Below are 72089 nucleotides of genomic sequence, written 5' to 3'. Positions count from 1 at the left end.
TATTACGACCCAAATAATACCCAAGTGAATTATGAAGATTCTCCACCTTCTTACCCCGACGTCATGGCGGGCTTACCCACTTCAAAGTAGCAAAACGTGGATATCCGCGAGTCCACTGGAACCGCACTCATCACGAAGAAAGAATAGGACAGCAGCAAATCTACTACTTAACAGTACTTATGCGAGTACAGTGTTAAAGGGACTGTACAGTTCTGGTTGAGGTGGGGATTCATGTTTTGAATATTCCTAAGTGAGATAATGAGAAACCTCTTATGAAATATAAAAGAGCATGTAATTTTAAGAAGGATTCAACGTTTATTTGATGAAAATTGGTTTTCAAATGGCTGATATATATATAAAAAAGTGATTATAATAGGAGGCGACAGGCCACACCTTCTATCAGGATCTCTTTGTTTCACCTTGTTTTTGGATATCTCAGCCATTTTAAAACCGATTGTCATCAAATAAACTTTTGATACCCCTTAGGTTGCATGCTCTTTGACATCTCGATCATAGAGTAGTTTCTGACTATCTCGCAAAACGTTAAAAGCTCAATCATCACTTTCACCAGAACTGTACACACCCTTTAATCTTTGAATATAAGGGAGGATCAATGTATGGTAGTTAAGGAAGATTCTACAGGCTGTGTACAAGTTATAGTCTAATTATCTATGTAATGATAAATATCACAAGGAATTGTTTTAAAGGTTCTAAATTCATCACAGTGAATGCAGAGCAGCTGTTGAGTAAAAAAAAAGCATGCAATATTGTCAAAGCCACCAATCAGCGCAATTCTGAAATTTCATCAAATCTGACTAGTCTGCCTCCATAATATTTGAGAAACTAGACAGCACAAAAGTCTTGCATCTTAATTTTCAGTGATGAATGCTATTGAAACTGATACATATTTGCAGGGAAATAAACCTGGAAGAATGTAATGTTGCTTCAGAATGAGGGATGTACAATTAAAAAAGTGAAAACACCCTGTCGCTCACAATAACTCTCGTCAATTTTAAATAATGTATAGATGTCACAAATTCAAAAGACATTTTTCTTAATAGACTAAAAATGACAAAATACAGGTTAAAATCACACTCTGCGACTGAAACCTGCATAGTATTGTACCATTATGAAGTCATAACTGTGCACAACGGATCGTACAAAGAAGGTGTTTTTCTTTCAGCTGAGTCAATTTATGTTTAATTATAACACAAATGCACTTCCCAGCATCTTTAATGCAATGTTTCCACGAAATCAATCTTTTCATAATTATCCCACCAGGCGATCTAATGAGTTTCATTTACCCCTCCTGAGAACTTTATTGGCTCAAAATACATTTATATACACCGGCCCTAGATTCTGGAATTCTTTAAGCTATGATATAAAAAATTATCTATCCTTGAATTCGTTTAAGCGTAAGTTGAAACCTTTTTTTTTTTGGTTAAATTCTTACTAAGATATATACTATTCATTAGCTAGCTGGTCTCTACAACCTAAGGGTTCATCGTCAATCATTGAATTCATCATTGTGTAATTTTTACATCATCTTACTTGTACAAACTTTGGTTAGCTGCTCGAGCTCTGAAGCACCTCAATTCCCTCTCCCGATCCCGATGTTCAGCGTGTGGGCTTTTCCTTTCTTTTCCTCTTTTTTCTTTCTTTCCTTTCTTTCCATTATCCTGTTGTGCTTTATTACTTTCAATGGTATTCCCTTCTGTGAAGTCATGTAATGTCGTTGTGTTTCTCCTGTCTTGTTCTGTCCTGTCTTTGTAAACAAATATGTTCACAAGAATCCTTTGAGTGGTTCACAATTTACAAGCATGCTTTTTTGTGGACCTCTCAATTCTTTTTTTTTTCCTCGAAACATGACTTTGTATTTTCGATTTCGATTCGATTTCGATTTATTTTCATATTTCTCGATGAAAAAATACATCAAATATAACAAAATTAAATGAAGTACATGATATCAAGCTGGAGATATACATAAAATATTGCAAATATATAAAACATATAGTGGTCGATCTATGACGTTTTGAATCTGTGAATGGATGCTAAAGAAATATGAAGGAACCTACTTAAAAGCGAGCTTGTTGAGCGTAGGTCCCAGTTAAAATCGAGTTAAAGATTAAGATGGGGAGCACGGGTACAACATTGACCAAAACATAGAGAATAAAAAAGTACATTTATACAGTTATACAGCAAATTCTTCTCTAATACAGATTTGGGGTCGGATAAGCCACATGCTGTAGGCGGATGAACCATTGTCGTTCTGGCGATAATAACAATATGACTCAATATATGATAACAATAATACGGTTAAAAAATATTAAAGATTTATACATTGCGTGTATTAAGGAGGGAACACATGCACCTGCAAATCCCCCCCCCCCCCCAGAAAAAAAGAAGACATTCAACAACCAGTTACAGTGCAGAAGGAATTAAAATACCAGCTGTTACCTCGCCCCAAATGTCTTAGAGAAGGAAGAAAATGCAATAGGTCATAGACACAGTGACAGAATTTGAGGGCACAAATAGCTAGTTTTAACATAACAACAACCCTGGAGTACGGTACAGCGGGATAGTCCTGTGCATCACAAAACAGATTTCAGTGAGCTGAATTAATGTAATTATTCAATGAATACTGTCTTAATTTGCATTTAAAGGATGATAGTGATAAACAACCTGTGAGTTCAGAGGGGAGATCGTTCCAGTATTTCGGTCCCGCATACATAATTGTTTTCATCGCGAAAATTGTTCGAGTACGTGGAAGGTGATAAGCGTCCCGTTGGCGGGTGGGATAATTGTGAACTGAGTAGTTTCTTTTGAACATGTGAAGAAAAACATCAGGAAGATCATTCGTGGAGTATTTATACATGAAAATACCTAGGTTGTAATCAAACAAGTCAGGCAATTTCAAAATTTTATTCTTGTGAAAAAAATCATTTGTATGAGATAGATATCCAGCGTTATTGATAATTCTGAGGGCGCGTTTTTGGAGGAGGAAAAGCGAATCAAGCAAAAATCTGGACGAATTACCCCATGCAAGAATTCCATAGTTGAGGTAAGGGGAAATCATTGTTGAGTATATAATTTGTAATATATGTATGGGGAAAAAATATTTCAGCTTATTCAAAATTCCTATGTTTCTGGACAAAATTTTACTTAAAAATTTAATATGGGTTTTCCAGGATAGATCACTATCAATGTAAAGTCCTAGAAACTTAATACTATCTACCTGGTTTAAATTGATACCATTGATCTTAACATAATCAGAAACAGATTGCAGAGAATTGCTGAACAGCATGTAATGAGTCCTTTCAATATTTAGTGACAACTTATTTGCGTGGATCCAGGACTGAACAAGTTTCAGTTCATTGTTTAACATATGTATAAGCGTGTTAGAGTTACGATGTGAAAGAAATAAATTTGTGTCATCAGCAAAGCATATGAAAGAAAGAATCTGAGACGAATATTGGAGGTCGTTTATGTACAAAATAAATAATAATGGGCCAAGTAGGGAACCCTGGGGGACACCACAAGAAGTTGTTTTCAAGAGAGACTCATGACCGTTTAAATAAACATATTGCTTTCTATTAGTAAGGTAGTCTTTAAACCAATCTAGAGCTGTCCCACGAATGCCGTAATGGCTTAACTTATAAAGCAAAATATCATGGTCTATAGTATCGAACGCTTTTGAGAAGTCGAGAAAAACACCGATGGTATGGGAAGCTTCATCTAAAGCATGGGCTACTTTATCAATGAAAGCTAGCAAAGCGTGGGTTGTGCTATGCTGTTTTCTGAATCCAAACTGAAAATTTGAAAGAATATTGCAATTGATAAGGAATCTAAGGGTTCGTTTGTGAACAAGTTTCTCCAAAATTTTTGAAATTGAAATTAAAAGAGATATTGGACGGTAATTGCTAACCGATTCTTTAGCACCCTTTTTGAATATTGGAACAACTCTAGCAATTTTCATCTTTTCAGGAACTTTTCCAGTTTAAATAACAAAGATTGATTGAAAATATAAGTAAGGGGAGTAATTATTTCAGTTATTATATTTTTTAAAAGAAAAACTGAAATTCCGTCATCACCTGTACTTTTCTTGTTATTTAGTTTGCGAACAATTTCTTTGATTTCTTCCTCGATAATAGGAACAAAAAACAAAGTGTGTGCATTCCTTTCCCTTAAAAACGAATGAAAAGGTGTCCCGGAGCGAGGTATTTTCTTGGCAAGATCTGGCCCAAGATTAACGAAGAAGTCATTGAATACATCTGCCATCTCCCCTGGATTGTCTATCACGCGACCCTCTTTTAGAATACGATTTGGGGAATTCGCCTCAGTGCTGGATTTTAAAGCTGTGTTGATCACCTTCCACGTACTCTTTATGTCAGTTTTGCATCTATCGAACTGTCGGTAAAAATACTGTTGCTTAGCTAAGCGTAACGTAGAGGTCAGCGTATTTCGATAACAAACATAACGAGATTTAGTTGAAGAATTTGGGGATTTACGGTATCTACAATATAATCTGTTTTTCTTATTAATAGACCTAAGAAGAGATTTCGTGATCCAAGGCTGTATTGGTATCTTTTTATAATTAAATTTAGATCGGTTATACAAGGGTATATAATTATCACAAGTTTCTATCAAAATTTTCATAAAAACCTCAAAGGATGAGTTTACATTTCCTGCGTTGTAGACAGGGGACCAGTCAACGGACCCAAATCCCTCCCTGAGCCTATCTAGATTGCGTTCAGACGTGTCACGAGTACAATGGTTAGATGTTGGAGTTTTTCTGGTTGTGAACTGAGGTACAAGGGCATAAATCGGGAAGTGATCAGAAATGTCAGAAACTACGATACCAGATGTGACGTCAAGAGATAAATTATTAACAAAAATATTATCGATGAGAGTTGAAGTGACATCGGAAATTCGAGTAGGTTTTCTTATAAAAGGGATAAAGGATTTGGACAACATAAGGTTGAGAAAGTCTTGACAAACTGCAGTATCATTATAATTAAGGAGATTTATATTAAAGTCTCCCATAATAATGCATGTCTTGTTGTCAAAATATTTATCAGAGAGGAGATCATGAAGCAACCCAATAAACTCAGTAGGGTTAGAATGCGGGGGTCTATAAATTTACCCCAGGATAATGTTACCTTTGTTTGGAGTTATAACCTCTATAAAAATACACTCTATACATTCTGAGGTGATGCTGTATTCGTGTAACAATTGACAATTTAGAGTTTGTGAAACATAAAAACCTACTCCACCACCTCTTTTGCCAGTCCTGTTATTGGTAAATAATTTGAAACGATTGATGGAGTATTGAGAAGCAGGTGACGTTTCCTTTAGCCAAGTTTCACTGAGGCCAATGATCATATGACTAAATTGTAACTCATTAACAAATAAAAGAAATTGGTCAAAATTTTTATTCAAACTTCTAATGTTGATATGCGAAACAAAAAGATCTTTAGGGTTAGAATGAGACAAGGTAACTATGTCATTTTCCAAAAGATAGTTAGAAAATACATTTTGCAGTGAAACATCATTGAAATCAAAATCCAGATTTAATTCCGGGGTTTCTGCATTTAAAGATGTGATAAAATCGGTGCTGTCGCCTTCTTCACAATCAGAACACGTTAAGGGGGAATTTAGTACAGCTGACTGATGATCACATACTTCATTGTTCATAACAGGAAGTACATTTGCATTAATTTGTTCAGCCATATTTGGTGACAAACAAACACAAGTTACATAATGGGTTGTTTACCAGGAATGCATATTCGTAGATTCGCTTTCCATCTGTCACTTTGAGAAAATTTTCAAAAACAACATTCCAATAGTAAGTAATGACAGAAGTACAGGCGCTTACGTGGGATAATATATGAAGAGGTGGTAATGACAGGTGTGCATTGCACATTGTGAAACTACGCACTAAGAACAGGTATACAATTTTAAGAGATGGGCATGGGCAATAAGTAATGGAATATTTTAAGAAGGAACCAAATAACAAGGAACCGCTATAGACAGTGACAAAGTGAGGTCCTTGACATTCGTTGTATCTACGCGTGAGTTGATCGAGTATAAACGTTACGTAACAAGTAGCTGGAACAGCAGGTTCATGGATTTTTCTAGACGTTGCATGAGTGACTAAGGATATGAAGCTAGTCTTACAAACAGTGTAAAGTTGAAGAATTCCAAATGCCAGACAATACCAGAAGGTGTTACCGAATAGCTTACAAATCAAGATTACTTGCATTTTGTTGCTTACATTTACAGACATGTGGCTTTTTTGTAATAGCGAGCAGGAACAGATGAGACACAAAGTAAGACGGTAGTCATTGGTTGGTATACAGGAAATGCATTGAGAAGTAAAAATTGATCGAAACATATTCAGGAAGGAAAATATATCCAAAATAAGGGAGAAAAATAGGATTTGCTCTGACTTCGAGCATGGTAAAACACATAAGAAAGCAATCCAAAACAGACTCCAAATAGACATGTTATGGACGGACTCCCGGAGTATCAACGGTCACACACCCTACCTCCCCCCCCCCCCCATTCCCTCTCCCCAACCCAGTCAGATAGCTGAGACTAAGTTTTGTCCAGTTTGTAACTTGACTGAGTTAAAGTAAAATACTACCAATTTGTGTTACAAAACCTTGAAAGAAGCTGATTTGGTCTCATATGAAAACAAGAGACATAGCAGGGTATCAGAGTCTGTGTGAGTGAAAAATACTCGTAATTTAAAGGCGTATTTAAAGCAGTCGTGATAGGTTTCATGATACCAGAGTGGCAGCCGAGTATGACACGTGCGATATGGCATTAAGTCATTAAGTGAAGATATTTACCATATATCTTCAAAGCAATATATCGGTACAAATACATATGTGTATTTACAGAAGATTATATTATACTTAAGGGGAACACAAGAAGGATTCTGATCTCAAACATCAAGATTCATGTTCACCACAGTAAGCTTAAAATAGGACTACTTGGTAGCAAAATAGACGAAAGATAAAAGGCAGGTTTAGTGTATGACGATTTCATGAATCCTGTAAAGGCAGCCAAGTATAACATGTATATACGGCATGAGCCAAGGCTATGAAATAACAACACAACAATTCTGTTTAGTTAACATTGGTGGTGTTCTAGCGTGTTCTTTTACAAAAAAAAAGTCTTCAAGATAATGCAAACACGATATGTTTTACTGATCAAGATTGCATTTTACCAAGATATACTTAGAAGACTAGTTGACATATTTGGACGAAGGGTAAGGGGAAAGAAAACGAATTCGAGTGGGTTAACACAAGCAGTGTAGAAGCTCAATCCTGAAACAGATTCCAGCTCGTGGCGCCTTTCTCTTTCCAGTGAAGTAACACATTTGGACCTACCAACGATATTTTCGTGGACACATGCTTCTCTTTTCGGAGATTGTACGCAGCTTTAACGAGGACACTCCTTCTAGCTTTCAAGGCTGGGGGAAGGTCTGTACGGACGGTGTGCATTTTGCCGGTATGCATGTATAATTTTTTATTTTGTTTACCATTATCTATCATGTAAAGTCAAATACATGCCTATATTATATCTTCTGATTCATTTTGTGTTATGTTTGCTGAAAAAAGAAAGAATGAAATAAATGAAATGAAATGAAATGAAAAAAAAATGAAAGGTATCGAATCGGTTGCCTACGTTACGTAGGGTAATGAATGTTACAAGATATCCCTCATTTTGAAGCAACAATACATTCTTCCAAGTATTATGAAAATAAATGTCATATTGTTACGGAAGTTAACTTGGCCTAACGAACCATCATAACCACCAACAATATCCAGACTCTCAAACAAAGTGTTTGGTCGATCTCGGTAATCTTGTCGAACTCTTTATTTACATGTTCCTCCGCGGAACAATAAAATGCCCAAATATGATAGTACAATACACATGTATACCACCAAAAATACCCAGACTCTCAAACAAGGTGTTTGGTCGATCTCGGTCATCTTGTCGAACTCTTTATTTACATATTCCTCCGCGGAACAATGAAGTGCCCAGAAATGATAGTACAATACACATGTATCTATAACAATATATCTAACTAAAGAGCATTATTTTTCTTGTGTTTCCTTGGCTTCTTTCAAGAAGTCAGCACTTAGAAATAAAGTAAAGCCCCATCCACTCTTCTGAAAAAACCTCAAACCGGGGTAACGTATGTTACACGTTTTTATATTAAAGTGATCATTGAATAATTTTGTAATTAGATACGTGGCAGAAAAATGTAGTTTATCAATCTTGATATAATTGGTTGTAGTGTCTATGACTGCTGTGAAATGGGAAATCGTTTAAATCAAACAAAATATTTGTCCTTTTGTTCCATCAATATTAATTGTAAAACATGTTAGAGAAGGTTTAGTAATGGAAGGTGAAAAACGGCATTAAAAAGCACGACCAAACGATCTTTCTTTCCTATTTGCGTTGAATAATCATAAGCGTTCATATAAACATAGTTTTAAGAAGGATTCTAATTTTCATTAGCATTACCCTGACAGGATTTGTTTGTTTGTTTTCTAGGGACATTTTTTTTTTGTCCACCTATATCCCCAACTTAGGGGGCCATGATACATTGTACCAGTTTTATATCCCTATGGATATGCTTTGAAATTTACTAGCACATGCCACAGAATATACGAGATGCAAGAATTAGGTTTATCAATCTTTAATGTCCTCGAAATGAAGGAAGAAGGGTCAGCGACGCCAAAATTTAAGTATTGCGCCGATTTAGTGGGTTTGACCAATTAAAACGCAGCATGTACATACGTGTACATTCCGCAATAGACGTTGCCTAAAGACAAAGGGTGTGTGTTATAACAGAATAAATTTTACGAGAAATGGTAGGTTGTTTTGCCTTAGTTTATCTGATTTTCCTGTACTATACTTATGCTCAAATTGCTATATTCTGCAAATATGGATGTAATAAACTACATGAATACATAACGTACCTGCAAAATCTATTTTCGTTTAGGACAGATATTTGTACTGCATGTCTGAGGATGATGTGAAACCGATTATGATGTGCAATCTTGTGTGCAATGTTATATGATTCAATGATTATAAGATCTATCACATTACGTTTTGTTATATTTCAATACTTTTATAACAGGCCCGTATAACTGTTAAAAAAAGAAAAATATCCGCAACGACAAAAGACCCTCTGTCGCTTCACTCCCTAAGATAAGTGACCTTTTTTCAATATCATCCCCCCGTTCCCTCGAAATATCCTAGTTACCGGCTTCCTTGATATAATTATGATACTGTACACACAGAGAAATTACGGTTCTAATTTGCACCCTAGAGGGTGCATATCGTTGTAACACCAGCGGCTCCATTTAGGGTTCTATTTTTGGGGGTGCTTATTTAGCACCCTATATTTAACACCATATATGGTGCATATTTGCACCCCTCCATTGGGTTCCCTTTCTGCACCCAATAGGGTTCATATCGTTGTAACACCAGCGGCTCCATTTAGGGTTCTATTTTTTGGGGTGCATATTTGCACCCCTCCATTGGGTTCCCTTTCTGCACCCCATAGGGTGAACAAAAATTCAGGTGCAAATTTGCACCCTTTCTGGTTCATATCGTTGTAACACCAGCGGCTCCATTTAGGGTTCTATTTTTGGGGGTTCTTATTTAGCACCCTATATTCAACACCCAAAAAGGTGCAAATATAGACCTCTATACAGGGTTCCTCTTCTGCACCTCATACCTGCACCCATTATGGTTCATATTGTTATTGTTGTAATTTTGCACCCTATGGGGTGATAAAGTCAAGGCAATATAGGATGCAATACAATTTGCACACGTCTCTATATAGGGTTACCTTTCTGCACCCCATATGGTGAAAATTATAACCTTTTTGTTAAAACCAAAATAATTATATACTGGATGCCTTCACTAACTTCACAAACAATTACCTAAGGTCTACTGGATGCCTTCACTGACTTCACAATTAACTAAGGTAACACTCCAGACATGAAGCAAAATAGCATGCATACAGTAGATTTACACACAGTTTCTCAGTCAATTAAATCCACAATCTTTCGAAAACTGAAGTCAGAGACTTCAATTCAACAACAAATAGAACATAAACATGATGAATACAGTGCATACTTACATATAGATTATTAACATTTTAATATATGTCTCATGGAAGAGGGACAAGTTAACAGCGATTTTCTTTTTCATGGTTTACTTTAAAGTGAACATGAAATATACATTGTATTTCTACAAATTCTAATACGAGATGCATATTTTGTCATAAAAAGGGCAATGTAAATCAAAAATGTATGAAATTTGGTCAGTGCATTGAATAAGAAAAATAATATTCGTTCTTTCCATCACATGATTACCTTTTCTTCTTTTAAAGGAAGTTACCACATTGACAAAAAGCACTAATTCTTTTTACTCAAAAAATCCCTGAAGCTTGCGCAGAGTAATAGTAAACTATGTGACAAATATCTTTCACATTGTCCTTCTACTTCTAGAATGGATCATAGATATGCACCTTGAATTTACCGGTACAGCTTACGGTAATCAAAAGCACCTTTATGACGCTCTTAGACATTAACAGCGATATGTCAACTCTGATTTCTGGTACACAAGTTATTGCCAAAACAATGAAGGGTATGGCAAAGTTCTGTCATATATATTTGAAACTCACTACTTGTACTGACATATTCCATCCAATTCCAGGCTTGAGAGCTTGCAAATGTGCCCCATTATACAATTAGTATACTTCACATTTTGTTTTTCATATATAATTACACCAATGATAAGAAAGGTGAAAAAAAGAATTAAAAAATGAAGAATGCACATCTAAATTTGGTTACTTTTTTATGCACACAGCTAAAGATATGTCCCAGTTATAAATCTTGGGCAGACTAGCACATCTGAAAACACTTTTCATTGCATCAAATTAACATTAACAATTCCACAGAAAATGTTAATTCAGAAAGGGAAAATAAGGTTAACCAATCAGTGGTATTACAAACTGGACATAAAGAGGAAGGAATATGTCTTGTGAGACAAGTTTAAAAACAAATTTTTTGATACATTGTGGTTTTTTTTTTCAAGCGATGGAAACAAGAAGCACATTGTACTCAGTAGACCATAAATATAATTACACAATGTATGCAGTTTAGCCCCAACATTCAAAATATTGTAAAGAGCAGTCGATTTTTCACATTCATAAAGCAGGTATTGGTATTGGCACCATCACAAGCATAATGATCAGGAGCAAAATATATTTTTATTACTATTATTATTATTATCATCATTATTATCATTAATACTATTACCATTAATATTTTACAGATTTATGATCATGCATGAGAAATACCTCAAGTGTTGATGTATACAGTCTCACAACTCTTCCAATCATTTTAACACTTAATTTTCACCAAACCTTACACAAATATATCAGCACTTTATACAACCTACTTAAAGAAAGCTTAAAATTATAATCAGAGTTAGAGGGCAAGTCCACCTTCATATAGACCTACATGTGGATTGAGTGAATGCGCTGCAATAAGCCAGTCCGGAGATAGCTCATGTGCACAAAGGTACAAATGACCTTTCATTTTTCTCAGTTGGTTAGGCACTTCACTCAACTCAAAGTGACATAATGCAGCAGCTTGCCCACCATAGCCATTTATGGAACTCATATTCAAAGAAAGAATGAACCTAACCAGTGTAGATGAAGTGACCAGTATGGTTCGTCAATCAACACTTAGGGAATCATCTATTTTATCAAGTGCTGTTTTGAATATGTTAACAAACTTTTTTTGTGTGTTAACATTGCCAAATACCAGGCTTGCTGTCAAGTGGATGTACTGGCAGGCACCATTTATAAGGATTCCATGAATAATCCTAGCATTACAGGTATGCTTATCTCAGTGAAATTAAAAAAACAACCTGTCTCTCGGTACAAATAACCTTTTTTTCGCACATGCTCAAACTGGTACCCCGAACTGGCTTATACGATTAGAACACATCAGTAAAAAAATTGAAAAGCGGACATTCAATTCAAAAGTTAATAATCTTTAAATCCTTTGTGCAGTCGCATGCGTAGAACAATTCAAGGAAAACCTAAAGAGAATTTCACATTTCTTTTCTCTTAGGAAAAACATGCACATTTCCTCGACAAGTCACTGACGTAAGGGCAATGATAATAGCTTCTGCCTTCTTAAAGAGTGAAGTCCAGTGTTCTTTTATATGCAAAAAAAAGTAGATATGATATGTTGAGTTTTCTCAGGTTTTGGAACAAACTCTATTTTTCAATCCTTATATCATACATAAAGGGTTTGTGAGAAAATCATGCTTTTGTCAAGTGTCACAAAGCTACTCCACTTATGACATTGCATTGCCAGAGATTGCCCAAAATTGACATACATTGTGTGGCTGTCTACTACAAAAAACATCAGGCGACTTATTTTTTTTTTTTGTTCTCTACTTAAACAATCAATTCAAAGTGTGCAGGTGTTGTTGAAGCACTGAGGCTATCGATGGTGAAGAAATATCTAAAATATGAACAATACAAACTAACCCTATGTAGTATGAAATATAATGGAAAGCATACTTTGAGTATTTTATATCCATTAGCAGATTCATATTTTCATCCATAATCCACCCTCCCCCCCCCTAAAAAAGAAGAAGATAAAAGTGAATAGAAGTCAAGTTCTCTTAAGTTCGTTCTCTTGTATTTTTCTATTATATATTTCTTTAGAGTATTCTTGTAAATATTCAAGGCCAGTGCATTCTAAGAAAGGGAATAACCTGACAACAGTTTAAAAGACAGAATAGTTATCATTATCTATGAAATTAAACATTTTCACATATATTTTGCAAAAGAAAAAATGCTAATCTTCATTTCATGGAGTGGCTTCATGCTCACCCTCGGCTAAAAACAGGGAGTTGATTACTTTCTGGATTAAAATGGAAAGATGTTTCTAGAGCCGTGGTGTTTAGCAATTCTAATGGGGGGGGGGGGGGGGAGGGGGGAGATTCAATGTGACCCGTCTCAAATTTTATATGGTTTAAACATACATGACATATTATAGGAGTCTCATTATTATGCCTCCGCCCTGAATGGTGCCGGAGGCATATGTTTTCAGGTTGCCTGTCTGTCTCCCGGTCTGTACGGATGTATCTACGGAAAGATTGATGGGCTTTCATCAAACCTGGTTCAGGGATACTACATGATGCTGATGATCTTATTGGCTTTTGGACTATATCTGCTAAAAGTCAAAGAAAATTTGAAAATAACTTTTTTGCTACTTCTCTAGTCAGGGAAATCGGTGTACTCGTGTGTACTGGTTGGTTGGCGCATTCAGTTGGATACAGCAAGGTTTCATCCTCTGCTTTCACAGGAAAGCCGACTCCCAACTTCTTGTTCTCGTAGTCAAGGTATATCTGCTCCTCTGCTTCAGCAACCTGCAGCTTGGTCTCATAGCTAATCTCATCTTACGCTGCATAAGTCGAAACTCCTCGAGCTCTAGTTTTTGATGCGTTTCTATAGCAGCTGCTTCAGCTGCCAAATAGTATGCCCTTCAGGCCATCACTCTCAGAAGAACTGGCATGGCTTCCACACTGACTCAACGAGGAACCAGGATTGACATCCTGAACATCTTCCATCTCCAGCTCTGGCATCCTATATGGCTCACCAGTCTCTCGAGGTTGACCTGCATCACTCATCCTGAAGACCATTATTGAACTTGATGCATAGCGAACTCGATGATAAATAATCAATCAAACACAGGTCCCTTTGGCCCAGTATGAGACCAAGCTAACACCATGCATCAGCATGGATCAGCAAGGTTCAACCTGTAATTGAATAAAACAAAGTTCAACATACAATCAATATTGGAATAGGCCTACATGTATCTACCTGCTAAAGTATGGGATCAAGTGGTTGTACTTCTGAAGTGATTTACCGTTTACATTACATACCTTGTTTGTGTGACTTATTTTATGTCATGTCTAGCACATGCAACTTCTCCAGTGGATATTATCTAAATTCACATATCGTGTATCATTGCTTATGCTCTGTGACTATGGCATTGCTAATTTATAACACACATTCTAGTTTCATTGATAGACAACAAGGAGTTAAGGCCAACCTAAATTTTCTGACTTCCCATCTTCATACATGTCTTAAATTCTCCTAAATGAACCAGGAACACTATTTTTCTTCATTAGGCACATCATACATGCATACATCGTTCTTTCTGTCAACTTCATAGAAACCAATATCCAACTGAGCCTCAACTCGGCTCAAACGTAATAATTCCCATTAACGAAAATGATGCGACTATATCCGGTCACCTATTTACGTACATACCTTGGTAACTGCGTCCAGCAGCCCCATACGCATAGCGTAATTACGCTATGCGTATGGGGCTGTTGGTCGTAGTTAGTACCTTGGTTGAGGCTTTCCGTATTACCGTGCACTTTCATTGACTTATTCGCTATGCTTTACTGTAGGTATGATCGCACTTCTGACATGTTAGTACACATGTACCTCGATAAAACTCTTTCGCATCAGTTTTCACCACTCAGAATTCTATGAGCATAATTCACACATATCATCATCGATTACTGTGAAATATTTTCAACGGAATTACAGTACAATTATCTACTCACAACGTTTGGCTCATCAAAAAGATTAATTCATCACCCCAACCTCACGGTCGTCTGTCCATTCCAAACGAGGAACTTCAGTAGTATGCACGTACGTATACCGCGCGACCTACGGCGTGGCGTGCGCATGCAATTTTAGCTTTGCCATTGACCAAGTGCTCAACGGTCCACGCGTGCACGCATAATACGTGTACTTGTACTCGTTTGCTTTCTCTCTATATGATAACGTCATTGAAATGATATTCTTGATCCCGGTGCGAGAAGAAAAAACAAATGTTTAATTCAAGTAGTAATTTTTTGAGTACAGTATTACTGATGACACTGTTACTCTTTAACAACGTGTAGTTATATTTTCAAATAAAAATATACGATAATATCCAAAAATAGTGTGGCATTTTAAGCAAACACCATTCAACACCCACATGTCAGCTTTCGGGAAAGACTATGGAATGGTTCCAAATTCGAACCCTTAAGACTTGGCTCCCTTTAGGGTTCGGATTTGCACCCCTACATCCATCCCGAACCCTATAAGGTGCCACGTAGTTAGATTTGCTCGTAGGGTGAAAATAAGAACCCTAAAAGAACCCTAATTTCTCTGTGTGTATGAGCATACCAGCAGGTTAATGTATGCCGTCATATTCTTATACATTCAGTGCGTGTTATAGATACGGATTTATAGAGACTAGTAAGATCAATACGTATACATTCGTATTTACGTAAAATTACGCATTCACCTTTTTCTTTATTTATTGTTGAAGCTTGGACCAATACTAAGCAATATACGGCTATGAAAAGCTAACGCATTATTTTTTTCTTTGACTTTTAATACTGATGGAAAGAATACGGCAATGAATATACCAATGACACCAAGTTTGTGTATTCATGGAATTTATCAGCTGGGTTGATGATAATATTGTCATTCACTTTACAGGCCATGGTGTTAGAGTTACAAAATGAAATATGACATGATAATGTTACAGTAATAGTTTAATATAAAATAACATTTCGGATAAACCAAACAGTCTTGTATGAGTGTATGATTTAAATCTGATTTGAAAGTAAGTCGGAGACGATCTGGAAGTCACTTGTTGCCTCGTTCATACTATCTGTTCTTCCGACAACGAAATAGAAATCTCCGAAGAGCGGAGAAACCTATTCAAACTCAAATGGGGGGGGGGGGGAATATTAAAGGATAAAGTGAAAGTATAAATAAAGTCGACAGTAAGAGAAGCATTTAATAATCACCACTTTTGAACTGCAGCGGTCAGATAAACACATGACAGTCATCTTAAAGACCTATGTATTACTTCGCCTGATTTATCATACTCGTAATAATATTTGTGTGAAGAGTCCATTACGCTTGTAACCGCACAGTTTAGAACTAGGTCTTTGTAACGAAACCACTGTTCATAAAATAAATCATATCACATCAAAACTTATAAGCATTTTGGCGAGAGGAGAGAAGCATATCTTTAATATCCTAAAATCAGTTGTGGAAAAAAAGCCTCAGTTTGTTCATTCTCACAGTTAACTATGTCATTAAATCGATGAAGAGAGAGAGAGAGAGAGAGAGAGAGAAAGATAGACAAACACAGAGTGCGAGATAAATGAAGATAACAGGGACATTCAATATTTTGTTTGAGCAAATGTCATGCGATGAAGATTCTATTCACTATCTTTCTGGAGTACAATAAAGAGACACTCAAAATCACATTATCAATTATATACAAGTAAATTTAGTAGAAAACAAGACTAGTTGAGCTGATGGTGAGAACTTTCGTCATGCTATCAAGGAAATATTTCAATTGTCCGTTTCCCCGCACTGGACTAAGCGTGTGTGGGAGTGCTGTGTGGGTGCGCTTCAGTGTGTGTGTGTGTGTGTGTGTGTGTGTGTGTGTGTGTGTGTGTATCTTCGTGTGTCTGTGTACGAGTCGGGGTGTATGGCTTAGTCATGGAATCGAAATTCGGCTGTTGTGGATGTTGTATTCTATGATGACAAATACTACTACACTACATTTATCTTTAAAAAATCCATTGGAGAAAATGATTTTGGTATATTGAAGGTAATGATTTAAACAAAACAAAACAACAACAACAACAACAACAACAACAACAACAAGGTTTCCCGACTTAATGGCATGTTTTTGTTTTTATGGGTAACAATAATCTATTTTAATACACGACGCTGGTTATGAGTTACTCATTTGCTAGAGAATGGAAGATACGGCACACTTCAGGTTAGGTATGTGGACTTTGGAAGAGGTCTGTGATAAAATGCGTACCCTTCCCATCTACACAGGATCAAGCTTTGATAGCCCGAAATGCCAGAGAAAAGCGATAATATTTCTTTATACACATATCACGTCAAGCTGTACGCAAATTGTATGCGTTATGATATATATGAATTCCCGCTCTAAAGGAGGCAGTAGTTTATTTCACTCATCTAACATTGAGGTACGAGGTAGAGAACAGACACTGGATTGACAAGACACGATGCCGAAATCTGTCAAAGCATGCTTTCTGGCTCTTCTTTGCGGGATGACATTTGCAGATGTTGGTAAGAGCTCTTGTGAATCGAATCTCTCATCGAATCTATGTAACCCGTATGTGAGTAGAGTAGACACGGAAAAATACAAAGACTCACAAAAATAAAAGTAGAAAAGCAATATCAATAGTGGGTGTATTGCTGTCTGAACCATTGAGCTATAGGTGTGCAGCACAAATTGATTGCTCATCATGAGGAGATCATACGACGGCTGTGCATTTTTAACAGGTAGCTGAAAAATGATTTATAAGCGTATATCTGTATTAGTTAGCTCTGTTGCATTTTGCAAAGGGATCAGCAATTCAAGTACCACCTTCGATTAACTTTAAATAAAAAAAAAGAAATCCCACTTATTCTGCCCTATATTGAGGTAATACAAGCGTTACTGACTCTGAGAAGAATTTAACAAAAGAAGGCCTTAAAATACTAAATGTTGATTTATGAAAGTCTAGTTCTCGGCAAGTTTATTTGGATGTGTTTGGACAGTATCCAAATGACAAGGATAATGCATCGTTTGTAAAGAGAAAACCTCTCTCACAAATCCACCACCAAAATTTCTCCTTGAAGAAGTAAGAATGAAGGAAGGAAAATACCCAAACATTTCGTTGTATTCGTGATTTGTGAGCCATTTCGCAATTAAGACCATGCACATTTTTGATGCAGGATACTACATTTAGAAGCACCCATCAGGCCCTATGTAAAGATTCACTTAACTTTGAAAGAGGAGGCTCCAAAATGAAAACAATTTCTGATAGTTTGACTGGCACTGCTAACCTGTTCAAAGTTTGGGCTTTGAGAATTCTGGGACGTATAGAACTGATTATAGTTCGTTATTTAAACGGTTAATCCGAATATGAAATAAGATTTTCTGATACTGAAAGTTCGATATTCTGAAGGTTTGTTGCTGCGAACCTTTATGCTACTTTTTTTTATTTCTCATTGCGTCTTTTTTAACGAACCCTGAGAATTACTAGCGATATTTCATTTTCGGATCAACGACACTTCGGAAAACGCGCATCATCCCACGGAAGTTTCGACACAAAGTGTATGATGATTCGGTGCTTTCCTGTCACGAAGTGAAGAATTAACAAAGTTACAACTGCTTCTTCTTTTCTCCATTTATTATCGTCATACTGGGTGGCATGAACATCGCGAACACTCTAGTCCATCTGGTTGCATTCTTTCTTAAATGTCATGTACAGGTGCTCAAGAAACAGGCGCAGTACGTCTTGTCGATGGTTCAGGAAGTTACGAGGGGCGCGTAGAGATCTTCTACGACTCTCAGTGGGGGACTGTGTGTGACGATTACTGGGATATAGCCGATGCAACGGTCGTGTGCAGACAGCTTGGCTTTGCTAACGCCACCGATGTCTTCAGACATGCATACTTTGGCGGAGGAAAACCTGATCAGCCTATTTACCTAGATGACGTACACTGCAACGGGAATGAAACAGAACTAACGGACTGCGAACACAGGGGTTGGGGTATTGAGGACTGTATACATTACGAGGACGCGGGCGTGAGGTGTTATGTAGAGCAAAACGAAGGTGAGGATCTTAAAAAAAAATGGTGAATGCAACTGGTTGACACATTGCGACTTGGATTTTTATCATGGCCACTGCAAACACCGAATAATCGGTACTTGCTGATTTTCATATTGTTCATAGATGTTAAAAAATGAAGGTTATTCTTATTACTTACTCTTTATTTCCTTTTATACTTTATTCATTTATTCATTTTACTTTGCTGGTGATGTACTTAACGAGCAGAATGTTTTCAACGAACTTACAACTGCAAAATGTATGACTGAATTTTTGATTGGCAAAGACTGAAATGCCGTTTCTCAATAGAATTGACAAATATCAGCACATTTCCTCTTGACTCTGTACATGATTATCAAAAGGAACTAAGTCCATCAACTCTTTTCTGATGAAAATATATCCAGCGAAATTCAAAGGCGGTAATGAAATGATAACAAATTAAGCATTAGAATTTGACGAGTAAATACGAAAATTACCATTAGCAATTTGTGACTTGAAATGAATTGAAGTGAATGTGTATATTTTGATAAGTTTGATCCACAAGAGCAATCGTTTAAGAGGACTGAACACAATTATGACACTTAGATATCATCATGTTCTCATAATTTCGAACTTAAAAATAATTTTGAGCTGAGAAAGAACGGTTTGTAATACATGTATCAAAGTTTGCCAAGTCCTGGTAAGAAATCTATCCAGCACGGAATTGATATCCACAATCCAATCAATATATGATGACAGAAGAAAACACTGGAGACAAAAACCTGGAGCTACTACGTTACAAGTCAATAAAAAAATTTGGAAGACCTCGGACAGGCCTCATAAGGTATGAGTGTACCTAAAGATTCGGAAGAGATATATTTTCTCCGTCATGAATGAATTGAGAAAATCATTAGAGAAAAAAATGTAATCAATACTTCTCGGTAAAATATGTTTGACACATGAAAAATATGAGACAATTTTTCTCATTTTGTTGATTTTTTTAAAATAATTCTGATACCGAAGAAAGTATTTAAAACGCTTTTGTTACAACGGCTTTAAACATTAAGAACATTAAGAACCTACAAGTAACAATGTATGCGAATGATTCAGTAGTTTTAAATTGAAATTTCAAATTCATTTTTGTTTACTTTAAATCAGATATTAGTTTGTTGAATGTAAAAAAAAAAAAATTACTTGTTGTCCCGTTATTGCCTGTTCAGCTCTCGAGAAATAGTTACATATCATTTTTTTTTGTCCACAACAAGAATACATATTGTCCCACGGATTTCTTCCATGAAAGAAATTTACATTACATTCTCACATCAATATAATTACTCATAATACTTCTAATTCTACTACGGTGCTCGACAGGACCTATCACTCTGAACGTAGCATCGAGGGGACTTGTGAGTGTCCCGTGCAGTGCAGACAGACGGTGCTTATAGTACAAGGTGCAAGTAAAAAAAAAGGCCACATCATTTAGTGGTTGAGTGATGTGAGCGCACCCTTTAAAAGGCTGCTATTGATGTGGAAGCGGGGAGCGCATTCCATGCCAGTATGGTCCTCGACAAAAAAAAAAAAAAAGTTCTGGTATAGCCGGGTTCGTGCAGGTATGGATTTGCACTTGTGTGGATGATAATTTCTAGTTTTTGTGTAGGGCATGGGTGTCAAGAGATGGTCTGCGTTGACGGCTACCTTGTTGTCCTTTATTTTGTAGAGAAGAACTAAGTTGTTAGATCATATCGGACACATTGTCCCTGTGGTGGTACCTCTGCAGGACAAATCGAGCAGCTCGTCGCTGTACTGTCTCAATTCTGGATACATCCTTCTTTGTAAATGGATTCCAGACGGTGGCACAGTATTCCAGTCGTGGCTGCACGAGGGAGAAGTAAGCCTTCTGTCGTATCTTCTGCGAAGAACGTCTTAAATTCCTCTTTATTAAACCTAGCATTTTGTTGGATTTAAAAACAATGTCATTAACATGGGTTTGCCATGAAAGATTGTGGGTGAAAGTAAGGTATTTATAACTCTGCACGGCTGTGAGTTGGGAGTTACCCAATGAGTAATTTCCTTCTAGGATGTTATGACGCAGGGTGAATCAGAGAAGATGGCACTTCTCAGTGTTGAATTTCATCTGCCATATGCTGGACCAGTGGTGGAGGCGGTCTCTAGGTCTTGTTGAAGAGCATGGTGGTCTGAATTGTTACGGATTGGGACGTAAATGAGACAGTCATCTGCAAACAATCTTATCTTGGATGTTATGTCAGTTGTGAGGTCATTGATGAATGAGATGAAAAAGAGAGGCCCCAGGACTGTCCCTTGTGGAACTCCTGAGAAACATGGGTCCACTCAGATGAGACACCATCAGTAACAACCCTCTGTGACCTAGTGGTGAGAAAGGATCTGATCCAGTCAAGGGGATGAGCTCTAATACCATAATGATGGAGTTTTAACAAAAGTCTTTCATGGGGCACCCGGTCGAAAGCTTTTGAGAAGTCAAGAGCGATTGCATCAACCTGGTCTTTTTGGTCCAAAGGGAATCCTTCACAGAATTACTCAGTGATATGTGGCATTTTTATCCAGTTGACCTCAGTGACTGAATAATCTACGCAGATGCCCTTATCTACCCCTAATCGATGTTGTTGTCATAGTCCGATCTCATTTTCTTTTTTTTTCTATTGCTAATGATAGATATCAACGTGGGAAAACATCTCTACAGGTCAGGGTGCATGTTTGTGTCTCAGAGAGCAATATCATGACCAGTCAGCAATATGAGCCTTGTAAAAAGAAAGATGCTTAGGATGAGCCTTCTAACTCAACATTACTCTCTCGCCACTATTACTCATAAATGATCAATAGAAACAACAAGAAGAAAGAAACAAAAAACATACAAACAAGTGCAAATGAAGACAAATTTGTAAGATTAGTAGGCCCTATTCTGTTCTGTCAATGAGATGTTGTAGATCCCTTCTATGACAAACGAGAAAATTATGAAGTCACAGAGATATGGTGGTTGGGCTTCAATCTTGTATCATTTCCTGCAAGGTGACGTAAGATTGGCTGACGGCCCGACGTCTAGAGACGGTCGACTTGAAATCTACCACAACAACGAATGGGGAACTGTGTGCAGTACGACCTGGGGTCCCGAGGAAGCAGAGGTAACTTGTCGTCAACTAGGGAATGACGGAGTGAATAATGAATTCTACTCTCCGACACCAGGTAATGGATCTGTCCACCTTTCCTTTGTGGACTGCAATGGGAATGAGACTGAACTCGTCAGCTGTAACGTTACATATAGTGACGGAGGTAACAGTTCATGTACACGCGGTGAAGACGTGGGAGTAGATTGCTTTACTTTACTGCCAGATCCCTCAGGTAAGTTCGGATTGAAAATGTGCACCAAAATATGACACAAATACTTGCTTGTACTTTGTATAAAACACGTCCTCACAATGACGATAAGTAAAATTATCCTATGGCAGTTAGATATATACCTTACATAGATCTACATGTAGTTCTCCTTATTGCCCAAAACCATTCAAACATACCTTCGAAGAATCAATACCTTTTTTAGCTTTATATATCTTTGGTCTTATCTGAGTTTGTCATTATCATATTATCATAATTATCATAAAATGTAATTCAAGATACCATTCATTTGCAAATATTAGGAAATGTTTTATATGTAATTTCATATATAAGAGATATTAGAGCAATCCGGTTCCAGATGATGCTTGCAACTTCCAAAATGTTCTGTTACAAGCAGAAAAAAGTCTTTGTGTCAACAGGCTGACGACAAACAACAGTTCAAATCAAATCAATTTAATTCAATTCTACATGTATAGTTCTCCTTATTGTCCAAAACCATCCAAAAATACCTTCGTAGAATCAATGCTTATTTTTGCTTTATATTTCTGTGGTCATATCCGAGTTCGTTATCATTACATAATTATCATAAAATGTGATTAAGTTATCATTAATTTGCAAATATAAGGGAATGCTTCATATGTAAGAAATATTAGAATAATCCGGTTTCAGATGATGTTAGCAACTTTCAAAATATTCTGTTACAAACAGAAAAATGTCTTTGTGTCAACAGGCTGACGACATCGACAGTTCAAATCAAATCAATTCAATTCAATAGTTTATTCATTTCCATCAAATAAAAAAATATTAAAAAAATGATTCAAACCGCTTAAACTGCCAATCTGACAAATAGCCATGTGTCAACCCTGCTAGAAAGAACGCAGTGTCCCTCAGTGTGAGAAACACAGTGTAAACACAATGCGAATACACTGTTAAATTCGAGCTTTTGAACAGTGTGAACACATTGTCACTCATAAATTCACAGCTTGACAAAGAACATTACCATGTGAACACTCTGCGAAAACCAAACCACACAGTGTGAAATCCGCGCACTGTTAAATTCGAGCGTTTTCACATAGTTTACTATGTGACCACACTACGGGACACAGGGTTCTTTCCAGTAAGGAACCTTTGTGTGTTGCCAGAGTATCATAAGATTAATCGATTACTAAATATTGGAGTTTACTATTAAAACAATGTTTCCTACACGCACATGACAACTATGCCTTATGGAAAGTTATTAGCTGTGAGGTCTAGCACAATAAATTTCACATTATGTTTAAACATGATGCACATTACCATGACCGTAGAACATAGCACACACTTTCTATCAAAATCTTGTGATATCTTCTGAGTGTATTTACACTGAAATGTCATGAAGAGCCAATAGAAAGGCTATCATTATAATATCACACGCCCATCACGTTTTTGATTGATGGCAACTGTCACTGGCTCATATTCTGCAGCTATGGAAGGGGATATTCGCCTTACCTGGGACTCGTCAGAAACATTTGGTCAATTGCAAATCTACCATGGTAACTCCTGGGGTACAGTGTGCTCAGACGGATGGGACCCTTACAACACGCGAGTTGTTTGTCGGCAACTCGGTTACACGAGCGTGGGAGTCCTTTACGAGAGCATTCCAGATCCAGGATTTATTGGGCCTGTACATCTGTCCGAAGTGAACTGCACAGGGGACGAGATTGCACTTTCTCACTGCCCCCATAATGGATGGGGAGACACCGGGTGTCGACACACCAAGGACTTGCGGCTGCACTGTCCACCCGACATCACTGGTACGTACCTGTTGAGAAGAGACATTATTTAAACTTCCAAGTGAAGATCATATAACCAATTATTGCATCAAGCAAAAAGGAAATTGCATGAATATTAGACAAAAAAGAGAGATATGAAATATTGCAGTTTCATACATTTATTTTTTGGGTCTTATTTACCCATATTTTGTAGATGAAACAAAAACCCAGCGTAAGTGCTTCAAAGTAGTTCTTTTAATGTGAGTTAGGGATATTAACGACCAACGTAAAAAAAGTAATCAGTATAATCAATGATAAGTATTGCTAAATACACAAAATGTTAAAACAACGGCTACAACAAAATTGTTTGTATGTTTGTTAGTTAAGGTTCTATTGGGAAATTTTGACATGATGGACACATATGCATCAAGTGTGTTGAGTTAAACTTTTTTAAAATCACTGCTCCCAATGGTAATAAACGGAGATGTTGGTACCTGTAATGAATGAGAATCCGGTGACATGGTGACGTTATGGCGTCGCAAGTCGCTCTATTTCTTGTAATCTTCTTTCTTTTTCCTTTGCCACTTCCTTTGATTTTATTTTAACTCCCTCAAAGATTTATTTTAAATGTTATGGCTTTTGTTTATTTTAAGCTGCCTCTCTAGTGATACTGAACGATTTTTGTTAGATCACTTTACGATTTAGTAGCTGAATTAACAGTTCGGTATGTAAGCCTTATCTGTATACATCTTGTTAAAACATCTCCTAGAAACTAACAGAGGATCAAGAGATTTAGACAAAAGTGCATTTGTCCATAATGGCGTTATCATTTCTGAAGTAACTTCAAGAAGAAGAGTTGAAAAACTCTACAGGGATATTTTCTAGACCACCATTTTACTTTTTTAATCAGAAATTATGCTGTAAGATAAGTTGCAGAAAGGGAGATGCAATGGCCAAGTCAGGGCGTTGTTATTTTTCTTGTCTATTCATATCAGCTGAAGATGGCGACGTCCGGCTCGTTGACGGGGATAACTCTTGGGAAGGTAGACTTCAGGTATTCCATGACCTGAAATGGGGCACGGTTTGTAATGATAGCTGGTCCTACGAGAATGCTCTGGTTGTCTGCCATCAGCTCGGCTTCGAAGGTGTCGTGACGCCCTACCGTGATTTTGGGCCAGGGTACGGGCCAATCCACATTGGCGGAGTGGTTTGCACGGGAAAGGAACATACCTTAACGAACTGTTCCCACAGTGAATGGGGTGCCAGCGGCTGCATATTTCACGAACAGGATGTTGGCGTTCACTGTACTGAGCAGAGTTTAACAGGTAAGTGTTGCGGAAGTGCCAAAGTCAATCTTATATGGATATGAATAATGCTTAGAATCTACCAATATATATCCTGGAAATCAAATTTGTGTACTTCTAGAATATACAAAAAAAAAAACCAGCCATAATTCACCTGTTAAAACCAATGAAAGTATATAAATCAGATTATATCTCCATAACAATTATTGACACCGGCTAGCACTGGTGGTTGCGCGATCTACTAGCTATATAATGTGTGCGCGATTCCCCTTCGATCGGTTATAGCTGACCGCACGCACGCATTGCATGGTCGTTTAAGAAGTATTTAGGGAAAAATAATGAAAGCGCGATCATTCGATACAAATATAGCAGATATGATACTCAGGGTATTGGTGCACACTTTCAGAGGACAGGGACAGGTCAAGGATCTGGTTTCGTCCCCAGAATAAAAATGTGGATATCATAACTCCTATGCTATGTTCAAATATCTGTCTGCGAAGCGTTGCCAGTCTTTCAAACTGTCACTATTTCAGACAAGTGGCCTAACTTATGACAGCCAGAACCAATATCGACAACGACAACTACAATACACACACAGAGAAAACATTCATTCATACATACAAACAGATATGAGTAAATACATGACATTATAATAAATGCATTTATATTATGTAGTTATGATATATGTTAGAGATAATTAATACATTTGGTTTATAGTTTTCTGTTTTTGAGTTTATTCAAAATATTCACAGGAAACATTAACAGAAACATAAATACAGAATTATGTTTAGTTATTATACCTAGAAATTATATGATGAAAGTAATTTATAATAATTGCCATTATGTATTACGTAATTACTAAAGTCACTCTATCTACATAATATGTTACTTTTCTGTTTACATATAATTGAAACGTGTATATGCATGCATATTGTAATATATCAAATCAAATCAAATCAAATCAAATCAAATCAAATCAAATCAAATAGGGAGTGTTTGATAGACTGGTAGAAAAGGGCACGGCTTTTAGTTTATACCATAGAAGAAGGCTTGGTTCCTTTTTCCCCAAAGTCAGGCAAAAGCCACGCCAAAAATAGTAAGAACAGAGAATACAACGTTTGCCTGTTAACAAAGAAAACCGATGTTCCCTGTACATTGGAACTCATCTTTCAAGAGTCTTTGCTTTATTTTGAATGTCCGTTGAGTGCAGGTGAAGAAGGTGAACTACGTCTTCGTGGCGGCCCGTTGTATGGCCAGGGACGAGTCGAAATCTTTCACGACTTTCAGTGGGGTACTATCTGTGACGACGGGTGGTCGAAAAATGAATCGCTGGTGGCTTGCCGTCAGCTCGGGTTTGATGGGGCTGTCACTGCGATAGAATACTTTGGGGCTGGTAAAGGACCGATCCACCTGGATGAAGTTTCTTGCACAGGCTCTGAGTGGCGATTGGAAGAATGCAGTCACGATGGCTGGGGTGCACACGACTGTAGTCACTACGAAGACGTGGGAATATACTGTTCGTATGCTGGTAAGAAAATCTTCAAAATTTTTTTGCTAGGAATGAGTGAAAGGAAAGTTTGCAATTTACTTACTTCTGTTTAATATTTACAAGTGAAATCCCGAGGTAATTATAACGCAAATAAGGTCAATTACATTATTCCGTAAAGTGCCAGTTGTCATTTTCGTTCGATAAAAGCAGATAGCAGTCTGGTGCTTTGTTGTCCTTCAGTTTCATTTTAAAAATCCTTGAGTCGAAGACACTTTTTTGTTGGAGACGTAACCATAAAAACATCTTGCTTTTTTATTGTTTCATGCAGTGACTGAGCCAGGGGAACACATTGGATTGTTTGGATGGGTGATTGCACTTATAGTTATTGCGTCCGTGGGTGCGTTCGCTTTCTTTGTTGCCATCATCGCCTGTCTATGCTCGATGAAGGAGAAACCGTGGCGAGTCGCGTCTTCAGGTATTCAAGTCAGTGGTCAAACCATGCCAACTGGGCACACTAACTCTGTAGCTTTAGCCCAGAATGGGGCGGTATATTACAATCCGAATGGTATCCCGTTGAGTGATGGGGCCTCACCGCCTGATTACTCTGAAGCTATGGCAGACTCGCCCATTCCTTACAAGCAACCCATGGACACTAGTGATCCTAGTGGAGGTACACCAGTACAAGCAGGAGGAACGGATATGTCTACTATTGATATTGGGACAATGGATAGTAGTTAATCAGTACATTATTAATCCCTGTTCCGTAAAATTTAGATATTCAGGGATCATTGTATGACAGCTGAGGAAAAATCAAAAAGAATCCTCGGTTTTGATGATGGTCCGTATTGCGTCATCGTCAGAAAAAATCTTTGTACGTCTTTGCTTGCAGGCAGTGGCTGATGATGTTCTCCCTTTTTCTTGCATCAGCAGCTTAAGGGGGTATCTCACTGAGCGGCGAACGTTTGCAAACGTAGCGAACTTGGGATTTCGCCTGGGTTCGTAAAGGGTTGCAAAAGGTTCGTTAACAGTTGCAAAAAAAAGTTCGCAAACAGTTTTTTTTTTGTCGTAAGCAGTTTTTGTTGTCGCTAAGAAATTTTGAACATGTTCAAAATTTCTTTACGAATTTGTATTTTCGCTAACAGTTGTAAACATTCGCAAAACACTCGTAAGAATTCGCAAACGATCATGACATGGTGTCGCTAACATTTTTCTTTGATTCGCCACTGCTAGCGAACAAGTAACCATTATTATAGTTCCTATGTATATGCTCCTGAAACAGGCGAGGTTCCACTCTAAAAGCCCCCTCACACCTGAGCGAAATTAGGGGGACGAAGGGGGACGAATGGGAAAAACGTACGAAATGCGCGCGAATTCAACGATTTCAAATAAAATTGCCTTCAAATCATCCGATTATAAACTAAAGTCAAATGTGATTAACGAACGGTAAGCGGAGGATGAATATGACATGCAAAGTATAACGATTTTTCGGTTCACTTCTTTGAGTAAATTGCGGCCGAAGGCGAGCGAAGGGTTGATATGACCCGATAAGACGAACGAACAATGAGCAGTGGTTTGATATGGCGTGCGATTGGAAACGAAGACGAAAGAATAGATAAGGCGTTCTCGTACGTGTGTGTGTGCGCTCCTCGGGGAGTATAAAAGCGACCAGGTCCGTCCAGATTTCAGTGCGGCCAGAGAAATCATCCACGCAACATGAAAGGAAGAGATAAGGGTAGATATGAAGAGAATTATTTCTTATGAACATATGTACAAAAATGTCAGGAACCTCATCAATTGAAAATTTACACATAAAAATAACAACATTATCATAAAACAAATCAATCAATTTCAGATTTTTGCTTCTACACAAAAGATCATTTGTGTGAAATAAATATTCAACATTATTAATTATTCTTAAAGCACATTTTTGAAGAAGAAAAAGGGTATCAAGCAAAAACTGAGATGAATGGCCCCATTGCTATTATTTTAGCATAAAATAAATATTGAAACAGTAACAATGGAGGTGAGGTGATAACAAATCTGACGTACCTCTAAATTGACTCGACCTACCCCCTTTCCCCTATTGTATTATATACATACCACCAACATCGCACCAGACAAATTTGTAGTTACTGTCCACTATAGCCAACTGGATTATACTAAAAAAAAAGCCTTTGTAGTTGTAGTATAGCGAGCCAGAGAGAGGAGGCTTTCTGATGGTCACATGCTTGCCATCAATAGCTGCCACACAGTGGGGAAAATTCCACCGTTTGTAGAATCCACCAGCAAGTTGTCTCCATCCATCAGGGGTTGAAGGGGCTGTCATGACTTCAACTGCATACTCGTCACATATGGCCCGACACACTTCCCTGACCCCTACAGATAGGGTGTTTTCAGGCACCCTCCACCAATACTGCATGTTGGAGTATTTGGTGCCACACACAAGCTGACGGAGAGTAGCTGTCAACTTGAGACCTTCTTCCAACGGCTCCCTGTACCAGGTGTACTGCCTCCTGATTCTTCCTCTGACCCTCTCCAGGATTTCATTGTAGAGTTAAGGGGGCCTGCATGCAGAGAAATTTATTGAAAGTCGAAGGGTCTTCTCTTCGGAGCTCAACCAACAGCTGGTCGTAGATTTCAAAAGCCCTTCTTCTGGCAGGGTTCAGCCACGTCCTTCACCAGATACGACGTAGTCTTAAGCCTCGTCTCCATCTGAAGCGGCCTCTGATGAACTGGTGTAGGTTCAGCTGCTGATGTATAACTTCATTCTGAGCCATTGCCAGTAAATACTGGAATCCGAGGGGGGCTGCATCTACCATTTTTCTGAAGAAACTTTGAAACTTTCGGGTGGAATGTTAATAAATAAGCGTGGTGAGTGGCTGGTCAATTCGCCAATTTTTTAGTCAGGTCATTCGCTCGTATTCGTATCACTTCGCAATCCATAGTTTGTCATAGTATCTCTTAGACTTGCCTTCGTGTATGCATCGCTATTCAAATTTAGAAAAAAAGTCAATCTTGGTTTCCCTTCGCATAGACGAAGGCAAGCGAAAATACGTTTGTCATAGTAGGCTATCTTCGTTTCTATGCGCAAGTCATATTTAGTCATCGTCTTGTTCGTGTAGGGTTCTATCGAGATCGGCCCTCCTTGGCAAAAGCGCGATGAGGGACTATGCGTGACGATAGCATACGAAAGATAAACGAACGATCACAGCAGACTAAATAAGAGATGCAAATTCAAGCAAATGACAGACGATTTTTCATTTCGTCGGGAAATTTTAAACATGTTCCAAAATCCCGTCCGAATTTGAATAATCGCAACTGTTAGTTCAGAAGGTGTACGAACCCGAAACACGAAGGGTAAATATGATTTATTGCCAATTACCATTGAAAACGATTTTTCAAATAATGCCTTTCGCCAGCCATAGCAAGTCATATTTCAGGCAATTCGATCAGGTGTGAGGGGGAATAAGAAAGTTCTTGAAGCTCTTGACATCTCCATTATGTAATTGCTGCAAAACCTTTTCATATTGGCCAAAAGTCTATCCTCTGCAACAACCACTCTCCCCAAAACAGTCATTCTTTTCTCCTTCCATTCTTGTTTTTCTTCATCTTCTTTCTCTGAAGCTGCACGACAGCTGTAGCAGCAGCCAGGTAAAGCAGCTCTTCAAGGATATCAGCACGTTCGGCATCTTCTTGGCAGAAATTCATTTCCATGTTCTGGAAATCTATCTTGAACGGTGGTCACAACAATGCAGTGGCAGTTTGTACGTTCGTTTTATGGGTGTGGCTATACAAAATCGCCTGGTACTTTTCCAGGTCCCAAAACATTCGCAAATTGTCGCAAGGGATTTGCAAATAGTTGCTAATATTTGCAACACTGTCGCTTACAGTTGCAAATTTGTCGCTAACATTTGCTAACAGTCGCTAATAGTCGCCACCTGTGTTTCACAAACATTTTGCAAACATTCGCTCAAGTGGTGCTAATTGTCGCTAAATATCGCTAAAACCTTGATTTTCGCAAACATTCGTCAAAAATGTTGACGAATCTCAAATTCGCTACGTACGCCGCTCAGTAAGATACCAGCTTTACGGAGTGCTCTCCAAGGTCTGATAGGTTATGGTGCTAATAATTCACGGTGTCACCTTTTGCATGTTTTGCAACCTGAAAGAATGTGTTAACTGAAGGTCGTTAAAATGATAGTACCCTCAGCAGTACACTGTGATGATCATGCAGCTATATCAAATCTGTGGTGATCGCTTTCGTATTTTCTCATAGGAATTTTTACTGAAATGTCATAAATGTAGCGTTGTGGTATGACCATGGATGGAACAAGTGGTGATATATGCGTGTTCTTCTCATTGCTATTCCATGTAAAAATAAGAACAAAAGACAAACCTAACAATAAAAAACAACGAATTAAGTTACAAGATGACCCTCTGGAATCTTTTATATCTTTCACGCCTTAATGATCAATAAAAGCTAAAATAATGAAGGAGAATGAAGAATCTTCTGTGAAATCCAAATTCGAAAGAAATGCGAGAAGGAGCAATTTCAACCAAAATGTTAGGATTTGAATTGTTTTCTCAAATTACGAAAATTGCACATAACGGCCGGTTCTTGAATTAGTGTCATGAAGTCTTCAAGTTAATAAGAAAACAATAAAGTAAAGTTACTCTGTTCATTCAATCATCTTTGTGCCCTTACTCCCTATGTCATTTGAAGTTTGAGTTGACTGAAAATTCTTATTTTCCCCTTTAGTTCCTCACATTGATTTTATTTCAGGTTATAAAGAGATAAATAGAATGAAAACTTGTTTTTGTCGTTTCAGTCGTGTCTCTTGTAGTGTGAAAGTGGTCTTTTGTTATCATTCGTACATAATCCTCATGCGTATAAGTTAAATTTGAATTGACCTACTAATTCGATAGCCAAATGAATTATGGTACTGGATACATCTATTTTTATCAAAATATTTCATAAAAATATCTTCTTCTTTTTTTGCTGAGTGTATATATGGCCATATATCGACAATCAATAAACATCAATGTACATTGTTGTGTTGCATAACCAGTGTACAAATTTGTTTATTCAAAGTATATTCTATGTTGTAGATCTGTCAGAGGACCGAAGCCCGAAAGTCTATGAAGGGTTTAATAGAACACAGCAACGCCCAATGGTGTCTATCGGTTGTCATTACATATAGAGTCAATACACCCCTACCATCACGACCATGTTTATGATCCCCCTGCTGCTAATAAGTTGTATAAGTTTTCCTGGTCAATTTCAATTACTTTTTCCATATCCCATTCATGAATGTTCATTGAAATTCACACAGCGCACGCACGCAAAAATATTCGAGCATTGACATTCAGAATCCGAGAGATCAATTTCATTTAGGGGAGCTTTTCGTTTCCGTCAAATCAAATTGACGATTTGGCTTTCAATTTCAAAAATGCTAGCACTGCAGTTCCTACTAGTGCATTCAAATTCACGCGATACAAAGTCATGTGATAGTCCCGATGAGCTTGTTTGGAGTGTTCAATTTCATTTTCAGGCGATCACTTTCGTACTCCGTGCAATCAATTCAATGAGGAAAATGAAATAGATTTTTGAAGAAAGGAGAAAGGGGTATAGTACACAACTCTTTAAGGTTTGCATAAAGTTATGATTGTTTACAGGTTCTGTAATTGTTCTGTGTTCATTTATTCTTTGCTTTTCAACTCAAGAAATTTTTAAGTTGTAAGATCCAATCAGCAGTGCATAAAAAAACACAGCGACAACGATATATAATAATAATTATATTCTTTAAAGGGGATGGCTAGTAACTAATCAGTGGCAATCAGTGGGAATGCTGGGCGATGATTGTTCCAATCATTGTTGGAGTCGTTTAAGAGTACATTATATATCTATTGTTTTGTGAAAATTATTTGCTTCAGAATGGTCTCATATTCATGTAATGTGCAGTTAATCGTTAACGATCGCCCTGTCACTGTACAGGCATGCTAACCTGGAAGCATTAAAGTGCACATTACTTGAATATGAGACCATTCTTAAGCAAATAATTTTCACACAACAAAAGATAATTTACTCTTAATTGAATCCCACAAGGATTAGAACAATCATCCCCCAGCACATTGCCCAGTATTTCCATTGATTCACACTGATCAGTTGCTAGCCATCCCCTTTAATGATACCGAGTACCGACAGCGCCCCAACACTAAACACACAATGACAATGCATCAAATTAAAGACAAACAAACACACAGTGATATCACATAGTTTCGCAAAAGTAAACCAATAAGATAGCAATAAACAAACAAGACGGTTACAATGTTCCTTGTATCAGTTTCAATGTCGTCGAATTTTTTTTCTTAATTTTGAAGGCGTTGATCAACCTTCCTTTTATGCTTGTTTGAAGATCTATATAACGCCTATAATATGTTCCTGCCATTTTTCGTTCATGAAGCCCGAGTTCAAATTTTAGAATTAACAGGTGGATCTATACTTGTATACCGCAAAATGAATAACCTTCAATCTTTTTTTATTTTTGCAACCCAAAGTGGTTGCAGTAAGAAGAGAAAGAGAAACTTTAATCCCCTGCCAATACTTCTTGGTTTATCTTGCATTATGTTATATCCAACGGTACATATAAAAAGGGGTTAAAGAGATGTTGACGACGTTTTTGTCTCTACTAGAGGCTATGTCATCTTTTGAATGTTTCCATATGATTTAAAATGAAAACAAAGTTATTGTAAAATACATAATACTAATTTTCACTCTATTTTTAAACGTGACGCAGATTGTACGTTAATCATTTGCTTCAAATTGAATGATAAGACGCTCCTCAAGAACCTCATTTTCTTGACGTCCCTGTCAAGAACCTCATTTCTTCAGCGCACAATAATTTACCAGCTCTTACCTGTATACATACCGAGTTCAAAGTCTATTCACAAGGTATCATAGATAAGGAGTAATATTTCTGAAAACACACACTATATCAAGTTTTGCCTACATAAATATGAATTGCCGCCTCAGATAGAGGCAGTATGATAGCTTGTAGTTGAAAGAGTAAAAGGATAAACTCGCGATTGAGGAGCGGGATTGTTGAGGAGACACAAAAATGTCGCTGTGTGTCAAAGCATGGATCTACTCTCGTAGCCCTATAGTCAAACTATGGATTCTGGGGCTTCTTTATGAGATGACGTTCGCCGATGTTGGTAAGAGCTGTAGTGGAGTCATTGTATCTTTGATGATTTTATAACGAATTTGTGAGAAGGGCAGCTTCCGAATTTAGTATTTTCGAACCGTAAGATGAAGAAAAAAATATCACTGGTAGGTGGTATGTTCTCGGAATCACTTAGACTTCTGACATCGTCAATCAATTGGTCCGTATAAGGTAAGCATACGGGGGATTATCGTAGTTCCTTTATTCAGACAATGGAGCATTCAGCTGGGACATTAAAAAGGGGGGCATTGTGACTGAGCAGAGTGGAACTGGTAAACATACGCTCACATAAACATTTTCTTTTCATTTTGCGCTCATATCTGTACATCAAGAATCATTTGTGACCGTGCATCACAAAACGAACGAAACGTCGCACCCCTTGGTTTTACGTGAGGACTAAAATAGGTGAAATGGGTTAACCAAGTCAATCTTGAGTTTTTCACATTTTCTGAAAGAGCTATCCCTCTTTTACATTATTCTTAAGTTTGAGATCATAACATGAATAGAAAAGTGTGTTTTGAGCAGTTTTTCTACAACCCTTTTTTGGGGGAGAGTAAAATGATCAGGTATGTCTTAGAGGTCCATTTTTATTTATTAATAACCCCTTGCACGCTATTCACTTTCATGTCTAATAACTTTTGAAGGTATAATAAATGCTACTGCTTTGAAAGTTGGGATTAATCATGGACACAATGTGTTTACAGCACATACTTAATTTCAGCCTAATCTGATAATCTCTTCATTGCTGTTGGTCCAGTGGTTTACATCCTGCTTTTGTCCCATTCATCGGACAGCTAGCACCGCATGGTAAAGATTAGGCTCTTGAAAAGACCCTGCATTTCAGAGCCTCTTTTCTCAGTTCACACTTTTCCTGAGTGTGTGCTTTCTTTCAGTATTTAGATAGATAAGGGGAGTCCTTTTGAATTGAGTTATACAGCATTTTAAAGCTGAGAGTATGCTCTTTCAGAATTTGCCCTTTATAACTAAAAATCCATGTCTGGCGCCTTTTTGTTAGTTTCGTGATGCAGGGTCACATTTATCATTTATGAAAGATTAGAAACTCTACTTAGTGATATTGGAGCCAGGTTTGAATCGACCTAATTTGAAAAATGAACTTCTCCTCCTCTTCTGGGTATTGTAATGCATTACAAAAAACAAACAAACAAACACGACACATACTAATCCTGATTTATTCGACACTTAAGACCGTGTACATATTCATTGTGTGATATAAAGGTTAGAGAGATCATGTAGGTGTCAAACCTAAAAAAAAAAAAAAAACACCTGCAAATTATCATCTGTGATATGTAATACTACACTTTTCTCCAACCACGTTCGGTCTAACTCTATAATAAAGTCTTTTACACATAGAATTTAAAAGCATTGGGAAATCTGGACGGACGGAATACTTGGTCTTGTCCTGTCATAAATTTGGTGACTTGAACTTCATTAGATTTTTTTTTTTTTTTTTAGCAAAAACGAAATCTAAAATGCACTACTGTAACACGAGGGTTTCCATGTTTCTCAATGACTTCTCGTAGCTCCAGAAATAGGCGATATCCGTCTAGTTGATGGTTTGGGACCTCACGAAGGACGCTTGGAGATATTTTATGTCTATCAGTGGGGGACAGTATGTGGTGACTCCTGGGATATCGCGGAAGCATCCGTCGTGTGCAGACAGCTTGGCTTTGCTAACGCCACCGACTACTTTCCGTATGCGTACTTTGGCAGAGGATCACCGACTCAGCCTATCTACCTAGATGACGTACGCTGCAGCGGGAATGAAACAGAGCTAACGGACTGCGAACACAATGGCTGGGGTATTGATAACTGCGTACATAACCAGGATGTGGGAGTGAGATGCTTTATAGAGCACAGCGAAGGTAAGAATCTAATGAAATGTGACCGTGCATCACAAAACGAACAAAAAGTCACACGCAATGATTTTGTGTGAGGACCGAAAATAGGTGAAATCCATGGTCAGCCCAGCCAATCTTGAGTTTTTCATATTTTCTGAAAGAGGGAATCTCCTTCTTTATTACAGTAAAGTTTAGGATCATAAAACGAACATGAAATTGTGTTTTTATTAGTTTTAATACCAAACGGTTTTTTCTTTTTTTTGTAGAATAGTGTGATTAGGTGCGTCCTATAGAATCCCCTTTTCTTTTTCTAAAAACCCTGTCCACGCCCTTCACTTCCAACTTTTAATAACTTTTGAAATGATAATGCTACTGCTGTGAAGGTTGGCATTATTCATGAACAGAACATGTTGATAAAGTATCTTTAATTTCAGCTTAATCTGACAATCCCCTCATTGTTGTTGCTCCGGTGGTTTACATCCTGTTTTTTGTTCCATTCATCGCACAGCTAGCATGGCTTTTTATTAGACCCTGTGCCTCAGAGCCTCTTTTTTCAGTTCTTTCCAGAGTGTGTGCTTTCATTCCAATATCAGGATAGGTTAAGAGAGTCCATTTGAATTTAGAGACATCATTTTAAAGCTTAGAGTCTGCTCTTTTAGAATCTGATCTTAACTAAAAATCCATGTCTGGCGACTTTTTGTTGGTTTTGCGATGCAGGGTCACAGATGTGAGCATCCCTCACAAAGAGAGCTTCACAGTAGGAATCGTCCTTTTTTTTCCTTGGGCAAGGAATTCTTTGCAGACATGTAGGAAGTGGAAACGTTAATTCATTGATTCAGAAAGATTTGATGGTCCAAAAAGTAAATATTAGTCCCGATGTCACACTGTATGCGATGTGAGCGAGAAACTAAAAAAAACCACTAAAAACATTTTTAGTTTATCTATTTGCAAGGCCATATTAACCTGTATCCTTGTAATTAGGAAAATTATTATTATCATTACTTTTTTTTTTGCACGGCTAAGTAATGTTTAACATGGATTAACTGGAATAAATGGAATTCTTTCCTTTTTCGAACCTCCAAGTCACAGAGCCGTATTTGTATGCTTTGACCTTTTTATCGTAATCTATAATACTAATCCTTAGTTTTTCATAGGGGAGAATAAAATCTTATTATTACTCATGTTTAATTATTGCTTTCTTTAATACCGAATTTTCGACATCCTCTTAATTTCTAAATGTTGTCTGATCTTCAGATCGCCATCACATTTTTAGAGATTAAGGTTGTCTATTTCTCCACAAATTGGCAAACGTTTTGTGTATTTCGTTCTGTCTTTTTAACCGTTACTTTCATCTATTTTTATCTCTCAGATAAGATGTTCAATGACATTCAGCCGTGTCAATTTGATAATAAGGATATGAAAATGCGAAAATTACAATCAGGAAATTGGCAGCTTGCAAAGAAAGAAAATTAGTGCGATTCTCAAAAGTGTTCACAAGTAGATTCATCGAGAATGGAAATACGGTACAAATATTTCAGCATGTTGTAATGTATATCTTGAGTTTCAATGTGATCTTCAGCTAAAAAGGGGAACGGTTTAAATTATATTAAGGTCTCGTCAGGTTCTCATTAAGAAATTGAGCTTGTACAACACTATTGTACTTGGCACTGGGGCAAGGGCAAAACTTGGAATATACACTCAGCAAAATAAGAAAGTAAACGCTTTTTCAAGTTTAGATTTCTCATACAATATTTGGCTGAAAGCTAATGTATAATATACTATATTGAAGGTAATTTAATTGGCTATCAACCTGGTAGGTCAACAAATGACAAACTTTACGCATGAGTGAACACCATTGTTTTCCTCTTCCAGGGCACAAAAGTAGAAATTGCAAAACTGAACAAGGTGTAATTCATGCGTATGTGCTCTTCCATAGAACAATAAGAACAAACAACAAATTTCACACAGAAAGAAGCATGAATTAAGTTGCAAAAACAAAGCTTTGATCTCTATGATATCTTTAAAGCCCAAAAGATCAATGAAGGTTAAAAATAACGGAGGAAAATAATGCATCTTATGTCAAATCTAGATTAACATGAAATAAGAGAAGAAGTAAGAATCAACAAAAATGGTAGAAATTTGAGGGCTTTTTTCAAATTAAGAAATTGTAAATAATGTTTGGTTCTTCAAATTGTCACATGGACTCTTAACTCACTAGATTAAAAGAAATATAAAAAGAAATTCTGCTCATTTAATCATCTTTATGCTTATTATTCCCTATGTCATTTGAAGTTTGACTTGACAGAAAATTCTTATTTTTCCCCTTTAGTTTCCCCATTTGTTTTTCTTAGAGATTATAAAGAGATAAAGAGAACAAAGACTTATTTTTCCTATTTCATTCATGTCTCTCATTGTGTTAAAATGGCCTTTTGTTGTCAATGTTATCGTGAAGGGCATTTGCAAATGAAAGTTTGATTTTTGCAATTTTTAATTTTGTGCCTTGGAGGACAAAAACGAATGGCTCACTCATGCGTAAAGTTTTCTTTTTAATTAACCTATTAGCTCAAAAGCCAATTAGATTACCTTTAACATGGTATATAATACATTGATTTTCATGAAAACCTTTTATGAAAAATGTGACCTCGAAAAAGTGTTTACTTTCTTTTTTTTTTGCTGAGTGTATGTGCAATGGAGGCTGTGGGAAGTGCATGGTATCCCATAAGAGGGAGATTTTGCATTTTCAGACCTGAAATTCAGCGATATGATGCATTTTGGGTATTTCTTTTTTTTATTTTTGTAGTATTCATGAACTAGCTTTTATATTTTTTATATTGATTTGATGATGTCTCGTATACTTATTTGTGAGGGAATATTTGTGACATTGTCGATCAAAGAAGTTTACTAAATCTATGGAAGGCAAACCGAGCAGGGCAAGGGTAAAGTGAAAGATTTGGAATTGAAGTGACATATAATCTCGATCTCCAAAGTTTGTTAAGTGTATATTCTGTACTGTGGGGGCGCTGTGGCATAGTGGATAAGACTCCCGACCCCCGATCGGAGGACCCGAGTTCGAATCCCGCCCAGTGCTCACGTCCTTGGACAATATGTTTTTACCCATTATGACCCTCTCGACCCAGGTGTATAAAGGGTACCTGGCAACGCTAGGGAAATACTAATAGCAGGGCCCTCTGGTAGAGCAGTGACAACACTGAAGAGGCTGCCCTGGGTAAATAAAATCATATTATTATCATTATTATTACTATTATTATTATTGAACAGTGTTGAAGAAGAACTAACATGGGAGGGTGTATCCCCCTCCCACAAGAAGATGTGTTGCATTTGAGAATTGGAATTCAACGATATGGTACACACTGTGATTGATAATATTTATTTTCTATAAAGAAGGCAAAGAATTTTCCAGGTCTGAATAATTGTTTTGACAAAACAATATATTTGCCATCCCAACAATATGTTCGCATATCTTCTCCAAACAATGGAGCTTTTGCACTTTTAGAATTCATATGAAAATATCGTTAACAAGCGGGGAACGGGTACATTGAAAGATATCCTCTCCCACTCGAGGGAACTTTTGAATTTGTTGTAAATGAATTGACAGATATGGCGCACACTTTCAATGAAATAATTCTTATTTGGAAATTCGACAGTGTACTAAGTGTATGAATGGGAACCGAGAGATGGAGATTCTGAATTTTCGGAATTGCAATTCAACGATCTGGTGCTAAATATGTAGTCAGTTTTCTATCAATAGAGCAAGACAACCGTCCAAATTTCTGGATTACTGGGGAAGAATGATAATACCTATGTCTGAACCTCCCCTCTCCCCCCGCCCCTACCACTCATATGCAAGAAAGATGCCTTAATTGAATGATTCCATAATCGAATTTATTTCCGCACCCCCACGAAGTATATTATGCATTGTTCCTTCTAATTATTGTATATATTATATCATGTGTTATGCAATTTATCTCGTATACTACATGAATCTTTTGCAAATGTTTGAACAATATTATTTCATGACATGTATACTTTGTACTATGTTTTAATTTTCATTGATTGGAAATAAACTATGATTGAATTGAATTGAATTGAGAATTTTCACTGGTTATAAATATAAAAAAAAGAGCTTCGAGCGAGTTTTCTTCATTGTGTTTAGTAAACTATGAACAAGATGAAGAATCTTCAACTTCCCAAATTGGCTGCTTTAGTTTCAGATACCGTTAACAAGGCACTAAAAAGATTACAAAGTTATAATACTAACGCTTGTATCTATGCTTTTGACTGTGCTGAAAAAGCAAGATACAACGTTGTCTTTAGTATCATTTGATCTAATATTCGTGTCACTATACATAATAAATTCCTTTTCAGTTTCGGACAGCTACTGAGGACTTAATGGAGTACCTTCTATCTCTAAAGTTCAGGGGTCATGCGTGTGACTCAGAGAACAGTCTTTGTAGATCAACCGACATTTATGTTAAAACGGATGCACAGGTTAAGAAGATTTATTCACCTCCATGTTTGACCACTTTTCCGCAGAAATGGGAAAAAAACAAACATACAAGCCAGTGCTTATGATGACAAATCTGTAAAAATATAATGGTTCATAGACCACAAACGTTTTCAGTCTTTCTTCTTCCATGACAATGACATATCCTGAACGCCTTCCAAGACGTACATTACATGAATACATGTACATTAGAATCTAATAGTCTTCGGAAACCAATTACATGAAATGAAAATATGATCGCAGTTCAATTTTGTATCATCTACTGCAAGGTGACATCAGATTGGTAGACGGTCCGACCTCTAGAGATGGCCGACTTGAAATCTATCACAACAACGAATGGGGCACTGTGTGCAGTACGACCTGGGGTCCCCAGGAAGCAGAGGTAACTTGTCGTCAACTAGGTAATGACGGAGTGAACAATGTGTACTACTCTCCCACACCTAGTAATGGATCTATCCATCTGTCTCACGTGGGCTGTATTGGAAATGAGACTGAACTCGTCAACTGTAACGTTACATACGGTGATGATGGTAACAGCCCATGTACACACAGCGAAGACGTGGGAATAGATTGCTTTACATTGCTAACGGATCAGTCGGGTAAGCTCAGACCTAAAATACACACCAGAATTTGCCTTTTCATAATACTTGTCAAGACACTTGGTAATGATATCTTATCAGTAGGTATATAGAAAGTCGCAGGGAGGAAAATAGAACATCATTCATACACTGAGGTCAGCGTAGTCAAGAAAACAATGCAAAAACGTCTTTTCATATATATATATATATATATATATATATATATATGTATATATATATCCCTTTTTATATTTCTAGGCTGTGTTCAAATACGACATTGATTTAGAATACGAATAAAATAAAATTCCAGCAATGTGAATTACCGTTTACTGAAACTAGGTAAGGAATGCAGGTTTGCATTATATTTGAGTAAGCTGGTCTAACCAATGAAAAAAAATCTTAACAAGCAAAGAAAGCCTGTCTGCCAGAAAATGATTAACTAATTTTGTATGCAAAAAGTGAATTACTGCCATTTTTCACATGAAGTAAAGTTTACTAAAAGATTTCGTCATCATCAAAGTTTATGTATTTTCCTTTTTGCCCGTTGAGGAGGGGCTGATTTTAATAACTACAACACGCAGTCCCACAGACCTCTGCCCGAGTGTACTCGGGCATTCGAGAGCAACTGTCTCTGAGGTGATATTCAAACTCTATGCACATTCATAGCCATTGCAGACTTGCTCATAACAATGCTGTCCCAATCTATTGATATCTTTTTCATTTTCACTGAAATAATGTGGAGAACCTTATATAACGCTTTATGTGCCACGTTCGCACGTCCGACTCAGTCGACGGCGTGCCAACTTCGCATATTCCGCTCAAATGCACAAGCCCGCCCAAACCGATCGATAAATCGCCAAATGCCACAGTATAATGAAAGTGTTTCTCACAATTCCGTTACTCTCATCTACAGCTTGCATTTTATGTGGTAGTAAACTATAAAGCAGTGTTTCATACTGGATTTGTTTGTAAATTCTAAGTTTCTGTCACTGCTTTGCGTGCAAAAGTCGTACATTGACTGTAAATAATGTAGTTATAGATAAACTGTAATCAGTTATAGATTTGCCATACAAATTACATCCGTGCAATGTTTGGTATTTTCTGTACAACTTTACTCACTTCGTCTGCAACTTAACAGAAATCTATAAAAATTATATAGATTTGAAAAACAGAATGTTTTCTCAATGCATGACTACGTTGGTGGGTGTCTCAGAATAATGTGGCACATGGGGGTTTCAATCATGGCACATAAAGAGATAAAAACCATATCAATTTCTTCTACCTATCACACCATATCCAGGTGGTAATAACCATTAAAACTTTGACTGATTCATATTTTGCAGCTATGGAAGGGGACATTCGCCTTTACTGGGACTCATCACCAAGAACACAGTACTATGGTATTGTGGAGATATACCACGGTGACACTTGGGGTACTGTATGTGCAGAAAGATGCGACTTAAACACCGCGCGAGTTGTTTGTCGGCAACTTGGTTTCTTGAATCCAGGAATGGTCTGCGGCAGCGGATGGAATCCTGGAATTTCTGGGCCTGTCCATCTTTCTGACCTTAGCTGTACCGGAAGCGAGGTTGCACTTTTTCAATGTCCCCACGGTGGTTGGAGGAACAACAACTGCCGGCACACCACGGACATGTGGCTACAATGTCATCCCAGCTACATCGGTACGTTTCTATCTCTGACATTAGTAATCTTGGCTTTGAAGTGGAAATTAGTGAATGCTGGAGTACAAGGTCAAACAAACACAACGATCAATCTAACTAATTGACAAGATGTTGCTAAGAAATAAAAATCTGGTGACAGTTAGAAGACATGACATTGCAACTTGCCCAATTGCATGCAAATGAATTTTTTTTCCCCTCCGTATTACAACCCTATTATTACCTCCGCCAAGGGTGGAGATTATGTTTTCTTCGGCGTTTGTTTGTTTGCCTGTGCTTCGATACGCGTTGTATTCATTCCAAGTTCATTAAAATCAATGAAGGAAAGTACTTAAGATACCTGATTAAAACTCATTGATATGAATGATAAATGACAGTGACCCTAATAATATCAAACCACATTCAACTTCTCTAATTACTAAGTTATTGTCTTTAATTGTAACAAGTCTTGTCTTCTATTAACAAACTCTTGAATCACTCAAAGGCCTTCCCAGGTATGCCACAATGTGATAACTTAATCTAGTACAATGATATCGTGGTCAATTGTGTCGAAGACCTTGTAGAAGTTCAAGAAAATACTAATTAATATTAAAATGAGACTGATTGACAATTCGTAATCCACTCTGTCAAAGAAAAGGAAAAGATCATGAGCCGTACTATTCTTTTTTCAGATTTAGAATTGGTGATAATTTCATGCAGCTTCAAAATATAATAGTTCTCTTATAAATGTGTTTTTCTAAAACTTTGGACAAAAACGATGATAATGAAATAGGACGATAACTAGTGATTTCAGATTTGCCACCATTTAAAAAAAAATAGAATCACTATGTATAGCCAATTTCATTAAAAAATTTACTAATTAAATGTATGAGCAAGTGGATCAGCAACTGCGAATATGGCACCTTAAAGAATACTATTATCTACATGTATTGTCATCATAACTATATCTATGATTATAACTATAATTACAATAAAGAAAATCTCATTTCTATTAGTTTATGGTGAATCGGGGCTATGCTGACCTAGATATTAATAAGATGATTATCTGATGCAGGGTTAGTGTAAACATGATTTTCACCTATCATTGAAAATATTTATATCATTAACAGTATCATTAATTGTTTCAACACTCAACTCTTTGTTATTAATAATTGAATTTTGCTTGAAACAGTCATGCTTTGGTTTCAAACTTTCCAGGCATCATTCATAACAATCTTAAAGCTCTATGATTATATGATATAAATCATGTGTGTGTGTGTGGTTTTTTTTTTTACCACAACTTTTAACATTACCGATTGTTTAACAAAGACATTTAATAAAACAAGTTTGTTTCAGAAATACATTTCCAAGAATTATGTCATGTGGCAATTTGTCAAACGTATTACCGGTAATATCACAATTGATTTTGTAGATAAAGTGATAATCTATTTACATCTTACCATTGCATTGTTTTTTTTAATTTTGAATTTATGATATTAAGTTATGTATTTGTGTTTGAAAAAGAAAGACAGAGATAAGAATTATCTGCAAGACATGTGAAGAAGACAAGATTTTACCAATTTAGAAAATTAGTGATATATGTCATAAACACTGACGGTCCAAGTGTACTGCCCTGCAGGACGCCACAATCATATTCTGGTCAAAGAAGATTTCTCATCGTTTAAGATTTTCTTTTTGTCTTCAACACAACTTCTGAACCACTTCAAGGCCTTAAGGCTTTATCCGTTGCCTTGACACGAGCTACCAGTTTATTCTAAACTTTAAACACATTTAACCTCTATTTTTTTTCCTTTCGAAGTGACGAAGGTGTTTTTTAAAAGATATTTATTAGTTGTTCAAATATTCTATAAATAAATTGATAGACAGAAGTTGCAAAGGTGATGTCATAGCTGTGTCATTTTTTTTTTATTAATGCTAACAACGTATAAAATCAGGTCGAGATGGCGACGTCCAACTTGTTGACGGTGAAGGTGCTTGGGCTGGAAGACTTCAGCTTTACCACGACCAGAGGTGGGGTACGGTTTGTAATGACAGCTGGTCTTACGAGAATGCGCTGGTTGTCTGCCATCAGCTCGGCTACCAGGGTGTCGTTACGCCCTACCGTCACTTTGGCAGAGGATATGGTCCAATCCATCTCGGTGAAGTGGAGTGCATGGGAAATGAACATACCTTGACGGCCTGCTCGCACAGTGCATGGGGTGCAAGTGGCTGCACATCCCATGAACAGGATGTTGGTGTCGAGTGCACGGAGGAGAGGTTAACGAGTAAGTGATATGCTTGTGTATGCCTTAGGATTAAATAATTAAGTGGAATTGCTTTAGGGTGAGACAGGTTTTGGAGATGGTGTCTCCCCGTCAACGAAAGGGTGAGTGAAAATTAACTCTGTCCAACTTATATCCAACGGACCTTGATTCTCTCTAACCCTATCTCCCAAAACCATGGTTATATTCAGCTAAGCTCCGTTTATAACAACCAGAAACTGAATAAATAGGGTTTGTTTTGTAAATGCTGGGAGAGGGTATGGCTTCAAGATTACGGCAGTAAGGGGTTGGGGAATTTAATGTCTCCAAAGAAAACAAGTGTAACGGCAAAAAACATAGCAGGTATGACATGTTGCCTATTGACTACCTAAACGTATACTTACATAATATTCTGTGTTTTGTGAGCCTTCTATCGGTACTCTTTTCATTCCTTCTGAAATGTGTTGAGTGCAGGTGAAGAAGGTGATCTACGTCTGGTTGGCGGTTCTACATCCGACCGGGGACGAGTCGAAATCTTTCACGACTTCGAGTGGGGTACTATCTGCGATGACAGCTGGTCGAGAACTGAAGCTGTTGTGGCCTGTCGTCAACTCGGGTATGATTCGGTTGTCAATTCAAACGAATACTTCGGGGCTGGTGAAGGACCGATCCACCTGGATGAGGTTTATTGCACAGGATATGAATGGCGATTGGAAGACTGCAGTCATGATGGCTGGGGTGCGCACGACTGCAATCATTACGAAGACGTTGGGATCCACTGTTCGCATGGTGATACAATCACCGGTAAGAACATCTCTGGAATTCTTTTCGACAGTAAAAAACGAGTGAAATGAATTTTTCTATCACCTGTTTATTCTCTAACCTAAAAATCATGAAGTAATCATATATTAACGCCAATGTCCACGATTAGACATTTTCTGCAGTTATTGTTCTGCATGTTCAAGTTGATTGTCAGTTGTCGTTGATGTTGTATTTTTACTTCTTGACCTTGTTTCTTCACAGTCGTGGAAGGGAAACGCCCTCTATTAATGGATTTATGATTGTTTTTTTTTTTTTACATGTTACATGCAGTTTCTCCACCGGAGACCCATGTTGAGTTGGTAGGATGGGCGATTGCACTTGTAGTAATTGCAGCCGTGGTTCTGGTGGTCTTTGTTGTTGGCATCGTCATATGCTTATGTTTGACAACGAAAAAGCCACGGACCACCACGACTTCAGGAATTCAAGTCAGCGGCCAAACCATGCCAACTGGGCACACTAACCCTGTGGCCTTAGCACAGAATGGCGTGATGTATTACAGCCCCAACGATATGCCTAGGAGTGATGGGGCACTGCCGCCTAATTACTCTGACGTCATGACAGACTCACACATTGACTCCAAGCAATCCATGGACATTGACGATCCTCGTGGAGGTACACCAATACAAGCAGGAGGACCAGATATGTCTTCTGTAGATATTAAGACGAAGGATAATATTTAATCCACTACATTGGTCATACATGTTCCATGTACTTTTTGTAAAGGACAGAGGAATAGCAGCAGAAAAAGAAACAAGGGATCCCTGTGTTTTGATAGTGATCCTTCATGGTCATCGTTACAAATTGTGGGTACCAGGTACATTTTGTACATTTTTTACTTGTGCAAGAATCCAGCAGTTGCTAATATAATGATGTCGTCAATGGTATTGCCTATGTTACGGAAGGTATTACCGGTTTTTATATAACATTGCATTTTAGATTCATTTTTCAGACCTTTTGCAGCCTTAAAAAAAAAAAAAAAAACAAAATCCTTGCGACGAGTTTAGCTTAAAAATAATACCCTTAGCAGTTCACATGTAGTACAGTTTAGGTTGCAATCAGCTGTATAGATAATCAGTCTTTGGAGATCACTTTTGTCTCATACAGAAGCTCTCTGAGGACTAATCTGACTTTATGAAATAATTTTGATATGAAGTAGTATTATGCAGTGATCATGTTGAATCATAACGCTTCACATTTCGTATTTTAATCTGATGTGATACCAACATTTACTTTGAGGTGTACACATTACTTTAAGCAATAATTATTTAGGTACACTCAGCAAAAGAAAAAAGAAAGAAAGAAAGTAAACACTTTGTCAAGCTCATATTTCTTATTGAATTTTAGGCTAAATATTCATGGTTTATACACCATGTTAAAGGCAATTTAGTTGGCTATTACCCTGGTAGGTCAATAAAGGGAAAAAATTACGCAAGGCACAAAAGAAAAATTCAAAAAAGGGCAAGTTCTCATTCATGCGTAGGCCTATGTGCTCTTTCATGAGAACAAAAGGCTAAGCCAACATAATAAGTGTCACATGGGTTAAACCAGAGTCAGACATAATCACACATGCCACTTACTGATCTAGTATCTCAACCAATCTGTAGTGTTTATTCGGACACAACAACCCTCAGGGCTTCACAACTTCAAAACATCGTTAACTTATATCTCATCAACTGAGTTCCACATTCGTGTACACGAATTTTGATTCTCAGATCCATACACAAGTACCTTATTGGATATCTCGGGTTCCTGATATGAACCTGCTGTGATATCTTTACATCAATAACCACTCCGTCGCCCTTACTACTGTTACAACTGTTGCAGTACGTTTTTACACCACTTCTGCAACTCACCTTTCACTTAGGGCGAGTATGGGACCTAGCTAACTAACATGGGCTAGTATACTCATGTTTAACACCATTCGATAACACTTGTAACACTTCCTCTAAAAAAAAAGGGGGGGTAGAAATTATAATTGTAACTATACACACGGGTAATCGTTACTCCATTAACATCTATATACCACCCCCACTTATATGGTCCTAGTGGTACACTTGAAGCGACTAAATATCCTCCTACTGATATATCATTAAGTGGTTAACTTCTAAGTAATGTGTTATCGAACAAAAAAAAATATATTCACTCAACCTTCTCCAAATGCTACGAAAAGAGCATCAAAATGGAGCCTCAAATGCTCGAGCTCACTATACACGGTCCCTCAAACAAACTTCCAGGTACATCACTCACAATTCGCCATAGGAAGGCGTGTACGTGTAGGGGACATAAACTCAACAACCTCTTGCTGAGCTAATAATCATTCGGGCTTCTTAGCCCTTCATCTTGTCAGTCATGCACACACAAAAAAAGAACACCTCACGGTCGCACCATATATGATTAAAAAAAATTATTGTTGTCGTGTATCATAGGTACTAATGAACATCTCACTCCTCTCCAAATTGCAACGTGGTGAGCCAACTCAAATATAATCGGGCGTATAACATCGCCAGGTAACTTGTTTGGCCACTGTTCCTAGTACATGAAATGTCCAATGTTCAATTGTCAGTGTACATCACCAATGTTGCTGGACGCGAAAAAGCATACAGAAGTGTCGACAGGCGGAGTGAAGAACGTAGTTTTGCCAACGTTCAGCACATCCAGCGAACTGGTTTTCCACTGGCCGGTATCGCAGTTGACAGCAGCCTTCACCGCATCTTGAATGACATTGCCGACTTTGGGGCGAAGTCCCGAAACCCAGTTGCCATCTAAATTATCAAAGCAGTGTTACGAAACCTTACATACTACGGGCAGCTGACTTTTTTTGTGTACATAAATCTTGATGCTTAAATGCTCAATTTCGTATAATTGCACGATGTAACATGTACTCTAAACAGTACACATCAATGTATCAGTCTTATTCATACCTAACTTCAATAATATCATGTTGTTATAACGCTGTTTTCACCATCACGTTATAGTGATATTCAATCTCACACGGCATACATGACAAATAATGCGTTTCATGTCACATCATTATTGTTCCTGTAAAACAAAAAAAAAAATACACAAATAACCGAGAGTACCTACTGCTTGTTATATGGAGAGTATTCTTCTCCGTGGAGAGGAAAAAGAACCCTGGCTTCAAGTGGTCCAGACTGGCTTAAAAGGATTAATAACTGGCGAGGTTCTGCTACGACTCCTCCTTCGACCACATCCCAGCTCAGTCTGTCACACACTTAAAATGTTCTTACCCTATCATGTACAAAACTACTACATAGAAACCCTGGACGGCTCGCCCGCGGAATCTGGCACCTGTGGAAATTCCACCCTTTTGTCTCATCGCTTTTGTCTCATCGCATTCCCCACACAGCTGTCTGCAGTGGGTTATAGAAAACACACTCGTCATTTTGTTACAACACAAATCGCGCTTCATCATATTTCAACGCACTCATACCACACCAGCAATGGCAACTGTTCCTACTCTATTCACTGGTATATATTCTAATAAAATAGAAACAAAAAACCAAATACATTTCTCCTGTGACAATAAGAAACAAATGAAAATGGACAAATTACGCAAACAAAAATAATGGAAAAAATGAAGAATCTTCTGTCAAATCCAAATTTGAATGACATTAGAGAAGAGGCAATATCAACAAATATGGTAGAAATTTGAAATATCATTTCGAATTAAGCACAATGAAAATAATAACAAGGTCTTGAATTTGTCTCAGGAAATCTTAAATTCCTAAATCAAAAGAAAGAAATAAAAAAAAATCTGTCCATTTTACCACCTTTGCGGGTTACTCCTTATGTCATTTGATTTTGAGTGGACGGAAAATTCTTATCCCCTACCCCTCTAATTTCCCGCTTTGTTCTTGTTTGGAGATTTAGATGCATTACAAGGGAACAATAACTTACTTTTGCTATTCATTCATGTCTTTCCTTGTATTAAATTGGTCTTTTGTTATCATTGCTATCTTAAAGGGCATTTGCAAATCAATGACTAAATGTCAAATTCTGCAATTTCCACTTTTGTGCTTTGGAAGACAAAAACGAATGTCTTCACTTAATCGTAAAATTTCCCTTTGTACTAACCTACTAGGTCGATATCAAATTGAATAACCTTTAATCTGGTATATGACACAAATTCTTTTATCAAAATAAGTAACAAATGATAATCTTTATATCAAAATCTTCTTACGAAAAAGTTTTTGCTGAGCATATATATATATATATATATATGTGTGTGTGTGTGTGTGTGTGTGTGTGTGTGTGTATGTGTGTGTGTGTGTGGAATATACCCAGGGTGGTATTTTGTGTATCCGTCATGGTTATAATTATTCTTAAATTGTGAATGCAGAGCTATAAAAGACAATAATCCCTATCAAGCTTCCACTAACAGAAAGGATAATGGAAGAAAGGACTTCTGAAGATTTGGATTGTGACGGCTGGTTGGAAACCAGTTTGGTATCTTTCGTGTTGCATATTACTATGTAATGGGGAGTTAGATGTATCCTACGATGTACCTATCATAATTAGCTTTCTACAGTTTTAATAGGCCTAAGCGTCTTCTGTTATCAAGTAACATTTCTTAAGCACTAATTGTGTTGTGCTTCTGGCTCGAAAGAGGTCACAGTTATTCGCTGGTGAAGATCAGAGATTCAGCAATTATGATACGATTTCTGTGTGTACACAGCTTGTCACGTCTGAGTAAAACTGCGTTTATTCAGTCAAACTTCAAACGGACAAACGTGTGTGTGTGTGTTTTTTTTACCTGTATTGCTATTGTATTTGTGGTGCGAGAGTGAAGACAGAGAGAAGTGTTTTTTTTTTAATGATGATAAATTCATATCTGTCTCAATCTATTGTATTGTATTGTATTCTATTCTATTCTATTCTGTACTATTCTATGCTATTCCATTCTAAGCAGTTACGTCCTTCTCTCATCAAACTCTAGTTTGATACGTACAATCCCTAATGGAAAGAACACAGTGTGAACACATTGTGAACACAGTGTCAAATCTCTTCACACTGTTAAATTTAAGCATTTTAACAGTGTGAACACATTGTGAATCATCAATTCACAGTGTGAAACAGAACATAAATATGTGAATACCCTGTGAAAAATACACACCATAGTGTGAAATAATCATCACAGTGTTCACACTGTGGGACACAGTTTTCATTTCAGCAGGGTCTTTTAAAAGACTTCATTGTGTGTAGTATACATCAATGAAATTAAGGAGTTTTTAGTTCAGAGTTAATTCTTTACATATTTTCCAAGTTTAGTTGCAGTGCTAACTGCGTATTTTTCGAATTGGGATAGATGATTAATTTTTTTTTTTTTTGGTGTGTGTGGATATGTTGTCACTGCTTGCCATGAGCATAAAGATTAATCATCGACAAAAAACAATAGGACGGTTTATTTATTTATTCATTCATTTATTTATCTATTTCGTCATATTCAAACAGGGTAGTCCCCTCAGTTTCTCAACTGCTTTCCAGGGGGCCTTGTGTACATATACATGATAAAACACTGGATTACAATAAACATCATAAAAATCACATAAAAGTATAACACATATACACAAAACAATACACGCTTTAAAAGATACTAGATCATGGAGACTGACATAAAATGTTTACTTAATTTAGCATAGACAAAGTGTATTATCAAAAAGAAAAACTGTGTAAATACTGTTATGACACACCATACATAAAAACTGAGTATAAAATACCATACAAGGGGTTAGTGGAACCAAAAGGAAAAGTAATTAAAAAAATAAACAGTTTAAAACGTTAAAACAATCAATAAATAACCGTTATCTCATAATAAGTATTTGTTTAAAACGTATAACTCAACTGACGGCATAATTTTCTAAATCTTTCAAAAAGAGGGTCAAGTTTGTAAGAATACTGGTGAAGTGTTGAATATTGCACGTCCCTGTTAAGGAAAGGACGTTCGCATGTATTCTGTCCGTGGTGCAGGCACAAAGAGGGGGCTGTTGACTGCGTATCTGGTATGGTAGTAAACTGGTCTAATGGTCATGAGTGGTTTTAGATAAGCCGGCACTCTGTCATTTAAAATCTTGTAAACCATTATACATTGCTGGTATTTAAGTCTTTGTTCGATTGATCGCCACCGAAGCGTATTTAGTAGGGGAGAAAAAGAGGAGAATATATCGACATTTAAGTAACAATTTTTAACAATCGGTTGAGTATCAATAGAGTTATTTATGATTGTGCATGTTAGCTATTTGCTCTGTGTTTCTATTCAGAGTTGTAATATGTGTAAGGTGACATGATGATTACTGCATTTCTTTGCTTGTTTCAGGGTTTTCTTGGAAAATCTTTTGCGATCTTTTGAGAGCGTGCGTGGGTTTATGCTCAGTTTTGTGGATAAAGCTTTACATTCTAGCAACACGCACACACACACACACACACCCACATGTGTGTGTGTTTTTATCAAGAACACTAGATAAAAGGCGAATCACCCTAACATTTGGGTGTAAACTGTTGATATTGATAGCATGAACTTGAGTTTTGTGCTAAAAAATAAAAAAAAAAAATAATTAGACATACATGTAATTACATTGGCAAAAAATCTTGCACCTGGGACATAACTTAGCCTTTTGTCAAGGCCGTCTCTCTGTAACGGGAGAGCGAAGCGAGCCCAGCCGAGCGCGACTTGGCTGGGCTCTCTCACCATACTACGAGAGGGCCTTGACAAAAGGCTAGGGACGTAGCTGTACGTGTTGCAACCGCTTTATTAAGGTTTTTTAAGCTTTCGACCATCGCCCTTCGTCAGAAATCTACAATGACAATATACAACAACAACAATAACAATCAGCCATAATTAACCACGGTGTAAAATCAAGCTTTATTCAGATAAATGCCTATATACACATTTGTGACCGTGCACCTCAAAACGAACATGAAGTCGCACACACTGATTTTGCGTGAGGACTGAAAATAAGTGAAATGGGTCAACCTAGCCGAACTTGACTTTTTCATATTTTCTGAAAGAGCGGGTCTTCTTTGACATTATGCTAAAATTTGGTAACATAAAACGGGCAGGAAAGTGTGTTTTTTAAGCAGTTTATCTCGAACATTTTAGGTAGAATAGTGTGATTAGGTGTGTCTTTAGAATCCCTTTTTCATTTCTGAAAAACCTTGTCCACACTCTTCACTTTCAACTCTAATAACTTTTGAAAGGATAGTGCTACTGCTTTGAAAGTTGGCATTAATTATGGACAGAATGTGTTAATGAGGCATGCGTAATTTCAGTTTAATCTGATAATCCCTTTATTGTTGTTACTCTGGTGGTTTACTTCCTGTTTTTTTTTTATGTCCCAGTCATCGCACAGCCAGCACGGTTTGGTAAAGATTAAGCGCTTGAATAGACACTGTACTTCAGAGCCTCTTTTCTCAGTTCACACTTTTCCTGAGTTTGTGTTTTCTTTCCAATATTTAGATAGGTTAGGAGAGTCCGTTTGATTTGAGTTATACATCATTTTAAAGCTTAAAGTCTGCTCTCTCAGAATATGGTCTTAACTAAAAATTCATGTCTGGCGACCTTTTGTTTGTTTTGAGGTGCAGGGTCACATTTATGCCTTAATTACATAAATTCAAAAATATAACATGCTTAAACATAACTATAAATTCAAAAACCTGTTTGTGTATAATGATATCATGTAAATTGTTAACAAACAAAACAATATCAAATAACAAACAATTATGATATTGACGAAAACAATTAAGAGCTGAACTTACGTACCCTTTTGCAGTTCACTGTGAGTCTGTGTGTGTTCAGCGCGAGGATTGTGACCTGATGTTTGTTTTTTTTTTAGGTTTCTAAGTTTTAGTTAAGGTTTACAAGTTTTCAAGCTCATATACATTTATTCAACTCAGATTAATCACAAAATACAGAGGTACATTTACATGAAACAGACCTATACTGTGATTATGATAAGGAGGACATGTCCCGAGAAGATTCATAAAGGCCATTTCACACCTTTCCGGGCAAGCCTTTCGTGCAACTTGCGTAGAACAATTTTTACTACCCAGAGGTCCCCGGAGATGACCCGCACATGACAGTACCTAGAACGTATCTCACCCGTGGTCGCTCGGAGGTGCGCACGTAAATCCCTTTTCCCGCAACCATGTTAAGGCCCTATCACACCTTTCCGGGCAAGCTAGGATTTGGGCGAGTTTTGCATGTGTCTTAATCGCTATACGCGTTATACTTAAGTTCTACTTGCGGGCATTTTGTGTGACCTGCGTGCCAGGCGCGTGGGGGCTGACAACTTAGTGAAGGAATTGTTCTGATGGAATGGCAGAAAACCAACAGAATGTCAGTATCTTGGCCGCATACGGGGAAAGCGAAGTGCCTGCGTGGGAGGTACCTGCGAAGTGCTGCTAATGGCCTCCAACTGGCGCTCTGCGTGGACCTCTGCGGGCAATGCCCGCGACTCACCCGGAAAATGTTTTAACAAATTTCAGAATATTAAAGTCGAAGGTGACTGAAACTTTTGCCTTGTTTTAACATGTGTTTCTATGACTACAAAAGAAAGCTCGAACAAACGGAGAAAATCGTGGAAACTACAGTGTACAAAGGCTTAGGAGAAAATATCTATGTAGTACTGACGGTAAGACAATGATATTGATATCATAGTAATGATAGCTGGTGTTTGTTTTGCCCCTTACCAGTCTGTCTGAGTATCAAAGGGCACCATAAATTCCTCACTCAGCATGAACAGAAAAGAAATAAAAGGTCAATACTTTAAGACGCAGTGTTGAAACCCATTCATGACAAATAATAATCTTTGTTTTAATCATTTCATTAGAAAAGGTATTTGTCTCATGTTATTAATTCTGCTTGACTCTTGAATAAAAAAGACACGGATAAGGGACAAGAAGTACTTTTTAGAATATATTTTGCAAGACTAACACGCACGGGAAAAAATCCAGTAAGATATCCATATAAATCGTTGCATTAATAACGAAAGCTACCATGATAATGAAGTACATTGTGGTATGTCTTGACCTCGATATAATCATCAATAATCAAACTTAACTTTAAAGGGTGTGTACAGTTCTGGTCGAGGTGAGGATTTAGCTTTTAACATTTTGCGAGATATTCAGAAACCGCTCTCTGAGATGTCAAAGAGCATGCAATTCTAAGGGGTATCAAAAGTTTATTTGATGAAAAGCGGTTTTGAAGTGGCCGAGATATCCAAAAACAATGTGAAACAAAGAGATCCTAATAAAGTTGGGGCATGTATAGTCTTTTATTATTATCACTTTTTTGGATATCTCAGCCATTTGAAAACCAATTTTCATCAAATAAATGTTGAATCCTTCTTAAAATTACATGCTCTTTCATATTTCATAAGAGGTTTGTCATTATCTCACTTAGGAATATAAAAAACATGAATCCCCACCTCAACCAGTACTTTACAGCCCCTTTAAAGGAAACCAAAACCCAAAGAGAAATGTGGATTGAGTGAAAGCAGCAACATTGGTAGAACGCATCAGTGAAAGTTTGAGGAAAATCGGACAATCGATGCAAAAGTGATGAATTTTTAAAGTTTTGGTGTTGGAACCGCTGCAGGATGTGGAGACCACTTGAGTTTATGACATATGTGTGGACAACAACTATTAAGAATAATGCTTATATTTTATCTGTTTTATCTTATTGCAATTCTATCTGGGGAAACACGTATTCTTGCCATACTCAAAGACTTTTTATACTACAAAAGAAAGCAATTCGAATTTGTACAAAGTCAGATTATAGAGCATCAACATCTAAACTTTTTAAATCATTACACACTCTTAAATTGCCAGATTTGAGTAAAATGCAAATATGTTCTTTTATGCAACATTTCCATGTTAAAACTCTTTCACCTTATTTACAAAAATATGTTTTCTGTGAACTCTGATGTACATGATTATTATACAAGATTGTCAAATCATTTTCATCGATGGCGTTTTTTAACCGATAAATCTAAATATTCGTTGCGTCATACTGGTCCCGTTTTATGGAATACGTTAGAACTTAGCAAATTCAAAACACAGTTTAATAATATGTTCAAAAGGCAGTACAAGAAGTTATTGGTTAGTAAGTATTGATTGGATTATATGTATAGATGTATTGGTCTTTCTTCTATTTGTATTATGGTGTTTAATGTTTTTCTCTTTTTTCCTTTTTTTCTGTTTGTTATAATTGATTTGATTTTTAAAAAAGTAATTTTCAAAAGATTATAACGCGGGGTATGTGCAACATAACAAGCCTATTCGGGCTTTCTACGTGCATACCATTTTCCGATCAACCAAACACATAATGTTAATGAGTTTCTGTTTTCTATGTACCTGTGATGTCTGTTTTCCCGATGTGGTTTTTTATTCTTTTGTCTTTATCATAATCTCACCTTGTTTTGTTGTCGTTTCCATTGTTTTTAAACTCACTTTTTGTACAATTTGCTCATATTCACATGTATTTTTGTATTATATATTGAATCGGAATTAAAGATTGAATTGAATTGAATTGAAAGAAAATATAAAGAAAATTCAACATGTTTTCACTTTTCTAGAAAAATGAAAGAGCACTTGACTAACCGCTTTCAGAAAACATGGGGAATAATTACTACCCTTACATATGTCAGTATTAAATTGATGGAACGAGTCATTTTCGTGAAAAAATGAATTTTTGCGGAATTCCCTTTATATTTTCTTTATATTGCTGTCCACACATGACGTCATAACCTCTAGTAGTCTCCTCATCCAGCGGTTCCAACACCAAAACTTTAAAAATTCATAACTTTTGCATCGATTTTCTGATATTCCTCAAACTTTCACTGATGTGTTCTACTAATATTGCTGCTTTCACTTAATCCACATTTCTCTTGGGTTTTGGTTTCCTTTAATTACATACATTATTAAACAAAGCAGTACCAGATGAGGAAAGTAATTCATTTGTTTTGTGCTCTTAAAGATACAAATGTACTACAATGCTGAAGAAGCCAACATTCAAACTTGTTAGATTTTATTTATCTCATTGCATCTAAAGGGGTAAAAAAGAGTTGGCGGCGACATTTGAATTCTGCTTGAACCTGTATCATTTAATGAGTAATATCATATGAGGTTTAACCCGATAAACCTATCATAAAAAAAATCTATTTTTAAACTAGACGCAGATTGTAAGTTAATTGTTTGTTTCAATTGAGTGATAAGACGCTCCTCAAGAATTTCATTTATCTGACGTCTTCAGAGCGTCATAAATTACTTGCTCTTCCCTGTGTACATTCTGGGTTCAAAGTTCAAAGTCTGATTATCCGAATCTCATAGACAAGCACTGATATTTCTCACTACACATATTATGTCTAATTTCGTGAATTGCATGTATGAAATGCATGTATATATGAATTGCCGCCTTAGAAAGAGGCAGTATTTCAGGCAGTTGTTGAAACGGTAAAAGGATAGACTCGGGATTGAGGAGCAGGATCGCTGAGGAAACACGATAATGTCGGTGTGTGTCACAGCATGGAGCTACTCTTGTAGCCCCATGGTCAAACTATGGATCCTGGCTGTTATTTGTGGGATGACATTCGCCGATGTTGGTAAGAGCTCTAGTGAAGTTGATCGTATCACATCCCGTTTGTGATTTGAATAACTTTCGAATTTAGTACTTTCAGACGGGTTTATGAGAATAAAAAGAACGAAATGTAAATGTAAATCCACCTCGCAGTTGTACTTCAGAAGATGTAACGAAATGTAAAGCAACGGTCTCTCTTTTTGGGTGTCATCTTTTAAAGCGTCACATCTTACCTGTGACATATGCAAAATTTCAACAAAAATGATTATCTTCATTGTGCAACACCACTAAAGAACTTAATAATAAATCCAGAAAATGCATGTCTTCCTCCAGCTTTGAATCTTATGATAAAAAGCCTTAATTTGAAAAGTTATCTAACATCTACTCACCAATCGGAAGGAAGCCTGTCTATTGACAAATCTCCCTCTTCCGTGGCAAATAAGAGGATCGTTAATCCGCGGTTTTGGAGATTAAATTAACCTTTTATCGCAATGGAGAATGTTCGGAACAGCGAATATCCCCAAAATGAGTGCTTTCATGATATTGACGCAGAAATCCCATTTCCTTTGAATATTGTTCTTCCTGTTATTTCAACGATTTAGATAGATTGGTTAGATATTTCCCTTATTCAATTAATGCCTCATATTTTGGCAGTTCTTTCGTACTATCATCGTAGCATTTATTGATTGTTTCGCCGTATTTTTTTTTTGTTACTACACATGTAGCTCACGCCAGAAAGATTGCCTCCATTTTCCCTGCTCACACATACCTTATTATATCCTGTTGGTAATATCGTTTCCTGTGGGATAATGCATAAAACTGTGGCTTCAAACCTCTTCCTTAAAGGTTCTCTTCTTTCTGATGTAGCACGCTATTCATTTGGATTAACCACTCATGACGACGAGGTTTCGTAAACATCGAACATTGCCTAATGATATCATTCTGCTTTATATTGCAAAATTATGTGACTGATATTTTATTAGGCGGAGTAACAGCCTAGCTGATTTGAGTTTTGGGTGGAGCTGTTCTTGTGTGTGTGTGTGTGTGTGTGTGTGTGTGTGTGTGTGTGTGTCTTTAAAGACCTACCCATTCCTGTTCTTAATTCTAAGTTTAGCAGCGTAACCTTGAGCATGACTGTTCTATTTTCTTTTCGTTTTCTTTTTTTTTCTTCAAAATGATACTTCTTTTTTCCCCCAGCCATGGGCTTTTGAAAGTGTGACTGAAAACAATACAGACACTTCAAACACAGTTAATGCTACTTTTGATACGATTATGCAGTCATGAAAGGTGCTTTTCATGGGTTGAATAAGGTGCTTTTTATGGGTTAAGTACTCTGTAAGGCTGGATATTCATAGTCTCATAATCTCCTATAAGTTGGAGAGAACTACGTCAAATCTTCTTCTGTCTTGCACAAACTAAAGAAGTTACAAGTGCACTTGAATAATCCAATAACTTGACAAATTCGTTTCTCAAAACTAATATTGCTTTACGTTCCATTTGGTAAGGTTCAAAGTGTCCAAAGGGCATACGTTAACCACCATATACATCGGACATGTATGCCCAATAACCAGGATGTTTTCCTGCTCATTTTAAGCCAAACTATAATTTATTTCATTCTCTACGAGAGGCAACTTTATATTTGGCAATAACAATGGTGGTCGCGGGAAAAATAAAAATGTCTCGTCCTTTTGACAAACACATTGCTAGCATGGAAGTGCCAAACAAACAAACAAACAAACAAACAAACAAACAAACAAACAAACAAGCAAACAAACAAACAGACAAGAAAACAGTCTGCATGTATACATTATTAGACCTTGCATCACAGTAGTAATTTCTCTTTTTATTAATAGGAGCTCAAGAAACAGGCGATATCCGTCTCGTTGATGGTTCAGGACCTCACGAAGGACGCGTGGAGATTTTCTACGACTCTCAGTGGGGGACTGTGTGTGACGATTACTGGGATATCGCGGACGCATCGGTTGTATGTAGACAGCTCGGCTATCCTAGAGCCATCGACTACTTTCGAATAGCGTACTTTGGTAGAGGATCACCTAATCAGCCTATCTACCTAGATGATGTATACTGCAGCGGAACCGAAACTAAGTTAACGGACTGCCATCACAGTGGTTGGGGAATTGAAAACTGCGTACATAACGAGGATGCGGGAGTGAGATGCTATATAGTTAACAACGAAGGTAAGATTCTAAAGAGACCGTCACACTCGGAATGGTTTGTTTCTTGGGCAATGAATCATTTTAAGAGGTGTAAAAATGTAAAACGTAATTCACTGGTTCCGAAAGATTGATTTGTTTTCTTTTCCTTTCGTTTAATTTGTTAGATTTTCTTTATTAATTTGTAAGGGCATATTAACATGAATTCTTGAATTTAGGGAGTATTTTTTTTTCTGCTGCTAGGGCTAAGTAATGGTTGACATTAATTCTACTTTGATTCAAATTTAATGGGAGTTTTCTTTTTCGAACTAGCAAGTCTCGGAGCCGTTTGTGAGGTTCCATCTTTTTATCGTAATCTACATTTAATACTAGTTGGTTTTCATAGGGTAAAATAATTTCTCTTCAGTTTTCTGTTCAAGTTTCATAGTTTTCTTCATTTGCAGAATTTCCGACGTCCTCTTAATTTTCATTTTTTCCTGATTTTTACATTGCCAGCGCATATTTTTAGACATCAAGGTTTATCCCCGAACTGTGTGTTTCCTTATGACTTTGTAGACAACACAAATTTTAACCTGAACTATATATCTAGTTTTATCTCTAAACATTGTAATTGCTCCGCGTATTGGCAGTACCAGAAATAGCAATAATAATGTCAGAACAGAGGAATGCATTAAATGCCAATTGCCTAAAGTTAACAACGAAGGTAAGATTCTAAAGAGACCGTCACACTCGGAATCGTTTGTTTCTTGGGCAATGAATCATTTAAAGACGTGTAAAAATGAAAAAGGTAATTCACTGGTTCCGAAAGATTGATGTTATTGTTTTTTCTTTTCCTTTCTTTTTATTTTTTAGATGTTCGTTGTTAAAGGACAAGGTCACCTTTATAAACATAAGGATTGAGAGAATGTAGCAATATTAGTAGAACACATCATTGAAAGTTTGAGGAAAATCAGACAATCCGTTCAAAAGTTATGAATTTTTAAAATTTTTGTGCAGCAACCGCTGGATGAGAAGACTACTGCAGTGTATGAATAACTTGCGTACAACAATATAAGGAAAATATAAAGAGAATTTCACAAAATTCCATCTTTTGAAAAAAGTACACATTCCCCTGACTCGTTACCGACTAATGTTATGGGCAATATTATTTCCCCTGCCTTTAGAAAGAGGCAAGTCAAGAGCTCTTTTATTATGCGAAAAAAGTGAAAATATGTTGAATTTTCTTTTACATTTTCTTTATACTGTTGTACGCATATGACTCACAAGCTGTAGTAGTCTCCTCATCCAGCGGTTCCAACACAAAAATTTTAAAAATTCATAACTTTTGCATCGATTGTCCAATTTTCCTCAAACTTTCACTGATATCTGCTACTAATATTGTTGCATTCTCTCAATCCTTATGTTTATGAAGGTGAACTTGTCCTTTAATTTTTAAGGACATATTGACATTAATTCTTGAATTTTATAGGGATTTTTTTTTTTCTGCTGCCAGGGCTAAGTAATGTTAAACATTAATTTTGTTATGATTCATATTTAATGGAAGTTTTCTTTTTCGAACCTGCAAATCTCAGAGCCGTTTGTGAGGTTTCATCTTTTTATCGTAATCTACATATGATACTAATTGGTTTTCATAGGGTAAAATAAGAATTTCTCTTCAGTTTTCTGTTCATGTTGGATAGTTTTCTTCCCTTGCAGAATTTCCGACGTCCTCTTAATTTTCAAAGTTTGTCTGACATTTACATTGCCAGCGCATATTTTTAGACATCAAGGTTTTCTATTCGTCCCCGAACTGTGGGTTTGGTCATAACTTTGTAGACGACACAAATTTTAACCTGAACTATCTAGTTTTATCTCTAAACATTGTAATTGCTCCGCGTATTGGCAGTACTAGAAACAGCACTAATAATGTCACAATAGAGGAATGCATTAAATGCCAATTGCCTTGAGTTTAATTCAAAATCCGAATTTTCGGGGGCCTCCTCCTCCGTCAGGTATGACAGTGCTAATGAATTTTCACAGTGATATTACTGTTATAGCAGTTATAACAGTCTACAAACCTCATTATTTCTATTCATACTGATTACCTTGATTAAGGAAATTTACATCTCATTACCTCAAGCCGAACGCACATGACATTGCGTCTTTCATAGAATTATGCGTTGATATCTTACAGCCATACCGTTTACTGTGCGGAAAAAAAGCAAGTTACAAAGCTGCTTGTGCTACATTTATTTGATATCATTTTCGTAGAACCAATGCATATGATTTACTCTTTTCTAGTGTTGTGCAGCTACAGAGGACTTTATGGGAGTACCTTTTATCCTAAAGTTCAAGGGGCATATGGGTGGCTCTGAGAAGAATTTGTATAGAACAACAGACATTTATGTTCAAACGGATGCACAGATTGAGAAGATTTATTCACCTTCACTTCTTGACTACTTTCGATCAGGAGCAGACAATGGAAGAAAAGAAACGTAGATGCCCGTGGCAATGATGACAAATTTTAAAGAAAGGGTTCACAGACCCGAAAGTATTCAGTCTTTTTCGTTTATGGCATTGTGATGTTCTGAACTCCTTCCAAGACGTGCATTTGAATGCATGTACATTAGAATATAACACTATTTGGACATCAAAAGCTATTATAAATATTAAGATATAATCGCAATTCAATCTTGTATCATCTGCTGCAAGGTGACATCAGATTGGCTGACGGTCCGACGTCTAGAGACGGTCGACTTGAAACCTACCACAACAACGAATGGGGAACTGTGTGCAGTACGACCTGGGGTCCCGAGGAAGCAGAGGTAACCTGTCGTCAACTAGGGAATGACGGAGTGAACAATGTATACTACTCTCCCACACCTGGTAATGGACCTATCCACCTGTCTCACGTGGACTGTATTGGAAATGAGACTGGACTCTTCAGCTGTAACGTTACATACAGCGATGGTGGAAACAGCTCATGTACACACAGCGAAGACGTGGGAATGGATTGTTACACTTTACAAAGAGATCCCTCAGGTAAGTTCGATTTTATAATGTACACCAGAATTCGTCTTGATTCCTTAAAGATAGATATTTTCTGACATGACAGTTCATGATGAGGTCTGGCAAGCAAGGTAAAAATTCGCATTATAGGAGAATGAGCATCATACATACACACTTAGGTCATGTTACTCCGTAAAACCATGCGAATACGTCTTTTTCATCTCAAAAAAAGTTTTACCCCTTCATAATTTCTCGGATGTATTCAAATACGAAATCTTAACAAAACAAATGGAACGCATTGTCTGCAATGTGAATTACCGTTTAATACCAAAACTAGGTATAGAATGCTGGTTTACGAGATATTGGGATCGGCTGTTCCAAGTCATGGAAACAACTTTTGTTACCAAGCAAAGAGAGCCTGTTCGTAGACGGATGACATAGTGTGTCACATTTCGTATGTAAAAATTTACTACCATTTTTTGTCATATCAAGCAGTGCCGTCACCACCAAAGTTACTGCTTACCACGGAAAGCGAATGTCTATGAGGTAATGTTCAAATTTGATGCATATTACGACCATGGTAGACTTGATCTTATCTGCTATCCCCATCTTTTGGTTTCTTCCGCATTTTCACTTATGGAAAAAAAAAATATGTGGAGAGGCTATATAAGATATACATATATGTATGATTACATAATTATATGTATATATATAACACAAACATGTCGATTTCTTTTGCCGATCAATAATGTCCGATAGATAATGCCGATTAAAACTTTGACTGATTCATATTTTGCAGCAATGGAAGGGGACATTCGCCTTTCCTGGGACTCAACACCAGAGATATATGGTTACTTGGAGATATACCACGGTTACTCTTGGGGTACCATATGTATACAAGGGTGGGGCCTATACGACTCGCTAGTTGCTTGCCGGCAACTCGGTTTCTTGACTTCAGGAATGTCTTACAATAGCAGATCGAATCCAGGTATCGCTGGGCCTGTCTATCTCTCTGAAGTTAGCTGTACCGGGAGCGAGGTTGCACTTTCTCACTGCCCCCACGGTGGTTGGGGGAACAACAACTGCCGGCACACCACTGATACATGGCTATCATGTTCATACGACTACAATGGTACGTGTCTATACTGTATGCGAATTTCTAAATGTTGCCTTTGAAGTGGAAATCAATTGGTAGCGTCGAGAACAAGCAAATACAACGATACAAGTTACGAATGAATATCGGACAAAAAAAAGAGGAATATCCCTTTTACGATTTCCCACTTTTTCCACAACGAAATAGAGATGTTGCTCATTAAAGAAAATTAGGTGACATTTCGCAGGCATGGCACTGCAAGTCGCCCAATTTCTTGCACATTAACTTTCTTCCCTCTTTGTGACACCCCTCTGATTTTTATTCTATTTTCTTCAAAGATGTATTCTAAATGTCATTGGTCAAGTGCAGTCCAACTTGCTTCGGTGGAATAAAAAAAAACCGATTATCTGGATTAGGTTAAGATAATGGTGATATAAATTACTAAAAAGCTCCCCCAAACTCTCACATTTTTTTCTTCAGATTTTAAGAGGTAAAATTGAAATTTTAGTGTACACACGTGTATATCTGTTCCCCTGTTGTTCTCTCCTAGAAACGCATAGAGACTGGCGCGAAATGCGAAAATACATGTGCGTGGTCAAAAACTGCCGTTGTCTTTTCTCAAGTGACTTCCAGAAGAAGAGCTCATAATCTCCACATCGAATAGTTCTACAGTTATGATTTTGCAATGAAGAGCTTTTTTTTGGGGGGGGGGGGGGGGAGTGGGGGGTATTTGGGGAAGGTGGTTACAAATGCTTAGTTGTTTCATATACATATGGAAACTTAATTGTTTCAAATGTGCTATATCCACATGTGATGGTGGAAGTGAGAAAAACTACAATTTTTCATTCATTACACACATTCATTAATTCATTCCTTTTTTTTTTACTTAAAACAATTAATGTGAATATATTAAAAAAACCATCCAAATAATATTGTATTAATCATGTAACATAGTACCAAAGGCGTCTTTTTTTCAATCAAGAGTGTACAAATGCTGCTAAAAAGTGAACTTGTATATTTAAAATATGCAGTACCTTCGCTACAATAACGGTACATTACCACAATGCATTAAAAAAAAAACTTATAAACAGAAGTAAAAATGAAGCGAACATCCCATGTGCAATAGTACACTTGTCATTATATCAGTGTAAGCACTCACACACGCACATGCATACACACAATACTCACTCACAGTGGCGCCGAACAAGATTAAACAACAAAAGAAAGTAGAAGTTTGTGGTCACCCAATAAAGGGAACAGTAACAAAGGTGGAATAAGAAGCAAATAGAGGGAGAGAAAGAGAGAGGGGAGGGGATTAAGTGAGAGAAAACAGGGCAGTTTATTCTCCATGCAGGGATTACACCATAATAGGCCAAATAATAATCATATTAGGCGGAAAAATCTGCGAATCCACATGGATTTGTAACGAATTGATCCTATAGGGATTTTGTGGATTTAGTACCTTTTGGAGCAAACACGGTGATGTACAACATGTACGTGTTGTTTTGGTAATTAGTTTCTGTGATTTTGTGTATATTTTCTTGGGATAATGTCCACGCAATGGCATTCCTACATCTCTCCAAAGAATTTATATTCATAGAAATGAAACAACTCACAGCTTATCTAGAAAACTGCACAGCTACACAGGTTCTGATTTGATCCAGCTGGATTTGGCACCTTTAAAGGGACTGTACAGTACTGGTTGAGGTAGGGATTCATGTTTTGAACATTCCTGAGTGAGATAATGAAAAGCCTCTTATGAAATATGAAAGAGCATGTAATTTTAAGAAGGTTTCAACGTTTATTTGATGAAAATTTGTTTTCAAATGGCTGAGATATCCAAAAAAAGTGTTAATAATAAAAGGCGACATGCCACAACTTTATTAGGATCTCTTTGTTTCACCTTGTTTTTGGATATCTCAGCCATTTCAAAAACCGATTTACATCGAATACACTTTTAATACCCCTTAGAACTGCATGCTCTTGGACATCTCATAGAGTGGTTTCTGAATATCTCGCAAAACATTAAAAGCTAAATCTACACCTCGACCAGAATCGTACACACCCTTTAAGAATAAAACTTAAGTTTAATTGCTGGATCTTCAATTCTTTGAAGAACAACTTAAAACTGAATAATATAGAAAAGTAGCTATGAAGATATATGCATTTATCGTCATTTGGAAAGGAACTTCATGATATATATACATACTATATATGACCCTGTATCACAAAACCAACAAAAGGTCGTTAGACAAGTGTTCTTAGATAAGGGCAAATTCCGAAAGAGGAGATTTTAAGCTTGGAAAAGAGGCTCTGAAGGATAGAGCCTATTCAAGCGCTTGACCTTTACCAAGCAGAGCGTGTTGTGCAATGATTTGGAAAAAAAAAACAGGATGTAAAACACCATAGCAACAAAATGAAAGGATTAGAAGATCAAGCCGAAAGTATGCTTTAATAACATATTCTGTCCATGACTTATACCATTTTCAAACTAGTACCATCATCTTTCCAAAAGGTATTAGAGCTGAAAGTGAAGAGTGTGTAAAGGATTTTAAAATAAAGGGGTATGTAAGACATATCAATTACACTTATCTTCAGAAGCTGTTTTAAACAAACTGCTAAAACACCATTTTCCATTCGCATTATGATTCCGAACCTAATAATTATGTACAGGAAATTTGCTCTCTCAGAAAATATGAAAAACTCAAGATTGACCAGGTTCATCTGTTTTGATTCCTCATGTAAAATGAGGATGTGCGACTTTTTGTTGGTTTTGTGATGCATGGTCACATACAAATTATATGCACTATGACTGAGCCTAATATCACTGTTCGATGCTTAAGCAACTTTAAGTTCGATAACATTCTTATATTATTTGGCCGATGATAAGGATATTGTTTTTTTTTCCAGTTTTACACAGGAAACTGGGCCAAAGTTACTTGTAGTTTTTTTTATTATTATTATTACGTGATGAACTGTGAATACAACAAAACTAATATGGGTGGTTTATTTCCTTGTCTTGAGGGTACAATCTACAAAATCCTCCAAATCAGTCATTATAACTGAGGAGAGCCAATCTCCTCCAAATTCTTATATATCACAGTAATCCTGACATGAATGAATATTATCAACTGCAATCTTCCTAATCCATACAAATTTATCGATCACTCCAGTCAATCAGTTAAAAAAAATCCAGCCGTTGTCATAATGCCTTTTCGGGGTAATGATGATGTTATTATTCCACGTTTTCAATGGTTTTCGCCAAATAAAAAACAAAGGAGATAATTGTTAGTTGTTCTCTAATTGCAATATCCTCTTTAAGTTAAATACGTTGAAAGACAAAAGTTAAAATGGTCATGTTATGTCGGTGTCATTTCCGTGTGTTTTATATGCCAACAATGTCAAAAATTCAGCTGAAGATGGGGACGTCCGAATTGTTTACGGTGAAAGTGCTTGGGCTGGCAGACTTCAGGTATTCCACGACCAGAGGTGGGGCACGATTTGTAATGACAGCTGGTCCTACGAGAATGCACTGGTTGTCTGTTATCAGCTCGGCTACCAAGGTGTCGTGACACCCTACCGTGACTTTGGACCAGGATATGGTCCAATCCACCTTGGTGACGTAGTGTGCACGGGAAACGAACATACCTTAACGGCCTGCTCGCACAGTGAATGGGGTGCCAGTGGCTGCACATCCCACGAACAGGATGTTGGTGTTCACTGTACTGAGGAGAGGTTAGAAGGTGAGTGATGCCAGTATATGTGTAAGTCAGTATTATATGATAGGGAGGAACTGCTCAAGGGTGGATGGGACTGGTCATGAAGCTTGCTTCTTCCCCTTAAACGACAGTTTGAAAATTATTTTTTTTTATTGTTATATGTACGAATGAACTCTATGTCCAACGGACTCTCTGCAATTCTCTCAAAACATGGTTTATTCTATCTAAAGCATTGTTATTCTGGACACGTCATCAGTCATATCCAACTTATATCCCTACTTATATCCCTACTGCACATTCTACTTATATCCCTTCTTATAACACCTACAACCCACATTAAGGGGAATTGTTTTACGAATGCTTGAACACAGCATCGCTTCAAGACTACCATAGACGAGGGTTGGGGACTTTGTTTCTAAAGTCAAGCTAATTCGAATCCACAATCAGTGCTAAGAAGTTGTTGACTACCTAAAAAGACATATATTTTCTATACCAAAATTGGGAGCCTTCATTCTTTAGTGCTTTTTCATTTTCTCAAACATCTGTTGAGTGCAGGTGAAGAAGGTGATCTACGTCTTGTTGGCGGCTCGTCGTCCGACCGGGGACGAGTCGAAATCTTTCACGACTTCGAGTGGGGTACTATCTGCAATGACAGCTGGTCGCGAAATGAAGCTGTTGTGGCCTGTCGTCAACTCGGGTATGATTCGGTTGTCAATTCAAACGAATACTTCGGGGCTGGTGAAGGTCCGATTCACCTGGATGAGGTTTATTGCACAGGATATGAATTGCGATTGGAAGACTGCAGTCATAATGGTTGGGGTACACACGACTGTGATCATTACAAAGACGTCGGGATCCACTGTTCGTACGGTATATCTTTGGAATTCTTTTCGCCAGCAAAAAAAAAAAGAGAAATGCACGTTTCGAAATTTCTTTCTTATGTTAATTATCTAGACCAGAAATCGTAAGGTACTTATACACATTAACGGAATTTATATCCCTAATCAAATATTCTCTGCAATGTTTTAGTTATTGGTCTGGATATGTATTTTGATTGTCAGTTGCCGTTCTCTGATATCTATAGGATATCTATAATTTTTAAAAATACTTTTCTTACATCTTAAGCTTGTTTCTTCACCGTCATGGAAGGAAAATCGCTCTTTTTAATTAATTCATGATTGTACTTTTCATATCATTGCAGCTTCTACACCGGAGACCCATGTTGGGTTGATGGGATGGGCGATTGCACTTATAGTACTTGCAGCCGTGGTTGTGGTGGTCTTTGTTGTTAGCATCATATTATGCTTATGTTCAACAACGAAAAAGCCACGGACTATCGCCACTTCAGGAATTCAAGTCAGCGGTCAAACCATGCCCACTGGGCACACTAACTCGGTGGCATTGGCACAGAATGGCGTGATGTATTACAACCCAAACGACATCATCCCAGAGTGTGATGGGGCCCCGCCGCCTACTTACTCTGACGTCATGGCAAATTCACCCATTGCACTGCAAAAAGTCCGGTGTTAAATAGTGAACACCGAGCTGGTGTTAAATTTTCGATGCTCATTTATGGTGTTAAATTAACACCTCCGGGTGTCATTTCCAAATTTTAAACTGTTTTTTGAAGAGTTTCTTAGTAACTGCACTTCTTGTTGATTTTTAATTTAAACAAGACGATCAAGAATTTTACATTAATATACTAGATTTTTGAAAAAATGTGAAAATAAATTTACACCAAAGTAACACCAGCTGGTGTGGTCCCTTATTGAAGCTGGACGGGTGTTAAACCATTGATATTAACACCAACAAATATCAAATCAACACCATGTGGTGTCATTTTTGAATTAACACCAGTACAGTGTCAAAATAACACCAGGTACAGTGTCAAATTAACAACACGAAGTGTCAGGTGAACACTTTTCAACACCATCACAGTGCATTTTTAACACCTGTGGGTGTGGTCCTCTATTGAAGTTTGATCGGTGTTAGATTTAACACCCGTGGTGTTAAATCTAACACCGATGTTTTTACAGTGTGCCTACAACACGTACCAGCAATCTACCGACATGGGCGATCCTCGTGGAGGTACACCAATACAAGCAGGAGGAGCAGATATGTCTTCTGTAGATATCGAGGCAGTGGATAACAGTTAAACTACTTCATTAGTCATAGATATTCCGTGTAAGCTTTAGAACAATAAAGGATAAAAGAATGACAGCGGGCGAACAATCAAAGAGTGCCCTTAGGTTTGATAATGATCGTTTATGCGTCATTGCTACGAAAATATTTCGAGGTCTATATTTTTTTTTCAACATTCTAGCTGTTGTAAATAATGTTCTCATTTTTCCTGGTATCAGCATCATCGTCCAGTTTACGGAGTGTAATACCAGTTTTGATCAAATATAGTTGTCAAGAATCACTGTGTCACCCTATGCAACCTTAAGAATGTAATTATTAACGTTTTATGAAAAAAAAATCAGTACATTTGATAGTTTACATGTAGTGCAGTTTATGTTGCAAACACTGGTGGTCAGCTACAACGGTAATCGTTTTCTCGGGATCGCTTTCGTCAAATAATCAGATGCTCTCTGAGGACTACTCTCACTTTACAAAATGTCATAAGGAGTAATACTTATCATTGTGAATAATAACGGATTAAATTTGACACCTTAGCATGTAAATGCTTACTTGTAGGCACATTTTAGATGTATACATATCCGTGTTTATGATTTGTTTGTCTACCTCTCTGTGTATATCACTTGCACTCGAAAGGTTTGAGATATTCAAGATTTTAGTGGCCATTTTGAAGGCCACCTTGGATATCTCAAAACAAAATTTTTGTATTACACTTTGACTTTGACTTTTAACATATTGTTAAACAATTAAATTTGTCAAAATTCTATGCATTTTAGTATAACTATCTGTTACATGGAAATGAAATAATGGAAATTGAATAGCATTAAATTGTTTGATGCAGGCTTTCGTCAATTTCAATTACTAACAATGGTGGCAGCAACAAATGCTCTAGCTGCCAACAGATTTTTTATTATTAATGAATATGTTATGTGTTGTGGAGTGTTTGTGGAGTGTCCCACATCTTACAAGGTGAGTTGATAACTCGTCTACATAATTTCTTTTTTGTTATCATTGCAAAGCATGAATTGTTTTGATAATTACAATGTATATTTTCATGACTACATTTATATCTTACACTTTTACATTACTAATTGATAAAACAATATGTTTTGTCAGATGTACACGGTGCGTTACGTATTACATTCTGTTGTATTTAAATAAATTGAATTATACATTGAAATGAAATTGATTATTGTTTGATGCGGGCTTATATCAGCTACTACCAACCTGTAAGATTCAATAAGCAATCTGTTACAATGCCTTTGCTTTCAGACACACTCACTTTTTTCTTTTCTTTTCTTTTTTCCTCCCAGGACGATACCGCCTGCTCACAAAAAAGTCATAAATTGTCCTGCAGTCCCGGGATAACGAGAAGTCTAATCAAAGAGAGAGAGAGAGAGAGAGAGAGAAAGAAAAAGAAAAAAAGGAAGTCACTCATCTGTACTTTTCTAAAATAAAATGAGAGTAGAGCCGAGATAACTAATGGGGGGGGGGGGGGGACGGGGGACGCGAGTCGTATGATATCATCAAAGCAATCTTTCGAGAGTTGAACTGTAAATGGGATGTCGCCTCCCTGTCTCATTTATTCGTAGCACAACTCTACACCCGATCTGGGACCAAAATCAACAAGAGGAAATCGTGAGCAGTAGTCCTAACTATGCATGGGGACCTCTAGTGTAAGAATGGGGAATAGAGATGGTGTTCGCCTTTTGTATAAGATAACCAACGATCAAATAAGAGTTAATGGAAAGTGACTACAGAGACATGGCTTTGTAGACTCCGAGGTAGACGTTAGTGCATTGCACTCCCGTTATAACGAACACGGTTATAACGAAATTCCGGTGCCAAGGAAGTGACAATTTAGGCCGTATTATCCGCGCTTTATTATTTATTGTTTGCTTGTTTTGTTATTACGAAATTTCGATATAACGAAAGAAAATTGCCAGTCCCATGGACCTCGTTAGGACGGAAGTCCACTGTATTGACATAAAACAGAAACACGACCATATTTTTTTTTTATTTTACGCACAGAAATTAAAAAAAAAAAAATCGAGATAAACGTAGAAATAAAATTTGTAGTTGCATTAGAAATGATTACGAACTAGTATACCAGAAGGATTCTCAGAATTGGTGTAAGCATTAGTTTGTACAATATCCGTGTACATATATATATATATATATATATATACACACATAAGTGTGTGTGTGTATGTGTGTGTGTGTGTGTGTGAAATATTTTAGGTTCCTGTGTACATGTTTTGTCTTCATGATTGAACGTTTAGTATTATAATTTTTACAGCTGGTCAGAGATACCATTGAAATCGCGCGATCTTTATGATTTTAGGGTAAAAGGTTTTATTTGAGGCAGTGAAATAATGATTGTGGCCTTTTAGGCTCTCGCTATGATTATACTCTCCTTCATGTAGAACAATGGAAAACCACAATGAAATAGAACTCTCAACCAGTGGAGAAACTGACAACATGAAATAAATTGTCACCACGCTGTTGAACCCCTCATCAAGTTAGTTAATTAATGTATTTGCTGTATTTGTGATGCACTTTCATATTTATCATCTGTATTTCATGTAATATGAGTAAGAGAAATCAATATTAAATGCACTGAAAGTGTTATTCCTACATAATCTTCCGTCACTGAAATATTTGAAAAGCAAATCTTATTTTGGGAAGTTTGGCGCAAGTGAATACTGCATCTCAAATCGCACCAGTTCATAACATGTGAAAATGGCATATCAGCAATATCAAGGCGCTTTTAGGAAAGATGAGA

The 72089-nt window shown here is 37.0% G+C and overlaps 3 protein-coding genes across 3 annotated transcripts in view; all 3 read left to right on the top strand.

Annotated features, from left to right (window-relative positions):
- Nucleotides 1-257, top strand: part of LOC139718566 (scavenger receptor cysteine-rich domain superfamily protein-like) — a 19393-nt gene extending 19136 nt beyond the window's left edge. The window contains exon 7 of the mRNA XM_071630033.1: nt 1-257. This exon is cut by the window's left edge and continues 218 nt beyond it. Coding sequence (XP_071486134.1) covers nt 1-90 — 90 coding nt within the window. The 3' untranslated portion in view covers nt 91-257.
- Nucleotides 258-17187: 16930 nt separating this feature from the next.
- Nucleotides 17188-27410, top strand: LOC139718598 (scavenger receptor cysteine-rich domain superfamily protein-like). Its single transcript, XM_071630064.1, has 7 exons — nt 17188-17251; nt 18442-18786; nt 21805-22041; nt 23592-23921; nt 24875-25204; nt 26394-26711; nt 27001-27410. The coding sequence occupies exons 1-7, from the start codon at nt 17188-17190 to the stop codon at nt 27408-27410; spliced, it is 2034 nt and encodes a 677-aa protein (XP_071486165.1).
- Nucleotides 27411-33790: 6380 nt separating this feature from the next.
- LOC139718597 (scavenger receptor cysteine-rich domain-containing protein DMBT1-like) lies at nt 33791-69321 on the top strand. The gene is made up of 14 exons (XM_071630063.1): nt 33791-33887; nt 35437-35778; nt 40549-40661; nt 42366-42539; nt 43021-43030; nt 44471-44800; nt 45251-45580; nt 45869-46210; nt 59045-59233; nt 62057-62386; nt 66860-67189; nt 67721-67903; nt 68367-68656; nt 69202-69321. The coding sequence occupies exons 1-14, from the start codon at nt 33791-33793 to the stop codon at nt 69319-69321; spliced, it is 3180 nt and encodes a 1059-aa protein (XP_071486164.1).
- Nucleotides 69322-72089: the final 2768 nt, after the last annotated feature.

Source organism: Diadema antillarum, unplaced genomic scaffold, assembly GCF_040938485.1.
Source record: "Diadema antillarum isolate AM-2024a unplaced genomic scaffold, OU_Dant_1.0 scf00000097, whole genome shotgun sequence".
Taxonomy (NCBI): Eukaryota; Metazoa; Echinodermata; class Echinoidea; order Diadematoida; family Diadematidae; genus Diadema; species Diadema antillarum.
Note: the sequence above shows the minus strand (reverse complement) of the source record. Positions and strands in the feature narration are given on the sequence as shown.

Excerpts from the sequence above, each read along its gene's own strand:
- LOC139718598 (XM_071630064.1), top strand. The coding sequence starts at position 17,188 with ATGCCGAAATCTGTCAAAGCATGCTTTCTGGCTCTTCTTTGCGGGATG. Across the intron at positions 22,042-23,591 it reads TGAGACTGAACTCGTCAGCT|CTATGGAAGGGGATATTCGC; the intron begins GTAACGTTACAT and ends CATATTCTGCAG. Across the intron at positions 23,922-24,874 it reads CTGTCCACCCGACATCACTG|CTGAAGATGGCGACGTCCGG; the intron begins GTACGTACCTGT and ends TATTCATATCAG.
- LOC139718597 (XM_071630063.1), top strand. The coding sequence starts at position 33,791 with ATGTCGCTGTGTGTCAAAGCATGGATCTACTCTCGTAGCCCTATAGTC. Across the intron at positions 46,211-59,044 it reads CATTGACGATCCTCGTGGAG|GAGCTCAAGAAACAGGCGAT; the intron begins GTACACCAATAC and ends TTTTATTAATAG. Across the intron at positions 67,190-67,720 it reads TACTGAGGAGAGGTTAGAAG|GTGAAGAAGGTGATCTACGT; the intron begins GTGAGTGATGCC and ends TGTTGAGTGCAG.